At 33.7% G+C, this 72089-nt stretch overlaps 2 protein-coding genes and 3 long non-coding RNA genes across 7 annotated transcripts; 2 read left to right on the forward strand and 3 right to left on the reverse strand.

The window, feature by feature from the left end:
- The first annotated feature begins 14956 nt into the window (after positions 1-14956).
- Positions 14957-17509, forward strand: LOC140892628 (uncharacterized). 2 transcript variants are annotated; one of them, XR_012152864.1, is made up of 6 exons: positions 14957-15201; positions 15387-15474; positions 16058-16161; positions 16753-16789; positions 16972-17013; positions 17340-17509. It is a non-coding gene; the product is annotated as an uncharacterized lncRNA (long non-coding RNA). The 2 variants fall into 2 exon arrangements; XR_012152863.1 differs by having other exon boundaries at positions 14957-15134.
- A 9090-nt stretch (positions 17510-26599) lies between these two features.
- LOC140893112 (uncharacterized) lies at positions 26600-27698 on the forward strand. The gene is made up of 2 exons (XR_012153025.1): positions 26600-26940; positions 27382-27698. It is a non-coding gene; the product is annotated as an uncharacterized lncRNA (long non-coding RNA).
- An 11228-nt stretch (positions 27699-38926) lies between these two features.
- On the reverse strand, positions 38927-39869 carry LOC140890779 (probable glutathione S-transferase). Its single transcript, XM_073298823.1, has 2 exons — positions 39520-39869; positions 38927-39437 (listed from the first exon to the last, which is right to left on the reverse strand). The coding sequence occupies exons 1-2, from the start codon at positions 39835-39837 to the stop codon at positions 39099-39101; spliced, it is 657 nt and encodes a 218-aa protein (XP_073154924.1). The 5' UTR covers positions 39838-39869; the 3' UTR covers positions 38927-39098.
- Positions 39870-42709: 2840 nt separating this feature from the next.
- Positions 42710-46106, reverse strand: LOC140892085 (uncharacterized). Of its 2 annotated transcripts, XR_012152737.1 has the most exons (4): positions 45967-46106; positions 45693-45746; positions 43657-45575; positions 42710-42978 (listed from the first exon to the last, which is right to left on the reverse strand). It is a non-coding gene; the product is annotated as an uncharacterized lncRNA (long non-coding RNA). The 2 variants fall into 2 exon arrangements; XR_012152736.1 differs by having other exon boundaries at positions 42710-45575.
- Positions 46107-55842: 9736 nt separating this feature from the next.
- Positions 55843-56519, reverse strand: LOC140893435 (probable glutathione S-transferase). Its single transcript, XM_073302509.1, has 2 exons — positions 56265-56519; positions 55843-56187 (listed from the first exon to the last, which is right to left on the reverse strand). The coding sequence occupies exons 1-2, from the start codon at positions 56517-56519 to the stop codon at positions 55843-55845; spliced, it is 600 nt and encodes a 199-aa protein (XP_073158610.1).
- Positions 56520-72089: the final 15570 nt, after the last annotated feature.

The following is a 72089-nucleotide window of genomic DNA, read 5'->3' on the forward strand; positions in this document are numbered from 1 at the left end:
ATGCTGCTTGGGGGAGATTCACTGATTTGGCGAACAGATTTCGAGGCCATAATTTTTCGAACTACACGCTCACTCAGATTTTTTATGGTGGTTTGGATGAGACAATAAGAATTTGGGTGGATTATGGAGCTTTGGCCACTGGCAGTCAACTGTTCAGAAGAGATGAAGATAGTGCTATGCACTTGTTAAATGATATGGCGGATTTCGACTACCATTGGCATTGTGATTCTTCATTGCAAGGTTGGAGTCACAAATATTCTCCAGAATTCAACTTCAAAAATTTTGCGAACCAACCACCGGAGCATCAAGAAGAGTGTGTAGGGTATTTTGAGGATCATGTGGCTCAGTTGGAGAATTTATTGAAAAGTAGGAAGAGACAAACCAGTTCTTCGAAAGCTGCATCAAGTCTTTGAGTCTTTTGGATGAACAGATTGCGCTTCTTAGAGAACCAATTTTTGAGATCTGCCAAGAGAATGAAGTAATTGAGCCAAAGCAAGAAGAACTATTTCTTGAAGAATCGTCATGTGACGAGGAGCCAAAAGTGATAGTGGAGGAGGAAGAAACATACAAGGAGAAAAATTTGACATCGTCAATGGTCGTTCCATGTACACCATTAGAAGATTCTTTCTTGCCATTGACGCCACCTCCAGCATATTCCATCCTCTATGCGCTTCAGCCTAGATTCGGAGTCTCCTTCCAAAAGAAAAATTTCAGACCAAGTGTTGTTGGACCGACGAGCTTACAAAGTATATATCACGCCAAGTTTGAGGGCGAAGAAAATCAAGACCCATACGTAGAGTCGTATGATTCTTACTATGGGCGGCAGCCGCTCTTTGATGGTTGCTTCTGCATAGTCGGGCTGTAGACTATAAACTTAGCGCTGACTGGGAGGCAACCCAGTGTTCTTTTCCTTGCTCTTTATTTTACTTTTTGTTTATGTTTCTTTTTATTTGAATTTTTGTTTCTTTCCTATGTCAGTTTGCCATGCCTGCCGCTATACACAGTCTGCTATTGTCATCCCAACAGATACTGTCAAGAAGGAAGAGGATGAATCGAAAACCAGGGGAGTGTTATTTTTGTTCTCATTGTGTTTTTGTTCGTTTTTGCATTTGTGTGTTTGTTATGCATTCTGTTCATTGTTCTGAAACATTGAGGGCAATGCTTTGGATAAGTATGGGGGGTAGACTAGTTTATTGCATTGTTTGTTATGTTTGTGTTGCATCTGTCATGTTTTGTGTTTGTTTGCATCTAGTTTGCTTTTGTTGTTGTTTGTTTAGTCTTGCATGAGTAGGATGAGTCATAATAGCCAATGATGATGAAGTTTATTTGAAAAATTGGTTTTTTGGAAAAAATTTGCTCTTGACTTGACATGAGAAACTGTAGGTTGAACCGTGAATATTTATAAGCACTTGTGTTAGACCAGTGGACTGTAACAAAAGATTTGATGAAGTTTCTGTTTGTTTGACCATTGTACGGAAATAGGTGGTTTGTGGATCTTGATTGTGTTCTATGAATTTTGATGAGGCTCTAGTTTACACTTATGATCTTGGGCGCACCTAAAAAAGAAAAAAATATATTTTTAGAACTCCATCCGAGCTTGGACAATGATTGAAATCCTAATCATTGTTTCATAGCTAAGTTAGCGGGTAAATGGGGTTTATGCTCCATCCGGGCTATAGACGAGGGGATTAGAAAAAAAAGAGAATTTTTTGTATCCTAGCCAGTTATAGCTAAGTCAGCGGGTAATTATTGGGTCAAAATCAATACCGGGTGAAAAATCCGGAGGTGTGTAATTCATTATCTCAAGGGAGGTGGGTTTAGTCTAGAGGTCATTGGAAGAAATGGACACTTGAAGAGTGAAACTTGCACTGATTTGTCATAGGTCACTAAGAAGTTTTGAGATGAATTTTGTCTAAGTTTTATGAAACTGGAATGACAGTTCACACACACACACGTTCACGTTAAACCGAATGTGTATTATGAAAAGTTGAGAGCATGTGTGATTTTGTTTTGTGATTGAACTTCTTGGAGGCTGTGCACATTCATGATTCGTCCTCACTTATGTTTTTGTTTGCATGTTGTTTTTGCATGTCTTGCTCGAGGGAAAGCAAGAGTTAAGTATGGGTGTGTTGATGAGTGCATTTTGTATGCATTATTTCGTGATAGGTTTATGTCTATTTTGTGTGCATTCATATTATTTTTATGTGTCTTTAGGTGTTTTAGTGCATACTTGTGTATTTCACTCTCCGGGTTAATTTTGTAGGAAAATGGATTTCTGAAGAATGAATTACGGAGCAGCCTTAGTCAAAAATTAAATTTTAATTTTCGATGGATCCAAATCAGATCTCCACCATTCAAAATAAATTTCAAGATGTTTTAAAGCTGCTGTCAAAATTTCAGGTCGATCTGACGGCTAGAACTTAAGATATAAATTTTTCAAAATTATCGCGCAGAGCAGAAAAATCCACTAGCTCGAGCGAGCGAGACGTGCCAAAAATCTTTCGAGACAGAAAGTTTCTCGCTCGAGCGAGACCTGTGCTCGCTCGAGCGAGAGGAGCGTGCAGAATTTGTATTTTTGGAATCTCTTGCTCGGATTGGATGCTATCTTTTGAAGTCCCTTGGGCATAGAAATACAAATCTAATCATCATATTAAAGGGTTCCAACACGCAGAGAACACAGACAAGAGGCGAGAGGCGGCTATAGGCGTGGAGATTGAAGACGCTCCATCAGAGTTTTTCTTCTTTTCTTTCTTAATTTTTATTTGACTATTGTTTTTAATTATTGAGTAGTTTATTTTCAACCTAGACGGCGTGATTGGGCCGGATAAATTCATGTAGAAAACTTGGATGTTTGTTTGGGATTTTTCAGACTTGATTTTATTTTATTGATTGTCAGATTTATATTTGTCTTGTGAATAGTCTGATCAACTGTTTGCTTGAATGTTAATCGATTCCAAGTCGACAGAGGAGGTATTGATTTCGATCACTCTGATAATTAACATATTGTAAACCGACTAGAAATAGAATTCAGTTTCAGTGTGCGGTTTGGGTGTAAACTGAATTTTCACAAATATTTAATGCATTCAAATTTTATTAGAATTACGAAAGATTAATCCGTCAATATTTGAGTAGGTTTGATTGTTCTAGAAATAGACCTTTGAACAAGATAGGACAATTCCCGTGATTTAAGATTATATCTGAGTTCTGAATCGACTACATGTTACATGATTTGTTCGGTACCTACGTGTGTCTTGGTTGTCTTTGTTTTAATTATTTTTATCTTCAGTTATTTTTATTCATATTTCTTAAGAAGTTTTTATTTTATTTTCTTATTTTATTTAAATCAAATTGCTTTCTATTATTTTGTCTAGATTAAGTAAAATAATTAATTCTTGAGAATTGACAATAGTCTCTGTGGGATCGATACTTGGACTCTCAGTCCACTTTACTATTACTTGATCTGGTACGCTTGCCAATAGATTTATATCACACCGATTTAGCCGGTCAGTATTCTCAAGAGTAATTGAGATGTGTATGGGAAAACGTGAGCATGTGTACGACTCTTCGTATGCTTAGAGTATGTCTATAAAAGAGATATATTTCCTAAATTTGAGCAACGCATCAAACAATGGAAATACTAGGGGTGGAATCGGGTCGGGACCCGTCCCGTAATCCCCTTACCCAATTCCCGTCCCGATAGGAATTGAGATTTTTTTCTCACGATCCTGCACCTGAGAAGTGTCGGGACCCGAATGTTTGGTTCGGGATCCCGTCGGGTTGGGAGAGGGTAATCCCGAACAATATTTTTTAAAAAAAAAACTCTATGAAAATATTTTTTAAAAAAAAATTATGAAAAAATCAAACAATTTCTTATTACATTATAAATAAATTAAAATTTTTTTGTATATAACCATTAAAAAACTAAAATATTTTCTTAGTACATTACAAATAAACTAAAACAACTACTTGATTAATACTAAAAAAACATATAATTATTCATAATAATAAAAAAACAAAATAAAAATTTATTACTCAATGTTAATATTAAAAAAAATAATAATAAAAAAATTATATGGTAGATAATTATAAAACATTAATATTAAAACATAAAATTATAAAAAAAATTATTTTTTAATTAAAAAATATTATTAAAAAATATTATTTTTATATTCGGGTCGGGCCGGAAATCCCGTCGGGAAGAGTTTCCTATCCCGATCCGGATCCCGATCCCGAAATTGATTGGGTCAGGAAAAATCCCGACCACTCGGGTCGGGAAAAGTTTAGGATGGGAATGGGTTGGGAATCGGGAAGGGTCGAGATTTATTTGAAATTTGCCTGCCCTAGAAAATACGCATTCAACTCAAGTCCGTCTGGAAGCAACAATGAAGAAAATGAGAGCATTATATTGTTTCAAAGAAAACAAAATCTATCAAGGATAAAGTGGAGAGTTGCAGTCAGTTGCTGCTCCTCTTCCGCAAATTGAGGACAAGAGGCTGGAGAAATATAAACAACGACTTGGTTCTTCCAAGTCAGAAGATGTTTTCAGCTCGGAATGTGTCTTTCTCCTTATGCTCATGAAAGAACTTCAGACTCTAAAAAAATTTTCCTCTACTGCAAAATTCCTGGAGGCATCTGCATGTGAACTGGGAACCTGGATGAGTTATTGAATGACGGCAATAGAATGAGAAATAGATATTGTAAAACATCATCTATGAATAAAATCTATTTCTATTTGCTCTGTTGTTCCCTTTATTTCAATTAGCAAATTATTACTTACACATGACCAAAACTGACATTGAATAAACGTATCAGCAATCGCGAAGAAAACTGAATTAATAAAGCTAATTAATGCTTAAATTTAAGAGTTTAAGGATAAGAAAGCTTAGTCTTAAATAAAGATATGTGATTCAGTTGCTCTCTTCAAGATTTATGCATTCCTCAACAAAATTTGTAAGACCTAATTCCCCCTCACTTCAGTTTCCCTCCAACAATGATTTTCTTTCAGTTTCTCTCTACTTCAGTTTAGGGTACAATATCAGTTTAGCTCTTTAGCACATCAATTTCCGCATGCCCAAACTGATTTCCTGAATCCTTATATTCCTGTCACATGTAAGCGCAAAATCAAACGAGACTATGGTACCCACGTCTGTGTGGGTCCTCGATCAATTGGTCCTTTAGGAATCCACACTTGTATCAACCTAACTGGTCGATCATTGAATGTGTCTCATAAGGTTTGTTCCTTGTGTCTTGTGTGCTTGTGAGGTAAATAATATACACTACTGTGAGTGATGCGTATAATGAGCATTGTGTTGTGGGTGATGTGTTCTTGAATATGCTCATGATGCAGTGTGTGATTTCATCTTTCTCCCATCATGAATCCTTCTGTATTCTTTTGGATCAAGTCTTCTGTAGGGTCTACGGTTGCATTGTTCTGTCATCGAGATGTGTTTGGCTTGACTGGATTTCTAGTCTTGCTTTAAACAAGTGCTCTTTGGTGCACATCCAATTCCAAACTTTCGGATGTGTTCTTCCAGGTTGTTGAAAAAATGGAGACAATTGAAGAGTTGCGTCTGTTTCTCTCAACTGGTCATCCTCATGATTCTGAGAGAGACTATGCTGCCCTTGTGCGGTAATATGAAGACAAGCTGGGGTCGTCTGACTCGATGTTGGTTTTCAGTCCAGAGGGTCTGTTTCTCCTCTTGCTCTACAAAGAGCTAGAAGGACTGGAGCGCATCCGGTCGGATGATCTTGGCTACGTTCGCTCTCCTACCAGGGAGCTTACGTTCTTCATGCTCTCTTGAAAAAGTGAGGTGGAGAAGGAGATCGGTAGGGCTCTTGAAGCCTTTAGGGCCCTTATGTGATATGTCCTTCTCTTTTTTCTGAAATAAACAAATCTATTTTGCGCATTATCTGCTTTTATGAATCAATGAAGTTACGTAACATCACACATTAAACGAGATATCATCGAGAAGAAAAGCAGATATTAATGAAGACAAATCACTGTTTGCAAATAATAACTATTTTGAGTTTTTAAATAAATGCAAGAGTGCACAAATATCGATAAAGTATGCTTATCAACAGTCTGAGAAAGTATCTCTTTCGGATTTTCTCGAAGATAGATCAGTAGTTAATTGTTGGCATTCATGACCTTTGGCATTTGGTATTCTTCGCCTATAAATACTGTGATGTAAACAAGTAGATAGATCATAGTTTAGTTGAAATGATAACAACAAAAAAAATATAATGGATGAGTCCAATTTCGAAAGACGAAAGTTCATCTACAGAAGTAGAGTTGTGGAAAGAGGCATGAGCGTGTGGTATATGATGGAAGCCATTCGTCGTCAACATCGTTCAGGTGTTGTGTCTCTTAGGTCGTGCCTTGCTGCAGGGTTGCTGTGGTGCAAGCATTGCTTGCGAACCCAGAGCACTGGTGTGGTGCTAAGGCCATCTGCTATTCGGCTCATGATGTTGTTGGCAGAAAGAGACGAGATGCAGAACATCTGTTTCGAGGATGACGTCTGCAATGGTCAAGGATCGCTCTCCGTCTGGATGATAGAGTGGAGTCATGAAATGAGAAGCAGAATTTCTGCGGCTCATGCTGACTTCAGACTCACTATGGGTTAGGGTTAAGCACTCCAAGTAATGAAAGTGTTTTGTGCTTTAAAAGAAATAAACGATTATTTCCCCTGAACTTATGCTTGTCTTAATTTAAATCAATTAAACCAAGAATATTGTGAAAATAGGAAAACTTAGCGTCCGGCAATGGCTTGGTGAAAATATCTGCTGCTTGCTGGTCAGTAGATACGTAGATCATTTGAATCTCCTTTTTGAGGACGTGTTCACGAAAGAAATGATGGCGCACATCAACGTGCTTGGTTCTGGAATGCATCACTGGATTTTGAGTGATTGAAATAGCACTCGTGTTGTCACAAAATATGGGAGCTTCATTTGACTGGATTCCATAGTCCCTAAGCTGTTGTTGTATCCACAGTATTTGAGCACAGCAACTGCCAGCTGCAAGATATTCTGCTTCAGGAGTAGAGGTGGCAATTGATGTTTGCTTCTTACTGAACCATGAAATAAGTCTATCTCCCAAAAATTGACACGATCCGCTAGTGCTTTTTTCTGTCAATCTTGCAACCTGCATAATCTGCATCTGAATAGCCAACAAGGTTAAATTCTGAGTCTTTGGAATACCAAAGACCCACATTTGTAGTGCCTTTAAGATATTTAATAATCCTTTTGGCTGCGATGTAATGCGATTGCTTGGGTGCTGCTTGAAATCTTGCACACAAACATACAGCAAACATAATATCTGGTCTACTGGCAGTAAGATAAAGTAATGAACCGATTAGATCTCGATACATAGTTACCTCAACTGGTGCTCCTGCTTCATCTTTGTCAAGTTTAATAGAAGCACTCATAGGGGTAGAAATGGCAGAACAATTCTCCATACAAAACTTCTTGATAAGTTCTTTGGTGTACTTAGTTTGATTTATGAAGATGCCATTATCCAGCTGCTTGACTTGTAGTCCGAGGAAGAAATTTAATTCTCCCATCATGCTCATTTCAAAATGTTCCTACATCATCTTAGAAAATTTCTCGCATAGACAAGGATTAGTTGATCCAAATATAATATCATCTACATATATTTGAACGAGTAAAATGTGATCTCCTTTAACAAACTTAAAAAGAGTCTTATCGGCTGTTCCTATAGTAAAGTCATGATCTAATAGGAATTGTGATAACGTATCAACCATGCACGCGGTGCTTGTTTTAAGCCATAAAGAGCTTTGTCAAGCTTAAAAACAAAATTAGGAGTTAAAGAGTTGATAAAACCTGGTGGTTGTTCAACATATACTTCTTCTTGAAGTAGACCATTGAAAAAAGCTGACTTGACATCCATTTGATATACTTTGAAGTTTTTGTAAGCAGCATAGGCAAGGAATATTCTGATAGCCTCAAGTCGTGCTACTGGAGCCAATGATTCGTCAAAGCCTCATTCAATTTGTTGCGAAACACCCATCGGGTGCCTATGATGTTTTGATTTGTCGGTCGAGGGACTAGATTCCACACTTTGTTTCTAGTGAACTGATTTAGTTCTTCTTGCATTGCTTCAATCCAGCTAGCATCTTGTAATGCTTCATCTATGTGTTTGGGCTCTAGCTGTGAAATGAAAGCTGCATGCAATAACTCATCATTCAGTTGATTACGTGTACGAATAGGTGCAGTAGGGTTACCGATGAAAAGATCAGGTGGATGATTTTTATTCCACCGAAGATTTGGTCCGAGAGGATTTGCGCCTGCTTGAGTGTCTTCCTCATCCCTGATTGCGTTGTTAGGTTCAATAGCACCCACTCCGATTATCTGTTCGTAATTGATGTGATCTACTCCTCCTTCATTGGGTTGAATAATCTCTTCTGCTTGCTCATCTCTTGTGTTAGGAGGATCATCACAATCATTTTCATCCTGTAGAACGGTTGACTTCAACCTGCTGGCTAAATCTTGAATGTCAGTTTGAAACTTTTCTGCACATACAGTAGTTTCATAAAAAATAACATGAATGGATTCCTCTATAGTCAGTGATCTTTTATTGAACACTCTGTAACCTCGGCTGACTGAGAAAAATCCAACAAATATGCCTTCATCTGCTTTTGCATCAAAAGCTGTCAGGCGATGTTTTCCATTATCATGAATATAACAAACACAACCAAATACTTTAAAATACGAGACATCAGGTTTTGTGTCATTCCAGATCTCATATGGTGTTTTGTTGTGTCTCTTGTTAATCATAGATCTATTTTGAGTGTAACATGCTGTGTTAATTGCTTCTGCCCAGAGTCTTTGAGATACATTGGAATCAGCAATCATAGTTCTGGCTGCCTCCTTAAGAGTTCGATTTCTTCGTTCAGCAACCCCGTTTTGCTGTGGGGTCCGAGCAGCAGATAACTCATGCTTGATGCCTTGGTCATGTAGATAGGATTCAAGGGTTTTGTTTAAAAACTCAATGCCTCTATAACTCCTGATCCTTTCTATCCCAGTATGTTTCTCATTTTGCATACGTTTGAAAATTTTTATCAGGTAAGTAGCAGTTTGATCTTTGGATGATAAGAAAATTACCCAAGTAAACCTAGAGTAATCATCCACAATCACTAAGGCATATCTCATTCCCCCTAAGCTCCTGATCGGTATAGGACCAAATAGATCCATATGTAACAGATCCAAGCATTTGGAAGAAGATGAGCATCTTTTGTTTTTAAAAGAGGCTCTCACCTGTTTGCCCTGCTAACAAGCGGAGCAAACTCTATCTATTTTAAAATCACCTTTGGGTAAGCCAAGAACCAACTCATGTTTACTCAGATGCTTAATTCACTTGAAATTTAAATGGTTGAGCCGTTTATGCCATAACCACTGCTTATCATTCTGAGCAACAAAACAAGTAGGAACTATCGGTTGTTTACTTTGCCAATTTAGCCTATACATGTTTTTTTCTCTTAGTCCGGTTAGCATAATATCGTTGTTGCTAGATGTGATCATGCAAGAATGTTTAAGAAATTCAACAATATAACCATTTTCACATAGTTGACTGATGCTGATCAGATTATAACATAAGTTATCAACGAGTAATACGTCATTAATGATAAAGTTACCATGAGTAATCTTACCCTTACCCACGGTCTTACCCTTCGAGTTATCACCAAAAATAATCTTAGGCCCTTTGTAATGTATGATATCAGATAGTAAATCTTTGTTTCCAGTCATGTGTCTGGAGCATCCGCTATCAAGATACCACGTTGACCTTTCTGTTGCACTATTCTTCTCGACTGATTTTACTGATAGTACCTATAAGAAGAATGTACAACCATGGTACCCTTATCTATTTGGGTCCAAATTGGATTAGACCTATTGGAACCCACACCTGAATTACTCTAACGGTTTTACTCATGTGAGTGTTTACAAAGTGAGTCGATCGAGGTACACGATGTGAATTTGTGTGTGGTCTAGGCTTTACAGTGTACTGGTTGAACCTCTGATCTGTGTTATTCAGTTTATATCGTTTTTGAATAGGCTTACAATTGAAGTGTTGGTTATGTGTCACCCGATGATTCCTGTACTTGAGTTGACTTGTTCAAACTTTGATTGTTTGAACTTAGTTTGGTTTTCCATTCTTTGTTCATTCAATCTTGGTTTATTCCATGTCTCTTCTTTCCTTGGGATCTTAGGTTTCACATACCCTAGTCTTTCGTGCTTGCCTTTACCATTGCGACTTGGCTGTTTAACATCTATATCTGGTTCAGCGTGTTCATATATCGTACTAGATCGAACAAATCTCATTTCATTGGGATTGTTCCCACTAGAGTACGGTTGAGTATTTTCTTTTGAGCCAGTACATTCATTTGATCCATATCCAAGACCGGTTTTATCACCTGCTTGTTTCTGGTTCTCATGTATCTTATCCAAAGAGTCAGAAGCCTTATTTCAAGCATTGATTGTTTTAAGCAACTTTTGATTTTCAAATAAAGTAGCTTGGAATACTCGTTTCATATTATCATTCTCAGTAGCTAACAGGTTTAGCTTAGTCCTTAGACCATCAAGTTCTTTTTGCTGTAAACAGCTAGATTCTCTTGATTTATCAATGAGACATGCTTTTTCTGTTTTTTTCTTCCTCGAATGATATAGAAAGCTTCTTATACTCAGTGACCATCTCATTCAGTGCCTGAATGAGTTCCTCTTGTGTAAAGTCAGATGAGTTGAAGTCAAATACCTCAGTGTCATCTTCTTCATGTATGGAGTTAGCCATGAGACATTGAATTCGCTCTTCCTCGCTTTCCTCGAATGAGCTATCTGTATCGGTTGAGTCAGATTCTGTTTCAGCCCATTTGCTTTTCCCTTCGTCTGCAACTAGTACCTTTTGCTCCTTCTTCTTTCGATATGTTCTTCTTCCTTCTTTGCCTTTCTTCTTCTCATAGTGCTGCTTTATTTCTTCATTCTTGGGTTTAGTACAATCTGCAATAAAATGGCCTTGCTTGCCACAGTTAAAGCATGCGGGACCATCCTCTGTATGGTCTTGTTTGTAGTAAGGTTTAATTTTTTTATTATTACACATAAACTTTCCAAACCTTTTGATAAAAAGATACATAGCTTCTCCACTCATTTGTTCAGTTGTCTTATTTGTTGTATCCTCAATCGGTTGAGATAGGATAGTTGTCATTAGTGCCTTGGTGGGGTTTGACGCTGATGGTTCTTCCTCTTTTCGGATTCCAAGTTCAAACTCATATGCTTTGAGATCTGCAAATAGATCATGAAGCTCTAGCTTGTTCAGATCTTTTGATTCCCTCATGGCTATGGTCTTGACATCCCATTCTCTGGGTAGTGCTCGCATAACCTTCAAAGCAATTTCACGATTAATGTATATCTTTCCAAGAGCAATTAATTCACAAATAATATTGCTGAATCTTTCGTCAAACTCAGTCATTGTTTCTCCTGGTTTCATCTTGACGTTGTCAAACATCTGTATTACTACAGTGAGTTTGTTTTCTTTGGTTTGGTCGTTCCCTTCGCACAATTGAGTGAGTTTCTCCCAAATTTCTTTGGCAGTTGAGCACGTCTTGATTTTGCTAAACATATTTTTGTCCAGCGTCTTGTACATCATATCCTTGGCTACGTTATCAAGATTTGCTTTTTTTTTATCCTCATTAGTCCATTCCATTCTGGGTTTCTCGACCATCTGTGATTCTCCTCCAGTTATGGCTACAGCATTTTTGACTTTGAGAATCTTCATGGGTCCGTCAGTGATAACGTACCACATATCATCATCTTGAGCAGAAAGATGTGTCTGCATACGAATTTTTCAGTCATCATAATCTTCTTTAAAGAACATAGGAATTTTATTTAAAGAAGTCATGATGAATATCAGTAGCTAAATAGAAAAACCCCTCTCTGATACCACTTGTTGGGGATCAATATAGTGTGTAGAGGGGGGGTGAATACACAATATTGATAGTCTTTAAAATCTAATGCAATATGGTTGAGTAAATGTTAGTTCACTCGACCGGTTTTCTTTTAGCCTGATAGAAATATAAGATCAACTATGATTAGTGCGGAAATAGCTCTCAGCATGCTAGATGATATCCATGGAATGATGCAATGCAATAACGTAAGTAGACACAGATATGTTTCTTGGATGCTCGGAGCTCAATCTCCTACGTCACCCCTTCTTCCACCTCGGAAGGATTCACTAGAAGACTTTTGTTATTACAACATCTTTCAATACACCCGATCCAAGTTAGGACTTATCCAACGCCTAATATAGAACTCCTAGATTCACAGTGATAAGATTTAAAGCTCTTTCAAACTTTTCTTCAGATGGTGATGATGATTGTCTTAGTCTCTCGAGGACTTAAGACTTCTCAAATCCTTGTATCAGGTAGCGTCTTTCAAACGATATCTGGATTTGAGAAACCCTTGAAAAAGATCTCTTCGAAGATCGGATAAGGCTGTTTAAAGCTAAGGGTTTTCACTTTGAGCGGTTGAGTATTCAAGATGGGTTCGAGAGATCAGATAGACAGATTCTCAATAAGCGTTGTTGTCTTGTGTTCTGTCTCTCTTTTTGTCTAGAGAGGCTTTGATATATATAGCATTTGTCTTCAACGTCTTTCTTCTTTGTCCAACGGTAGGATTTCCCTGCTGATAAAGCTTTCTGAATATTTCGTACTGTGAGCGCCTTTAATTGTCTATTCAATGTGTCGCTCACATTAAATGCTATTTAAGGCTTTCTCACTTTATCAAACAAATCCTTAAATGCTTCGTCATTTTGCTTTTCAGTTGTCTTGTCACTTTCCGAGATCTGGAAAATTGTAACTTCGAACTGTAGCGGATAGATTTTTGTATTTGAAGTTCGGTAGATATCTCAGTCGGTAGATATGTTTGACATACAACTGTTTTGCATCTTTCGTTGGTTGATAAGCTTTAGCTGACGTCGGTAGATATGTCTTTGTTCGGTTGACGTAGCTGCTTTGCATGCTTTGGATGTCGTCGGTAGATATGTCTTTGTTCGATTGACGTAGCTGCTTATACAAATAACTGGCGGCCGACTAAACAACAAAGTATTGTTTTGTTATCACCAAAAGTCAGGATTCAACACACTTTAATATAACTTGATTCGTGCACTTGCGATAATTTTGAGCATAATTGAGAGATATTTATATTGAATTTAAGTGTTAGTATTTGCTCGATCAGGACTTATTCCGGGCTTTAATTAGTTCATTCATCCTTAGATTCTCTGATTTTAACTGGTGACTCTCAACTTGTAGCTTATCATTTTCAGCATTGAGCTTAGCAATATCTTCCTCTATACTGATCTTCTCAACTGACATATCCCAGTCGGGTTCAATTGAGCAGTCTGGTAAGTCATTTTGCTTTTCTTTGACTTCCTAAAATACTAAGCACGGTCTTTGATACTCATTAGCCATGTCATGCAGTGCTTCAACTAACTTCTCTCGTGTAAAAGTATTGGAGTTGAATCAAATACTTTTCCACTTGTGGAAGGTTGTTTTGAAGCTTGTTCTCTGATGGATGGTTGAACATCATGAGCCATGAAACAACTTTCTTAATTTATATTGTGGATTTATCTGAGCACCAAGGTTCTTCAATAAGCTCGATTAACGGACTCCTACTCTCTCGAGGCTTTATCTCCTCATCGCCTAGTATGATCAACTGTTACTAGAGATTCTTAGCCGTGGAGCATGTCTCATCAATCTTGGCTGTGCAATTGTCCACAGTGATGTACCAGAAGCTCTTGGCGATCTCACTCAAAGTAGCCATCATGAAATAAGTTCAGAGACAAGAAGGACCTCTCTCTGATACCACTTGTGAGGATCGGTTTGGGTGCATCAACTGCTCTAATATCACTTGTTGGAGATTGATTTGCGTTCTCCCTAATCGATTTGACATGGTCGGTTTTGGGGTGTTCTTCCTCCTTGACTGATACTTACTGTAGTAGTTGACCCTCGAAATGATTAATTGAGTTCATTTGAGATTGGTCAACTGAACTGCTCCCTTCTCGTATATCGATGTTATTTGGTAAACAATTGATACGTGCGGAATGATGCCAACTAACAGATTAAAACTAAAATCAAATGACTAGAAATATTTTGTGAGTGAGTGAGTGTGCTCGACTGATATATGAGTAAAGCTGAAAAGTAAAATAAACAAGTGTTTGTTTCTGGATGTTTGGAGCTCAATCTCTTACGTCACCCCCTTCTTCCTCATTAGAAAGATTCACTCAAGAAGAATTTGACTATTAAGACTCTTTACAACATCCCACTCCAAGACTAGGAGTTACACTCAACTGCCTATCCCAGAACTCCTAGACTCAAGAACTCAGTCCTCGACTTATTCTTGTAACAACGAGGTTTGCAGCACCTCAACTGATAATCAAATACAACACTTGTATTACAACTTAACACTTAGCACAATATGATCCTAACCGATCTGATGCACTGATATGCATTCTTGTGTTCTTCAGCTCTTGATATATTCTTTGAAGTAAACTTGAATGAATATGCGAATTCGTTTCTGATGAGCCAGATGCTTTCTCGAGCATCCCTTGATATGTATTTATACTCAGAGTGCAACGGCTCTTTCAAATTCAAATTGAGGTTGTTATCTTGCCTTGTCCTTGTACATTTTCTGTCACGATAGTACACTGTTGTGCTCTGTCTTGCGGCGTCAGCTATGTACGAAAAAGTCTATCCGCAGAAGTATGATTGATATTAAGGAGTTCAGTCGCAGTCTCTTGGAGAGCTACAAGAAAAATAATTATCCCCAGCGAGACATCGACAGCGTAAAATAAAAGCACACTGTCAATACTGTTATTTGTAGCGCGCCTGTTAAATCTTAGTATTTACAGCGTGCGGCACGCTGCGGATAGTGGTGAAACAGCGCTAATCGAGAAGTCATCATCCGTTTCTGGTAGAGGTTGAGTAATCCATTGTCTCCCACATAGCTTCTGGTTTTCCCCAAATTTTTCTCCGATCGAAACCCTCTATTTTCTGCCTAAATTTTTTTTAAAAAATTTCGGTAACCCCATCGCTGCAGGACATCTTCTCCGATTGAGCACATCGAAGAAACAGGTCTTATAGCTTATGATCGAAAATTAATAGGATTCAAAATGCTAGTTCGTCAAAATCAAATCGAACCGTATGTTCTAATTCCCTTGATTATTTTGGGATTTGACATTTCATCAGAACCCACGCAGTAATTTTCATTTCTTTTGTGGGTCTTATTTCTTGTCTACGGCGACCTCGTTTTTTGGGCAAAAAGTATTTTCTAATTGAGTTGTGGAAGGGATTGATACTAAAGGTTCCACCTTTTTCCTTTTTTAGTTTTTGTTGTGTTTAGGATTTTCAGTGTTGTGACGAGGGTGTGAGGCCGCAAGAGAGTGAGTTGAAGCTTTCAGATGGAGGCAGACAGGTAATTTACCTTTACACACTTTATTGATCAATACAAAGTAAATTCTAAAGGAAAACTTATCTTAATCGTGTATATCGACTTTCTCAGTTTCTTCTGTACTTATACTTTGATTCTATTTTGTATATATTTTCTCTATGCTTTCCTATGTTTAATTTGTATTCCTATCTTTAAATTTCCGAGTTCGAACTCTACATTTGGTTGATGATATCTTGAACAAATAAAAACAGCACATTTTGGTCAGCTGCCCTTTTCCATATTGCTATTTCTTGATAATGAATCTAAAACTCCAAGGATTCCAGACCACCACATGATAGTATATTTTCCTATTGGGTATGTCAAACTTTTTCCCTTGCCTCAGTTGTGAGGCTGGATTTATGGGGGACGGGGAGATGGCAGCCATGAAAGGAATTTTTTTTTAGAAAATTTATGTTTAACTGGCTGCAAGTTTTGCCCTCCATAATCTATTTTTATGGTCTATCTATACCTCCCTGCACCGAATTCTTGTATCCTGACTTTGATCAGGTGCTTTGTTTCATCCATTTAAACAAATGGATTACAAATGCTCATTTCATGTGCTTTGCAGGTGAAGCCCGGTGGACCAGTTTCTGACAAAGGAAAAAAGGATTACAGTTAATGTGAATAAAGCAATAAACCTTATCAGGGATGTCATAAAGGTACACAATTTTGGTAAGTAGCTGGGACGTCACTGAATGTATTTCTGGGATAAAATCAATTGCATATCGTGTAATTTAATAATCTTCTCGAGGCAATGCTTGGTATGGATGAAATATGTAAAATGCTTTTAGGCTTCTAACAATGAGGCTTTGTGTATTTGAATGAGATATGTTTTACTGCCACCTGATCTTATCAGGGACAATAACATTCATAAATTTATCTATGATGCTGCTTTTAGTTTGTTAGTTATTTCATTCAATTGCGATGAAGAGGCGTATTCAGTATTCTGTCCATATTTCTTATCAAATGTGTGCGAAAATGAGCAAATAAAGATTAAAAGAACGCATGCTCTCTGCATGCTAGGTTATTTTTTTATAATGTTTGGGGCTGCAGCTTTTGTTCTATGTCATATGTGAGAACAGACTCTCTGCATGCTTGGATCATATTTTATAATGTTTGGTACTGCAGCTTTTGTTCTGTCAGATGTTCAATTAGTTTCTGAATTTTTTTTTTCTGAACCTGACATATATGTGGGTTAGTGGGCTGGAATTTCAGAAAATTCTAGTGATCCTTATGGTCGTATCATTCGTATATTATGTGCAGAGTATGGGAGATATATTTCCAGAAGTTGCAGTCCTCGGTAAAATTACTTACCATGTTCAGTATTTTAATTATGATCAGTCCTCGGTAAAATTACTTACCATGTTCAGTATTTTAATTATGATGAAATCTTTTTAGCTAAGGCCTTCGTGCTAGACCTTTGTAAATTTAACATTGGCACATTAATTTGGGTCAACTCGCTAAAGCAAATTTTTTTATTAGGCCCTCAGATACCCATGGGACAGATTCTTGAAAATTTGCAAGGTATATTATCTTTAGTTACCATTTAATTGTTGAATTTTCCTTTTGAAATTACTTAGAATTTGTATGATATAATACATCAGTTTATGTTTCTATTTTCTTGCGTGGGTGGGTGAAGTTTACGTAAATCCACCCCACGTGCGTCTACTTCGATAGCCTATTACTTCACATGCGTCTAATTCGGTAAATAATTAGGTATTATTTCGGATAATATTGGAAGTATATTAGAGAAATTTTACAAGTGTTTCCTACTGGAATGCCATTGCCAATTAACATATGTTTACTTTCGGCTTTCGTAACCTACATGCTCTTTCTATTTGTCAATCTAGATGTGTATCCTTGCAAGCTTCAAATTCAAGATTTGCATGAAGAAAAAGATGGATACAGCTTTCATGAAGAACATCTATTGAGGAGAAGAGATCGATGCGGTTTCAAGATATTAGCATAGTTTTATTTGCTAATGTGCATGAAATTAGGATTAAATATTGAATATTGAATAATTTACCATACCAAATATTGTATATTAAATTTTGTTTTCAAATTTCAAAATTTGAGAAATTTATGATATTGGAAGTTGTATTTTTTTTTTTACTATGCTATTTTCCGTGGCGCGCATTTGCATGCCGCTGATTCTGCTTTTCGCGGCGTGCCGCGGATGCTGTTTTCCACAGCGCTCAATTGCATGCCGCAGATTCTGCTTTCCGCAGCTCGCAATGCGCGCCGTCAATAACATCTACTATCAACAACTTTGAGTTGTGCAGCTTGGCTCTCTGAACAGTTCGGCTTTGTGAGAAACCGATTCAGTTTAGCTCCCTAAACTGAATACAATTTACCAAGTGAACTCAGTTTGATTACTTTGACTGGGTGATGATTTCATTTTGGCTTTGGCCAAAGTCAACTCAGTTTACTTCTGCAGTTTTACTCGGAAACTTGTCCAGTCTTCTTCTTCAGTTCTGGTCGTGGACAATTGCAGTTTACCTCTGAATTTTACTTATGTAGTTTTGTCAACATCAAAACCACGTATGTTCCAACACGTATATCCGCATCAATAGTTGCTAGTAATGGAATTTTGAGGATCAATATATGGTACAAATTATTTGGCTTCAATGAATGGGACATTCGGCCAGTTCCCCTCTGAAATTAGGGAACATACCTTTTGGTCTGCTGCCATGTTTGGAATAGGTGGAATAAGTTCATGGCATCTCGGTAGCCATTTGTCCAAGAGTATTCTTACTGATTTTCCATCTACCACAGTACTTTTTCCATTAACTCCTTTTTCTATTAACTAGTATTTCACTCGTGCGATGAACGTACTATATCTTATGTATAATATAAATAAATTTGAATCAATGAAAATATTGACTATAATATTAAAATGTTAATAAATTTAATTTTACAATGAGTAATAAGAATAATAAGGTTAAAAAATTACTTTTTAAAACGGCAAAAAAGTTCAGCACACTTTATCTCAAAGTAAAAAAACTGCATTTTCAGTGATGTCAACAACTCTCACTTGTATCTTGAACCTAATGAAAGAATGATTCAAAAATAAGTTTCATTAAATAATCAATGTAATATATGCAAATTATGATATATTTTTTTATCAACCCTCATAGTTCCTTGACTATCGAAATGGTCACATTTTTCACAGTAAAACTTTTCACCCACTGCATTGAGTTTCTTAGGACATTCTTTGCATGACAAATATTATCAATTTTCATTTGATTCCATGAATACTATTTTTGCAGGTACCCAAAAACTACCTACCTGTAAACAGTACAAATAAATATTCAATTACAAATACTCATATTATTAAAAAAAAAATTCAATCACATTCACACCTCGTCGTTTTCAGACGATTGTTCTATATATAGTCCTGAAAATATCCTTTGTATTTCTAAGTTTCTCAATAAAAGTTCGGGCACATGACAATGACATTGTGTTGATTGAATTCTCTGGAGTACTGCTTGAGGTGATCCTAAATCCGAAAATAAATTGATTTTATGTAAATTATCAAAATAAATTTATTAGAATTTTAAACAAAATGAAGTAATATAAAAGTAATATTACCTCTTTAAAAATTCCAGAATTTTGCGTATTCACCATTTAACATCAATTTGTTGACATAAAATATATTTGAAACACCTACTTAATTCACCTTTATATCTTCTTGCACGACACATTTGAAGAACCACAATCACCGACTCATCACCAATTGTATTAAAAAACGTCATCATTTCATCTACAAAACTTTTCCGCAAAGTGCATGGTAACTTGTTGTGCCTAAAAAATTATAAATATACATAGAATATATCTACATTAAAATTTCTTATGACCAAAAAAATGTTAGATTATAAATACTTTTACACTAAATCTTCAATGGAAAAATCAATTATCTTTGTAGGACGTCCATTGATTCTCTGTTTTTAGGGTTGTCTCTTGAAATCATTACAATAATCACATCTAAAAAACACACAATAATCAATAAACACATTAATATTTAATAATAAAATGCCATCATTTAAATTCACGAAACTTCAAAAATTAAACATACCAAAAAGTTATTTTCATCGATGATTTATGTGTTTGTCAAATCTTTGAAGTTCTTGAATTCAAATATCTTTGACGAAAAATTATGATCTTTTATTTCGCATACATTTGTTTTGTTGATGAGATTAATTTTGTATATGCTTGAGGTGGTTTTGATTTTTATTTTATTTTGTGCAACGATCATGTCTTTGATGACATAAAAACGTCTTTCTTTGAGTATTGACCTCAATTTGTCAATGACACCATATTTTATGGTTGCATGTATGCGTGTTCCCTGAAAGCGAGAAAAAACATAACAAATCGAAGTTAGATTGATGATAAATTTAAATCGCAAATATTTTATGTACCTCAACATCTTGGAATATACATTCCATTGTAGGATCTTCCTTGCTTTTATATGGAGGTAGATCATAACAACATATTAATCATAATTTCAGTGGCCAATACCAATCTGAAAGATTTATTTCACGAATAACTTTGAACAAGGTGCCATTTGGTGAGTATCGAGTGGAAACTATGTTGTGATTTTTTGATTGAAGTTGAAAATATAATTATATTTATACAATAAGTGTGCTCAATTAAATATTGAAAATGTTCTATATTTTTGATAATTTGTAGATTTTTTTTATTTAAGAATGGGCCGAGAAGTTAGTAGTGATTGTATAGTTTTAATAACGGTAGTGATTTTTTATGCTTTTAATTACGGAATTATAGATAGTGATTTTGTATAGTTTTAATTATGGTTGTTATATTTTTGTATGTTTTTTTTATACGGAATTAAAAATGCAAATATTATTTAATTTTTAATTACATAATATTGTGATTAGGTTTGGAATTTGAATGTTTTGTAAAGATTCCTCCCTAATCAAAATATGCCAAATATAAAATAACTGATTTAATAATTTGTAGAAGTATGATTTTTTTAAGTCAATCTTTTTTTTAATGTTTATTTATGATTTTTAAATTTTTTCTGAAAGAAAATATTATCAAGGGAATTCCTAAATCAGAGAATAATTTAAATAATATTGTGTAATTTTAATTTAATTATATATATATATATATATATGAAAAATTATGGAATGTTTAATTATATAAATAGAATATGCAAATATTATGGAATGTTCTATATTTTTGTTATTTTTTAGATTTTGTAGTATTTAAGAACGGGCCAAAAAGTCAGTAGTGATTTTGTATAGTTTTAATTACGGTAGTGATTTTGTATAGTTTTTAATTACAGATTTATAGATGCAAATATTATGTAATTTTTAATTAAATAAATATTGTGATTAAGTTTGGAATTTGATTTTTCTGTAAATCCCAACCTAATCAAAATATTTCAAATATAAAATAATTGATTTAATAATTTTTAAAAGTATGATATTTTAAAACTATCTCTTTCCGTTTTTGTTCTGAAAATTTCCATTTTCGAATCTTAGGTTGAATTTTATTTTAAATGTTTATTTGTGATTTTTAAATTTTTTTTTAAAGCAAATATTATCAAAGGAATGCTGAAATCAGGGAATAATGTAAATAATGTTGTGTAATTTTAATTGGATATATATATATATATATACATAAATAGATGCAAATATTACGTAATGTTTAATTATATAAATATTGTGATTTAATTCCATAATCAAAATCGGAAATATTTTATATTTTTGTTATTTTTAAGATTTTATTGTATTTAAGAATGGGTCGAGAAGTTAGTAGTGATTTTGTATAGTTTTAATTACGGTTGTTATTTTGTATGTTTTTTATACGGAATTAAAAATGCAAATATTATTTAATTTTTAATTACATAATATTGTGATTAAGTTTGGAATTTGAATGTTTTATAAAAATTCCTCCCTAATCAAAATATGCCAAATATAAAATAACTGATTTAATAATTTGTAGAAGTATGATTTTTTTTAAATCAATCTTTTTTTTTCGGTTTTGTTCTGAAAATTTTCATTTTTCGAATCTTAGGTTGTATTTTATTTTAAATGTTTATTTATGATTTTTAAAATTTTTTTGAAAACAAATATTATCAAAGGAATGCTGAAATCAGATAATAATGTAAATAATGTTGTGTAATTTTAATTGGAAATATATATATATATATATATAAATAGATGCAAATATTATGGAATGTATATGAATATTGTGATTTAATTTCGTAATCAAGATCAGAAATGTTTTATATATTTTTTATTTTTTAGATTTTATAGTATTTAATTAATTAAGGGCTGAGAAATATTTCATGATTTTGTATGATTTTTATTTACGAAATTATATATATATATATATATATATATATATATACAAAGATTACGGAAATATACATAAAGACTACGAAATTATATATTTATATATAAATATATGTAAATATTCATGCGTAATTGAAAAATGATATATAATTTACGGAATGATGTTTATATGTTTATATATATATATTTATGTTTACATTTATATTAAACATTTTTCGAATATTTGGAATTTGTTTTAAATAATTCATGATTTTCAAAAATATTTTGAAAAATAAATATTGTAAATGTATATGTATGTATATAAAAAATATATGTATATAAAAAGATGCAAAGATTATGGACTTATTAATGTATATATATGTATATAAAAAATGCAAAGATTTTGTAATTTTTAATTAAATGAATATTGTGATTTAATTATGGAATGTTTGATTTCCGTTTTTAATAATATGATTTTGGTGGGATTTTGCCAAAAATGGCAAAAACTCAGTTATTATATATATATATATATATATAGATAATAATACCAAATAGCTTTTGGAGTTTTGAAGTATCGGCCATCTTTTTGTTTTTGTTTTGTTTTTGTTCTTTTAAATGTTTTTACTGTGAAACTGTTTTACGGGTCAAATTTGTGAGACAGATTTCTTAATTGGGTCCACATGAAAAATGTTATTTTTTATGCCAAAAATAATAATTTTATTTTAAATTTAATCAGGATTGACCCGTATCACAGATAAATATCCGTGAGACGGTCTCACAAGAGACCTACTCAAAACCAAAGCATAATCCGAGGGAAAAATATCGATGTGATGCTTAATTTGGAGATCGTGCTTGTTTAGAACTGCATGAATGCCTAAAGTAAAATAAATTGAGCATTATTCAACAATAATAGGCGAAAGTAATGAAGTATTCAAAACCCACAAGCATCCAAGAAAATTTGGCTCACATGATTACGTAATTTCAAACCGGCGATATATATACTCCAAACTTGACATTTATATCTATTTTCTCTAGTCCAAAACGGGAGCTATATATTCACATTTCAAACTCGCGAGTTATATATATATATATATATATAGTAATGACAGGGGCGGAGTCAGGATTCCAAACTAGGTGAAGCTCGCTCCGTCCCGTGTTATTAATAATTAGAGTGAATATTACATTCAAATCGAGCAAAACATTCTAAACTAATTATCGAAAAATTAAACCGAATACACTGAATTTTACTACAAAATGGAACAAACTAGACCAATTTTTTTTTTATTTCAGTCGAAAACTGAATTAACTGAACTTATAAATTTTTTTAAAAAAAAATCAAGCTTTTACAAACAAAATTTCACATAAAAACTGAACTAAATAAATTTAAAATTTATTTTTAAAAAATATATATATATATATATATTCAAGTCTAGTTATATTATATCCAATAAAATTTTATTAAAAATTCATAAAATGTATATCCTAATAAACTTTGTTAAAAATTTAATAATATTATTTTTTTTTATAAAAGTTCGATTTCTCAGTTAACCAAATTAAAAATTTATGTTAAAAATCGAAAAGGAACTGAATTAATCAATATTTTAAAACTAAAATTAATTAAAATTTCAAATAAACACAAACCAAATTTTCAAATTAATTCAGTAATTATATTATTTCGATTCAAACAGATATTTTTTCACGTTTTTACTGTAATAGATGTCTGCTATATTGGTTAAATAACTTGATATTTTGTTATTTTCTTCATTTCCTAAGTTAATTAAATAGAAATCTAATCATCCCAAAAATTTTCAACAAAGAATTATTTCCAAATCTCATAATTATTTAGTTTTTGGTCATTCTAAATAAAAAAATAGCAATACAAGACCAACAATAATTACATCAATAATTCTCAAATATTGCAACCAATTGATTATTTTTCCCAAAATTCGCGACAATAGATTTTTAGGGTAAAAATCCAGACTCATGTACATCATTAGTCAATATTATGACAATTGAAATAAGGGAAAATTGCAAATTTAGTCCTGTATGTTTGTCATTTTGCGATTTTGGTCATCTATGTTTTCACATTTCAGTTTTAGTCCTGCATGTTCTGATTTTTGGAAATTTCGGTCATTTTTATTCAAAAATGCTTACATGGAACTGTATACGTCAACTCCACATCAGCACTGAATTGGTGTCACGTCAGCGCCACGTCGGAAAAAGGACTAAAATTGCCAAAAAAAATAAAGATAGCGGACTAAAACTGAAATATAAAAATATAAAGGACTGAAATCGCAAAATGAAAAATATACAGGATCAAAAACGCAATTTTTCCTTGAAATAATTCCAATTAAATATGCAACATAATTTTAGATTTGCCAATTTTACTTCAAAATCGCATAATTTTGAAAGCTAGAATAATAAACCAAACAATAAATTGGAATGAATTGTGATTTGCGAGAGTTGTTTTATTTTAAATTTTTTAATAGCTGGAGCTTTTTTTTAAAAAAAAGCATGGGGCTGCAAAAAAAAAAAAAAATAAATTAAACTACTAATTTTTTTTTTTTTTAAACAATAGGTGGGGCTGGAGCCCACCCTAGCCAAAGGGTGACTCCGCCCCTGAGTAATGATCACCTGCACCCTAGGGTGCAGGGTTTTTTGTGTGCGACCACTAAAATCCGGTATCGTGTTTTTTTTACACTAAAACCCGGTCGCACACGAAAAACCCTGCACTCTAGGGTGCAGGTGATCAAAATTATATATATATATATATATATATATATATATATATATCTATATAATATATTCCAAACTTGACCTTTATATATATCAATATTTACTGGTCCAAAATGGGAGCTGCTAGCTGCTATTCACATTTGACAAGATCAAGCCAAACCGCAATAACCATACACGTTAGAAGTACTTTAGATACCACATAAATCCATTCACATCCACCATTATTTCAAGATCACATAGCTACGGTTGGCACCCCAATAACATGAAAAATCCAGTCTATAAATTATAACAGTGGGCGACAGATTCAAGATTTTAGGTTTCGGAGAGTCTAATACTAAGTGATAAAAATAATTATTATACGTTGTATATAACTTTCCATAACAAAAACATAATAAGTGTAAAAATTAGATAACTAAGAGGATGTTTGACTAATTTATTAAAAATAAATTATAAACTGGTTTAGGAGCTTATAAGCTGTAAAAAAATATTTTAAAAATAATAAATTGTTAAAATGATTGGATTAACTTATTTTAAACGAATTAAAAATGTCGATGTATTTTTTTTTGTCAAAATTACCAAAAATAGTATAATACTATGAATGATATTTAAAAACAGTTTTAAAATTTTATCATAAATATTAAACGTATATTACAAAAAAATTTCATATTTTAATTTAGAAAATTGATATTCTTTGAAAATTTTAATTTTAAAAATATTTAATATTTAATAAGTGAAGGACATGGCAGGAATTTATGAAAATATAAAAGGCTATTTTAGACAAGTAAAATTTTAAAATAAGATATTTTTTTAAAAAATAGGGTCACCCTAGCTTTTTTAAAAATATTTTTAAACAACTTATTTTGATCCTTTATAAGTTGTCTAACCAAATTTTTACCAAACAAATAATAAGCAAAAAATGTAGTCTATCCTTTGTTTGTGTGTTAATTTCCTTTACTTAATGCTTTCTTTTGGTGTAGAAAAAGGAAGGAGATCTATAGGATTCGAACTTGAGTTTAAGTGCAAAAAACAAACAAACAAACCTACTATTCCACAATATGCATAAATTTAACTTGAAAAAATTCCTATTGTAATAATGTAATTAAAAATTTTCGAGGTCATGGCCGCGGGTCCTAGTCTAAGAGCATCCACATAAGTTTCCGTACTCAAAATCTAAAATTTAGAATAAAAAGCTATTTTATTAAACCTGGATATCCACTTTTTGCTACATAATACATTAGTTTTCTTATAATTTATTGGATCATTGTTTTTTATTATATTTTCTTTGCCTTCTATAATTTTTTATTACTATTTTTAAAATGGTTAGAGGGTGTGCGAATAAGGATGGCAATAGGGTAGGACGATGACGATGATATGTCTTCCACATCCATGTCCCCGAATTCAAAACACATCCTCATCTCTGCCTCGTTCCCCGCTTTTTCATACCAGGGATTCTCCATTCTCATACCCGTCCTCATACTCGTTTATAATAATAATAATAATAATAATAATAATAATAATAATAATAATAATAATAGTAGTAGTCATGCTTTATTAGTCATTTTTATTATAAAATACATAAAATTTTGGTAAAATTTAATATAAAGAATATTATTCAATTATTATAAAATGCAATATTTCAGTGCAAAAAAATTTGATTCTAAAATAAATTTAAAAATTAATCACAATATTTTAATTAATAAATATCTTTTACCAACCAAAATTATTGTTTGAATATAAAATATTTTATATCAAAATTTATAATTTGAGTATTTCTCAAAATAAATAATAAAAGATACATATATTAATTAGATAGTTTACTTATGTACATAACATGAACAAAGTTCAATAACATTTTTATGTTATAAAAATTATATTATAAAGAGAATATATTATATATAATATATAAAAATAATGTTTAGAAAATGAATTTGATTCCGTAATAAAGAATTTTATAGTTCATCATGAAATCTAAATTTGTGGAATGAGTAGGGTAGCTGATGTATAGTTTTTTTTTTTTAATGTAAAATATAAAATTTAATCTAAGGTAAAATCTTGTTTTGTGGGATCTGATGATGTGAATGCTCTAAATCTACCCTGCCTAACACTACAAGAAAAGCGTATGTTTATCTAAAGTCTACTGTCTACCTATGAAGTTTGAATTTTGAATTTTGTTCATATCACGGGCAATATATTGCTCACCTCACCCTCAATCAACTTTTGTGCTTATAAAAAGGGCACTAAACAAACCTTTCATTTATTAGTCATAATATAACCTTTAGTTCTTTGTAGCTCAACATGTTCCCAAGCAAGGCAATTCTCCATCTTATTTTATCGCTTCTGCTTCTCTTTCATGTGGCCTCCACGGTGACAGCTGCTAGAGACTTGAGCCTCGCCTCCATCTCAAACATGGAAGGTAATATATATTTCTTCGAAAATAATCACATATCTACAATGAATTAATCATACCATGCATAATTCTCCTCTAGTACATATTCGTACGTACGTGCATGACTTCGTTTGGTGATTCAAGAAATTTAGTTTAGATGGTCATCGGACCTATTGATATTTGATATAGTGAAAATAATTTGTTGGTCTATTAACTTATCCGTTAAATTTCTGTCACGACAGCATTATATTGAAATAAAACTGAAAACCCAAAAACTCAAAGCCAGTCTACCTAAAACCAACCTATGAAAACTAATGAACCAAAACCTAAAATAAGAAAAGTTATAATTAAGTAGACTAAAAAATTAACTACCAATTATTGATGGTAGTGTATTATTGATATTTTGAAAACTACAAATGACATCGTGTTTTTTTTTTCCCTTCATCTTGCTTGCTACTGTTGGTGCAGTGAAAGTTGCAAGACGCAGTTTGTTGGATGTGAAATATGCAGCTCCTCCTCCTCCTTGTAGAAGAATTTGCCTTGTTATGGGAGAACCCGTTTGCTGCATTCATTGAGTGTGAAGGCTGCATGCAGATGAAGGACATTAAACCATAGCCATGCTTTAAATTTCCTTCCAATTATGTACTAGTACTGCAGTACTATATATATATATATATATATAAACACTAAAAATAAGGATTTGGGAGATACAAGTGCCCAATATCGTAAATTTCCTTCATGTTGTACTTTTAAAATTAACTAATGCATGTCTTATTTGTGTTCCATACTGGTTGTTGAAGCACATTAAGTGTGATATATATCCGTGGTCAAATTTGCTACATAATAATAAATAGATAATTTCGAATTCAGTTCCTCGTGATTTTTTGATGCGGCTCCAATTTCGTCCTTTATTTTTCAATTGACCTAATTTATTTCTCCAATTTTCGAACGATTTCCGAAATCGGTGCTTCCGTCCCATTAGCAGTTAAAATAGAAGGGATAATTTGTTTAGTAGGTGAAAATGACATATTGAATTGGTTGCTTTTATTGTGCGAAACTCTCATTTAAAAAAAAAATATATTTATGTTTTATTTTTATATTTAAATTAAAAAAATATTTTAAAAATAAAATTAAAAATAGAGTTTCAAGATTAATTTTTGTACCAAGTATTTTTTATTCTTTGTAATAATTTATTATTTATGTTTAATGTTTACAAACATAATTACATATGTTAAATATTTATATTTGATATCTTAAAAAAATTAAAAGTTATCTAGTTCGTATCTTATTATTAAATAAAAGTAAATAATTAATTATATTTGATATCAAATCAGTTATTTAGTATCAAAGATATTGCATAAATTTTATTTAAAGAAATTATTAGAAAACACGTTAAGAAATGTGCTTATTGGATATTTTATTAAATAAAAAAAACCGTAATAAATTTTATTTGCATATAATAAAATTATAAAAAAGAAAAAAACTGTAGATATATGATTATTTATGGTCTTTATTTTTTTATGATATTTTTTTAGGTCCCTATAATTTAAAAATATCATAAATTAGTCCCCAAATATATATTTAACCCTAAAATAAATGATGAGAACTAATTGTGTTGCAATTTTCAAAGTTTAAGGACTAAAAGTGTTGCTCTGAAATGTTAGGGACCAAAAATATTTTGATATGAAAGTATAGACTAAAATGTAGTTTTTCCCTTTTTATTGTTGACTCTTTTTACGTTAAAAGATTAAAATTTTCAAACAACTCACAATTTTTCACATGATTCACCTTAAAAAATCTAACTATATCTTAATAATATATTCAATATTCCAAGGTTAGAATTTTCAAATGTAACACAAACTATAATACTACAACAAAACAATAGTCGAATCAAACATATTTCATTATATTAAATTCGCACATGAAAAGAAAAATAAATAGTAATGGTTTAACATCAATATTCGAGCAAAGCCTGATAATCAATCCAATTTATGCATAAAAATACAATTATGAATTCAAAATATAACGTTTGATGAAAATAAAAAATCTCAAATCAAATTAATTAATACAAAAACGAAAACAACATTTTCCTCAAGAAAATAAATACAAAAAACGAAAATAGTATATCTCCAAAAAATTATATGATAGGATCGGTTTCATTGTAGAGGGGGGATCGATGAATACACTTCAACAAATTTTGATCAAGCAAGATTCGAATTCAATCGGATTAATGATTGAATTCCTGTCTTATCTTGGTTTCTATGCAGATTGGTAAACAAAAAGGATGTGCGGAAATATGCCAAAGTGCAGATTATGAACACTGATTTGAATATGTATGCAAAAATGATAAAGTAAAGTAAACTAATGAAAGGACACAGAGATATGTTTCTGGATGTTCGAAGATTTCAATGACTCATACATCGTCACCTCTTCTTCCTCCTCGGAAGGATAGCCTAGAAGACTTTGAATTTTACAATCAACTTGCAAAACCCCACTCCAAGACTAGGACTTATACACAATTTTCTATCTTAGAACTCATAGTTACAACACAATGACAGTCCTCAACTGATAAAATAAAAGTGTGTTACAACTCGATTTCAATTTCACAATGTGATCCTTGAATGATCAGAATAACAACTGTAGAAGTGTGCTTCGAGTTTCTTGATCATTTTAGCTTGTAAAACTTTGAGACTATATTGATGTTCTTGAATGCAAAGATCAACGAGCAAGAGAGATCTTCTTCAACCGATCAATATGCCTATTTATAGGCTCGAATTCCAACAATAATAATTTTGAATTGCATCATAGATCATTTGAATTATTCTCGTTGATTTTTTTGCTTTTGTTTTTGCCAACATTCTCTGCAAAAATTATAATCTGAAATCGTGACATTATGTTGCAGGTATGTCAGTTTACAGAAGAATTTATCCACTTAGATGAACTTATAGTCGTTTCTCTTAACTGCTCTTGTGTTTCTGGGAACACTTGATGCAATAGGTATACTGTTTGGGCAATCAGTTTACTTCCCAAACAATTGATTAGTACAACTGTTGTAGTGAACTAAACTGATATCGTGATTAGTTGAGCGATTCTTTTTTATCAGTTTAGCGCTTCTCTTTATGCGACCATTTTAGAGTTTCTTCTTTGCGATAGTTTAGCGCTGCGATTTGAGCTATGAATATATCCGCTTAGTGTTAGTTTGCAAACACCAGAATTTGAAGTTTTCAACAATTTCTCTCTTTTTGTTGTTTGTCAAAACTTAGATTTTCATCAACGTTTTTTGACGTAGACTGAATATCTTCGGATAACTTAAACTTATAAACTGATAACGTGGTGAACTGCTGTTTCCCGATAATTTAAACTAATAAAAATAACTTGATGAACTGCTGTATAAAATGATAAATATGATTAGATGAACTGATGTTTTCCCCTCTTTTTGACGAATGCAACAATATAAGAGAACGTGAATAAGTCTAAGACATAAGATATCCAGTGCAGAGATTCTATCTTGAAGGATGTTGAGAGGTTTTTTCAATGCGATTGGAAGAGGGATGTCTTTGTGACTGACTCGAATGTGCGTCTCTTGTTTGAGAGGATGATGGGAGCGCAAAATGATAGATAATTTGTCTGGAAAGGTCAGAGAGTGATGCTATCTAATTCTGTATGCCTTGAAAATTGGTAGCTAGCGAAGCTTTCAAAGAATGCACTTTGGTGGAGAGATTATCCACCTTGGTATCCAGTGAAGAGTGAGATTGTTGCAGCTGCTCTAATGGAGTTTCCATTGATGTGAATTTCTTCAGAGATTGATTGATCAATGTGAATTGCCTCTAAAGCATGACAATTTCATTTGTCATGGAGGATCTGATGGTAGAGATTTGATCCTCAGTCTTATGTTGGACACTTCTGATTCCTTGAATATCTTCAGAGAGAATTTGCAAAGAGACTTCCATTTCATAAAGAACATTGTTCAGATCATCATCCATCTCTGGATCCATTTCTTGACCAGTTGATCTAACTATCACAGGTTCTTGAATAGGCTCAATGATCTCATCAATAATGATTGATGATCTTTCTTGTCAGAGAATTTGTATAAAATCAGTTCGCTGATCTTTGTTCAGAAAATATAATCATTGTCTGTCTCAGAATCTTGTACAACAATGTGGACCTTTTCTTTAACATTGTGTGAGGCCGATGAGGCTATTGTTTCCGAGTAAGAAGTAGTTGGTACAAACTGTTGTAATGTTTCAGCCTCAAAAGATTCATCAGTTTTGGTGCTATCAATTGGACTCATAGACTGAGTAGGTGAGGAAATGTTGTCAAGCTGACATTCTAGTAGGTTGAAAAATAATGGAGGAATAAATAAAGTATCTGTCTTGATGAGCGGATGTTGGTAAACAATTATTTCTAGACTGGATGCCTTATGAATCTGAATAGGTAGCAAAGAGGCATAATCTGGTTGCATTTCATCATCATGCTCTAATTCGCTTTTAATGAGTTGTTCTTCAGATTCAATATGGGAGATGACTTGATGAAAAACATCATCCAGATTCATGAGAGGTAACTCGAGCAGAGCTAACTCTTGTTCTTTACTATATACATTGGAGTGAAGTTGTTGTTCAGGGCAGTCAGCGACTGATTGATCATGTGCTTGTGCAGTCTTTTTTTTTTTGTAATTCCTCAAAGACTTGATCAATTGTGTGCGTTGATGATTCGGAAGACTGAGGAACTTTCTTGACTTTCTTGGAGTCAGATTTGGATCTGGATTTAGATTTGTGACTTGTTGGGATATAAGGTTCAGAAATAAAAAGTTCCTTATCTTCTTCCCAAACTCTTATTATACGATGTAAGGTTGACAAGTATGCATCCAGTTGAGTGAATATGGATCTGTATTCATAGGATGTTCGAGCTGTGGGATCATAATTCTTTTTAAGTTCAGCAATAATTTGTGTTAATTTCTTGATTCTCATTAGCTCAAAGAAATATTGTCTGCGATCCATTGCCTCATATATGTCAACGGTTTTGACAATCTTCAAAACTAACTCCCCATAGTATATGTAATGGTTCAACTCACTTTTATTCTTCAATTTTCGGGCGAGGATGGATGTTCGATAATTATACCACTCATCATAACACTGCTTCAATGGTATTTTCAGCATATTCTAGAACATCATCCATAGTCAGATCAATTTGCACTTGAATGACATTGGATGGTCTATTGACATCAGAGGAAGAAGCAATGGATGATTTGTCTTGTCCACCTGTGATGTCAAGACTTGAGTGAGTATACTCAACAATTTGAGTAGATGACAAACCTCCAAGTGGTCTGGCTGGTGGCAAAATGGTGGGAGCAGATTAATATTGTCATCTTGATCCTCATCAGATTTAGTCTCTTTTGTGGATTCAATGCTTTGAATCGGCTGCACCATCATGGGTTCTTTTCCTTTAAAATCGGATTTGGACTTGGTGCTCTGATCTTGAAAATCTTCATCCGAAGAGCTTGGACCAGTTTGAGTCATGGTGACTGCTGGTTTTGGAGCCATAGTAATGATCAGTTTAGTAGGAGAAGTAATGGGCCGAGATTTTGAAGTTCTTGCCCTTTTTGTCGAAGACTTAACAACTTCCCCCTTTTCACTGTCATCACTGTCATGGATGATCATCTTCCTATTCTTCTTGGAAACCTTTTTCACTGCAGTTTGGTCTTTTGGAGGTAGGAGAAGCATCATTTGACCCCTTAGTTCGAAAATCATTTAGGTATTGAGCATTCAAGACTCGATACTCGTGGAGAGTACTAGAAGTTTCTTGCAGTTTGACGCCCATGATATCAAGAAGTTTGCTGATTTGAACTGCATACCCGGATGATTGTTTGGACACAATCATCATGTGATAGAAAATTTTGAACAGAACACTACCACAATTTACCTTAATCCCCTTTGTAATGGCAGTAATGACTCAAATTTTTTCATTTATCAATCTAGCAAAGGATCCAGCCTTAGCGAGGAGACTCTTTGCTACTACGTCAGCCAGAATTTGAATTCCAAATTTACCTCTCTTTTGAACGCTGAGAGATTGATTGGTTTGTCTGAGTTTGAAAAGACAGTTTGCATCTTCGTTATATCAAGAGCAGGAATAGTATTGAAGTCGATGATCCCTTTCATTGGTAAACTGAATGTTTGAGCAAAGTAAGCTTCATCAATCTTGAATAGGTGTCTAGCCAAAGATAATTGTAAGATTTCATCATCCGTTGTAGTGCACTTGTGATAAAGTGAAATGATATCCTTCTGATAAAAGTCCAGTGATTTCATTTCAAGAATGGAGCAGAGTCCAGAGTGTTCAATCTTTTGACATACGAAAGTGATCTCTTCATCATTCATCTCATAAAGAGACCCGAAATCAACTGTTAGAGCATTTAGAATATATGTTAGAGATAAAGTTACCATGAATTGTAGTTGAATATGTAAAGAGAAGTTGAAAGGTGAGAAGCAGCAGACGATCGGATAATTTTCTAGGGTTTTAGTATAGCAAAGTGAAGACGTCAGTTTAAGAGAACATATATGAATGTATACGTAAGGTGATGTGTCTGCTAGCGTGGTAAATTTTAAATTTTGAAAATGTACATAGTAACACTGCGCGGGAAAAGAATATGGATTTCCATCTTATACAGGACACTTCATCTATAAATACTGATGATATGATAAAAATCCTATCATATATTTATTTATATTTTAGAGATATATCAGAATATTGCACAGATATCCATAATTCTAGTTGACTTATAAAATAAAATTCTATATGGACTAGGACTCTTTTCCTATAAATAAAGGGTCTCTAACCCTTATTACGATACTCTTTCCATAACGTCTCTCATACTTTTTCTACAACTTTTTCATACGCTTTTACACGCTCTTTTATATACTCCTAGATACTCTTTTATACGCTTTTACGCACTTTCCATACATCTTTTCAATATCTTTTCTATTGAATCCCCTACAGACTTGAGCGTCGGAGTGGCTTCGCCTTTGGGCGATCCATCTCACATGTTTTTTTGATACACAAAAATATTTTGAGATCATTCGACTCGGTTTATTGAAGAAATTGGATCATTGAATGTCGGTTCGAAGTAATTTATTTGATGTGAAATTTTTGAAAGCGTCAATTGGCGCCTTCTGTGGAAACGAAAACTAAACCCACGATTAATCTTCACGGCTGACTCAAGAGCGGAAAAGATAATGAAATATTTTTGTATTTTAGCATAGTCCTGCACATCATCCACCGTGCAAAATAAGTTTCAAAAAATTGAACCATATTGGGTTCAAATTTGGTATACATATTGATGATTATTTACCTAGGATCTGAACGGTGGAGATCATGATTTGTGTCTTGTAGAATCAGATTTTGACCGCCTATCAGAGGCTGCTCTTCTCGCACAATTTCTGTGTAGTCTACTTGCACATCAGCCCACTTGCAAAAGGTGCTTTGATGAATTGAACCGTAGGATTGGGTTCAAATTTGGTATATTATGTTATCTAGTATCTGAACGGTGGAATTTGTGATTGGTCACACGTAGGAGCAGATTCTGACCAATGAACAGAAGCTGCATAACTCACATGGTTTCTGCGCATTCTGATTTCATAGGCAATTATGGAACATCTAACCGTTGGATTTATTCAAAATTTACACTGTGTTTGGAACATCATGTTGAAACTTCTGAACGGTAGAGATCTTTATTGGTTTCCTTTAAATGCGGATATTTACGGCCGAATATAGTCTACTGTTATTCTCGCATGATTATTGTGCGGCATTCTTGAAAAAGCAATTGAGGAAAATATAACCGTTGGATTTCTTTGAAATTTATACAATGGATTAATATTATCATGATTTAAGTTCTGAATGGTGGAGATCTATTTTTAAGACTTCTAGTCTTGAATATACACGGCCGAACAGAACATGATGTTCTTCTCGCATGATTACTGTGCAAGATTTTTGAAAAAGTGATTACGGATTATCTAACCGCTGGATTTTTTTCGAAATTTGTACCACGTGCTCATAACATATTTACACTCATTCTGGACGGTGGAGATCATTCTTCGCTTGATAAATCAAGTCAGTTCTTTGATCAAAGAATAAAAGATGTTATCTTGCTATACATCCAAAGTCATGTCATCGACAATGCATGAATGAGATATCGGGCATGCAGTCTATAAATAAGGCCCAATCTATGGCTCGAAACTTTATAAGCCCGATCCATTCGGAACCTTGTAATTCCACGCAATTCGTGGTTATCACATAATCTCATGCAGCTCGTGGTTGTCTCAAAAACCCGATCCGTTCGGCATCCTGTAATTCCACGCAATTCGTGGTTATCACGTAATCCCACACAACTCGTGGTTGTCGCAAAAGCCTGATCCGTTCGGCACCCTGTAATTCCACGCAATTCCTGGTTATCCCAAAAGCCCGACCAACTCGGCACCGATGTAATTCCACGAAATTCGTGGTTATCCCAAAGCTCGACCAGCTCGGCATTATAAGCCCATTAACTTGGCAATGAAGACAACTCCATTAACTTGGCAAAAATCACAAGCCCGACCATCTCGGCACCATATAAGTTCATTCCATCACGAACGCTCAAAGGAAATTGCAAACAACCAGAATGTTGTCTTTATGCTCTAAAATATAAATTCAACCACATCAAAGTTCCTCCTTGTTTCACTCGTCGTCACTTCTCTCCGAAAGGTAGTATTGATGATATGATAAAAATTCTACCATATCTTTATTTATATTTTAGACATATATCAGAATATTGCATAGATATCCATAATTCTAGTTGACTTATATAATAAAATTTTATATGGACTAGGACTCTCTTCCTATAAATAAGGGTTATCTAACCCTTATTACGATACTCTTTCCATAACGTCTCTCATACTTTTTCTACAACTCTTTTATACACTTTTACACGCTCTTTTATATACTCCTAGATACTTGTTTTTTTTTAATCTTTTAAGCACTTTCCATACATCTTTTCAATATCTTTTCTATTGAATTTCCTACTGACTTGAACGTCGAAATGGCTTCGCCTTCGGACGAGCCTTCTCACTTGTTTTCTTTGATACACAGAAATATTTTGAGATCATTCGGCTTGGTTTATTTAAGAAATTGGATCGTTGATTATCGGTTCGAGGTATTTTATTTGATGTGAAATTTTTGAACGCATCAAATACCACTCGAAGATTTCAGCGAATATTTTATAACTTGAGAAAATAATCAATAATAACAAATGGATAGAGTTTGTTCTTCTTCTGATTTAGGTCGTGATCCTTAGGAGTATTTTGTGATTTGCAGGGATGAGTATATGGAAAAAGAGAAGAAAAAAAAACGAGGACACAGTTTGGAAGAAGTCTGTGTCGACTTGGCTGAAGATCTAAGAAATGCGCATGTACCACAAATTTTGTTTGCTGCCAAGAAAATAAAAATATGCTCAGGAATTGGGTGACAGCGAAGAAAAGTACATGATATGGGTTGGTGCTGAATATTCAAAGCTCACACTAGTAGAATTTCCTTCATTTACTTCGGTTATTAACTGAAGTCGTAGATAGATAATTATCGAAGTAGTTTCACGTAAAGTAATAAGTAATGTTTACTTAGCGTTATAACCGAAGTCGTAAACCAGAAATTACCGAAGTCTTTGGTTGGTTCATGGAGCCTAAACCGGTTCAGGATTGGGCCGATGCCGAAGTAAAAACATATTTTTTACTTCGGTAATTTTATTAATTAACGAAATAAAATAAAATCTTTTACTTCGGTAATTTTATACATTCCCGAAGTAAAGATATATTTTTACTTCGCCGATTAATGAAATTGCCGAAGTAAAAGATATGTTTTTACTTCGGCAATGACACTAATTGACGAAGTAGAAGAAAGTCTATTACCTCGGTAATTTTACTTATCGACGAAGCAAAAGGATGTCTTGTACTTCGATAATTTCACTAATTGACGAAGTAAAAGACATTCGTTTGCTTCGTCGATTAGTGAAATTATCGAAGTAATAGAAAACATATGATTGCATCGTTCACATTAACTGATGAAGTAAATGTTTCGAATGACTTCATTGCTACAGATTTATGGTGAAGTAAATTATTTATTTAACTTCACCATCGACGTGTCTAAAGCCTCTTGACACCATTGTGACTGGCTGGGTTCGAAACTTCCGAACTCCCAAGTGTCTGTGCATAAATCAATCGATATGAATGGGATCTCATTGCATGGTTGCAACCATGTGATGGTGACACTCGGAGACTAAAACGCGGACAAAACATCTTAACATTATTTTGTCCACTTTTTATATGCACGTCTTGTTTTATCGAATTGTCGTTTTTCCGATTTAAGTAATGAAATCTTCCAATGTATGTCTTATTGATAATAATCAAGAAAAGAAAAATCAAAGATAGCAAGATATAATTTCAAACTTGAGATAATAAAAAAAACAAAACCTATTATGTTCTTATATATATAGTTGCAAAAAATCATCGATTCTCCTAGTTGCAAAAAATCATCATTTCAATGAATCGAACAGAAATGAGGAGTACAAAAATTTAAATATAAAATTTCATATATCGTCGTTGTCGTTGTCGTCGTTGTCGTTGTCGTCGTCGTCGTCGTCGTCGTCTTCTTCTACTTCATGAACATATATTCTTCTCATTCTTCTCTCCAAGTAAGATCAAAGCCAGACACTTTCTTTGCGCATAGAAAATGGATCCAAAAGTCACAAATTGAGCAATGAAAAGCCATAGTATCCACGAAACCTTGAATCGTATTCTTGCAAAATCCACAGTACCTTTGGCTTCCCATAACAAGCATGCGAGTCAGAGTCACGGAATGATCATGAACTTGCCTTGGTAGATCAAGATTGCGTCCGAACTTGATCTTCGACAACTTCCCAGTCGATGGAATGCACTTAACATGAAAGGATTGATCACATGAAAGCATGCGAACCTGATTCGTGACTACCGATACAGACGACGGAGAAGAATAAGTTGGCGGTAATTGTTTCTCTTTGATCTCCATCTCTTCAATTCTGCACGAAACTTTGTTCCTCAAATCTTCTAAACTTTCCAGATATTCCTCAAGTTCCAGCACTTCCATGATCTGCTGATCCCACCAGAATCCATTCTCATCATGAATTTCATGACCCATCAATGCCCTGATCATTTCCATCTTCTTTTCCTGCAATGTTCCAACAGCCTTCTCGTACTCACGTCTTTTGGCTGCATCGTCTCCAAGACCGGTACAGTACTGATGATCATCGGCAACAAAACTTGCTCCCATCTCGTATATAATTAATGTTTTTAGGTTGTAATATCCGTCTAAAATCATGAGAGTTCGTCAATATATGCAAAATTTTATTTCAACCAAATTTTATAACATGAATTATATCTAATACAAAAATGTTGTCCACTTGGATTCCCTATTTATAGGCAACGATCGGAAGCTTCAATCTCCTCCTTCGGACCTTCCGATCTATTCATGCATCGACGTGTCTAAAGCCTCTTGACATCATTGTGACTGGCTGGGTTCGGAACTTCCGAACTCCCAAGTGTCTGTGCATACTTGACAACTCACTAATTGCGTGGCCTAGCTACGATCAGATCCTGGTTCGGATCTTCCGAACTGCACCCTTTGCTTTTGTACTTTGAACAGTGTATCCGAACTCGTTCGGATGTTCCGATCTCAATTTGGATCTTCCAAACTGCCATGTTTTCGAACTCCAACAAAGATATACTTCGGTCCTTCCTATCTGGGGTTCGGAACTCCTAGTTACTTCTTAAGTCTGGATTCTTCATTTTTTATTCGATTAAACAACTTGTTAATTAAGATTGTAATCATTTAATCATGTTTTATCATTTAATCTTATGAAACGGGATGTAGATTATTAAAAATTTTTATAATCAAGACTAAAAAGTTCTTTAAATTTTATTATTATTAAAATCTGAAGCATTTCAAAATCACATGAAGAAACTTCATGCAAAACATATTAATTCGTAATAAAATGGACTTAAAACACGCGAGACAAACGAAGCCACCTACAAAGGTTTCATATTGAAAACACAAAGGTCTCCAACCTTATTTTCCCCAAAAACATACAAAATACAAGAAAGAAACCGGGCCAGCTCTGAAATTCTCGATGGCTCTCATGTTAAATGAGCCCTGAAATACTCGGTCAGTTTCTCCCGATCAGGCAGATGTTCCTTCACAGAGCTCGAGTTGACGTACTCGTCCATCCATGAACACAGATTTGGGAAATTGTCATTTGTTACGAGTTTCAGTCCTACCAATTCAGCGATGATCACATACCAATAGCCGACGGAATTGGCAGCAATATCGACTAGCCCGATGCTATCAACTCCCCCGAAGAATTTCTTGCCTTTTAGCTCATTCTCAAGAAATTTTAGCAGCTCTTGTGCTTCTTCCTTGGCTTTCTCTTGCTCCTCCCCTGCACTCGAGCAAGCCTTCCACATAGCCGGCACGCACTGGACCATGATAATTAAATTTTCACCACTTTAATTACACGAAATCTTGAAATTAAAATAAAGGAAAGAATTATTAATGTACCTTTTCATCTATAAATTTAGCCCAAAAACGCGCCATGGCTCTGTCATAAGGATTCTTGGGCAAGATGGATGGCCCATCTTTCCAAGTTTCGTCGATATATTCAAGAATCACCAATGACTCCGCAATGGGCTTACCATTGTGCAGCAGCACTGGAACTTTTTTGTGGACTGGATTGTATTGAAGAAGCTGCGGGGACTTGTTGCTGTTGCCTAGATCTTCTTCTATGTATTCGTATTCGACACCTTTCAGTTTCAGCGCCATTTCGACTCTGCGGCTATATGGGCTTGCCCAAAAACCGAATACCTTCACTTCCGCCATTGTAATCCGATAGATTTCTTGGTTTGCGTTTGATTCAGTGTAGTTGGTAGTTGTTTTGAGTGAGAGCTCCTTTTTTTATAGGGAAATTTAACTTGTCGGCTAAGAAAGTGTTGACTTGTTGACCTTCTAGCTTGTTCGGAGGCTTGAGAATGGAGTCAGTGCTTACGATTTGGTATTGCTTTCGATTTTTAGTTTTTCTGATTTTTTTTTTAATTTTTATTTGCGGTTTGGTTTCCATTTTTTTGGCCGTTAATCGAACCAAACTGGATATCGATTTTCTTTTAAAAAAATGATTTTTTTTTTTTTTTTACAGTTTTTATATCGTTTTATAATATTTATTTTTATTGATAATAAATATAAAAAAATGAAAATTTGGTTAAATCGAACCCGAACCGAAATGAGAAACAGAAATTCGATTTTTAATTGAACAGAATCGTTCAATTTCAATTCATTTCTCGGTCTGGATTTCGTGTGAATTTTTCGATTAAGATGAACGCCTCAACAATAATAGAATATAATCTTTCGTTTTGATAAATGTCCAAAACTAATAAAATATAAAATTAATATCTTTAAAACTCATCATCAGGTTATTCAAGAATCACCAACGGCTTCCGCACCACATATGCATTGTTGTGTAATATTATATAGAAATATTATGTTTTCTGTGTATATAATATAAATTTATTTTTTTCAAGTATTTGATTTTATTTATTTATTTATTTTTTTTTGCAATTTGATAATTTTGTGGGGTTTTTTTTTTTAAATAAATAAAATAAAAGTGAGCATACCAAGATACCACTAAAATACTCTTGCTTTATATATAGTATAAATATTAGTTTTTAGATTTTCTAAGAATTATACTTTGATATAATATTGTTATTTTCTAATGAATTTTTTTTCATACATTCACACTTTTTAGATAGAATATAATAAATGTATATTATCTATAATTATTAATTACACCTTCTAAAAATATTAATTAATGGATCGATTATTACACAATATTTATTTCATTATTGTATTTTTTATTTAGTAAAATGTATTTTGGTACACGAACTATTGGTAAAATGTCATATTAGTACACGAACTATTGAAAATGGCTTAATTGGTACATGATCTAAATAAAAGGTCAATTTTACCCTTAAATTAAATTAATATTATATTGATTAATTTTAAAATATCATATTTATTAAATATATATATATATATATATAATGATAAACAATTTTCAAGTCAAATTATACACAAATATTGTAATATATTGTTATGATAAAAATATAGATCACCGGAGTCTGTTGATCTTGTGTTTAAATGATTGAAACAAAGATATTCACCATTTTAGTTTTTCAATATTTTATACAAAAATTTTCAACATTAAATACTAGATCATGAAAAAACAAATCTCAAAAAAAAAATTTCACTCATTGTCTCGATTTACGTATAGTAACCAAAATTTTTTCCACTTGATTTAATAATTTATAAATTTATACTTTTACTCGCACTTGAATTAAATATTAATAAATAAATATTTATTTAATTATATTTTATCGTTATTAAATATATTTTAGTCCTACATGCATATGATTTATTTATTGACTTTGTGGTTTTATTAATATATAATTTATATCAATTTTTTTAAATGGATAATTATTTACATTGATAGAAAAAATATCATTTCATTATATATTATATATATTTTAAAAATATAAATAATTTATTAATGAGTATTTTTTTCATTAATAAATTATTTAAATTTTAAAATATAAATAATTTATTAATGAGTATTTTTAGTCCTACATGCATATGATTTATTTATTGAGTTTGTGATTTTATATATATATATATATTAATTTTTAATAAATGTGATATTTGAAAACTAATTATTATAATATTAATTCATATTAAGGGTAAAATTGACCTTTTATTTGGATCATGTATCAATTAAACCATTTTCAATAATTCGTATACCAATATGACATTTTGCCAATAGTTCGTGTAATAAAATACATTTTACTCATTTTTTATTTTAAAAATAATTATTTTATCGGTGAGATTTATATTATTTTTAAGTGATAAAAATAAAAATATCCCATTGTATTTTGAAAAAATAATTAATGAGAATGATTATTATTGAGTTGAAAACTTTTTTGTCATTTCATAAACTTATGAGACAAAAAATTGATTTCGGGGAAGGTAAGCTAAAAAAATATAATACAAAAACTGAAATGACTAAAACTGTTACAGAAAATCGGAAGAGCGTACCCTTGACACACTTTTTTCAATAAAATAAAATTGAACTAAAATCAATTAATATATGTTGAAAGAAAAAATATATATTTAATGTTATTTGACATTTTCTAATCTAGCTCAGCTGATAATGTTATTTAAACTATTAATTAGAACCAAAATTCAAAGATGACCTTTCGTGAAAAGGAAAAAAATGGGAAAAACTCAAAGATGACGAATGCCAAGAGCTCATACCATCTCGTCTCGAAGAAGGTTATCAACCGCTGCTACATTTTTTGAAGCGTTTACATAATCATTTTAACTGCTGGCGCAGCTATAGGTTATAGAAGCGGATATAGCAACCGGTGATTTAATTCAGAAAACCGTTTCTATTGTAGGCTTTAAAGACGGTTTATACCCGCTGCTAAATACATGTTTTTTGAAGCGGTAATATACCGCTTCCGAATGCTCAAGTTCAGCAGACCTTGCATAGGATTTAGCAGCGGTTATGAACCGCTTCAATTGTTCTTTTTCTTTTTTAAAAAAAATATTAATCAATATTCAGTATTATTCCCAAACATTTCTCCCAACAATTACAAAATAAATCACATTGATTACACAAATCCTTCATAAATAGTATTGCGATGAACAAAATACATATCCGAACAATAACAAAAATAAATCACATTGGTTTAACAAAACAATCCTTCACAATTAATATTTCTATTAACAAAATATATGAACTTAAGGATTCTCAAAAAAGCTACAATGTATTAAAAGTGATGACATAAGTTAAATTACATTTTCTTTTAAAGTATGTCTAATTACAGTCTAGTTCCGTTGGCAATCGACTTTTGAATTTCATCCTAGGTGCAATACCCACAAAGGCTTGATGTTATCTGAAAGCATTAAAACCTGTTATGCAAAATATGTGTTCAAGAATGCATATAGATTGATAGAGCAACTATTAGCGGGTGATAAAAAAAAATAATGAACTACACAAGGACTAAGAAAAATAGTATTCCTTCCTTTAAGATCTTGAATAATGAAATTTACACTTGTGTATGGATTGATATATGTCACTAGAGTCTATCAGGTTCAACTTATCTAAACTAATCATCTATCATTCTAATTGCTAACTACTTCAAACTAATTATCTTTTATTTGGGACTAACTACTAGAACTTTTTAGAAATTCTACAATATCTAACAATATATAGCTTAAAAGTGGACACACAAACAGAGGAACACAAAGGAAACTAGAGTCGCAAAGTAAATTGTGTTTATACTAGAACTTTTATAAATTCTACAATATATATAACAAGAACAGTTTTCTATGGCATAATTCAAGAAAACCGAGTTGTCTCTCATGAATCAAATTGTCACGTTCTTTTTAACAAGCCTCGTGCTAGATGTAGCATTCCGTGTCAAATAGAAGAACACAATTTTATCGAGAAGTCCAATTTTAAAAACTTAACATTGTCCATATTTTTACAGATAATTCACATAATTGCCTAATTGGTTATATTAAAGAAAAATAATGATATAAATACTACAAAAGCAGATAGCACCATGCAATATAATAATCTGTCACCTGGAACTCTTTTCCTTTTGTAATTCTAATGACATCTACAATCTGCCCTGGAACAAAATGGCACACACCAATAGTTGTACCAACTGGAAGAAGAGCATCCTTGGTTACATAAAACTCCCTAAGCTTCCTTTTCATGGGCACACCCTGAAATGGCCCACTTCAAGCATCCTAAAATGCTTCTCTTTCTTTGTCTGCACCCAATCTAGCTAACACCAGACATGAAGCCCGTAAAAAATTTTGCAACTTTAAAAGTGATAAGTGCAATTTATGCACTTAATTTATATATGATTTTACTTGGCTTTTGTCATGTATCGAGTAGATTTTATGCATATTTGTTGTTGTTTTTGTGAGATGCAAGGATTAGAAGAAAAGTAGGAATGATGAATTATGGAGCAGCAACTTCAGAAACTTACTGGGATTTTTTTAGACATTCAAATCCGATCGTCACCGTTCATAATAAAGTTTAGGATGTTTTAAAGCTTCTTTCAAAATTTCAGCTCGATCCGACGGTTAAAACTTTTGATATGATTTTTTAAAGAATGCAGCGCGCTGGACACCAGCGCTGCAGCGCCCCAGCGCCCGATACTAGCGCCCCAGCGCCAGATTTTTTTTTCCCGAGAATTTTTTATGCCGATTAGCGATCCAGCACCCAATATTAGCGCTCCAGCGCCGTCTGTACGAAAAACCAACAGAATTTTGAAATCTTAAAAGTCTCGATTTCACGGGCTTTATTCGACGGGCTTCAACGACATATAAAAGAAAATAATCGGACCTAAAAGAGGGGGAGGGCCGCACAAATTAGTCACACGTTTTGGAGATAATCGAGAGGAGAAGAAGCGGCACCCAAACAAAAGAACCACACACAACTACGCATTCAAGTAGGCTTGGGACACGGATTTGAGACGTGGGAGCGAACGACAAGGGATAATCGAATTACACGACAGAGGAAATTCATCTGGGGATGGACTGTGATTTTTATTATCTGCCTTGATTTATTATGAGATTTTTGAATATGTCTATGTGTTTAATTATTTCATTATAAACTTATTAGTTGTTTCTAGAGGTTGACGGATCTTGATTGGAGTTTCATGTTTTGACTATTATTTTGCCTAATATTATTTGTTCTTAACAATTTATTTGTGTATTCCTGCTTTGATTGTCTTTCAATTACTTGATCAATAATTGAATTATTATATTTATTTGAAATCTGGCACTCGAGAGAGGAGATTTTGAATAGGATCATAGGAAAACACAACCTAGGTTTTTTGTAGAGTTCGAGAGGCTTACAAGTTCCTTTGAGGTCAATGAAAGAGAACCATCGAAATTAGCATTAGAATAATAACATTTACTCGGCACTTGAGAGAGGCAGTAAATAACAATTAAGGGTTCTTGGCCTATAAATTGGAATGAATGATATAATCAATTGATATGATTTGCATGAATGAAAATCGAGTTATATCTTGTATCTAGAACCCGTCTCAGATCGTGTACCCAAAGCCATCCTTTAAATTATGGATTCTTTATTTTATTTTATTTTAGTTTATTAAATTTTAAACTTTGATTTTCTAAACAAAGTTGAGATTATTTTAATTACAGGACTTGCTGTAAATATAAATTTTCAATCCTCGTGGGAACGATACTCTACTCATCATATATTAAAACTTACACCATGCACTTGCGGGCACAAAAATACGCAACAAAAAACTTCTATTAAAAACCAAGCACATGACAGCAGCACAAGAACATCAATTATAACCAAATCCACCTAGTTAGTATCCCAGCAGGAAGCAAATCTCATAACAGGAAGAAGAACTTATCATAATTAAATTCAAGAAATTGGTAAATTATTACAGAAATATAAAATCGATTACCTCCTTTGCCGAGGAAGACAAAAAACTTGGATGAAATCACTCGAATCCCTTGATCCACAATATTTCCCAAAAATAAATAAATAAATCAATTACAGAGCCGGATCAATAACAAAATCAAATCAAAGAACAAAGAAGCTGTCATTTTTACCACAGCAGCAGGATTACCTTTGCGATGACTCTTAGCCTTATAATCCATAGTCACATCTCTTCGCAAGATCCCTATGTAGTAGTCACACCAAATTAAACAATAAAAAACAAACAAAAGGCCAATAAATCCATATGCACACAAGCAAGTCATGTTTTCTTTTCTAGATCAAAATCTAACCACGATACATCAAATTGACAGCATGACGTTCGAAAATACCTTGAATCCACCAATTAACACCTACCAAAACCACTAAAAAAACAAAGGGGAAAACAAGAGAGAGCGAGAGATTACCTGGTTGGTGACCTTAAGTTGGATAAATTCTCTGTTTCCAGCGTTTTCCATGAAGTGGGCGGACGGAGATTTCGATGGATATTGACTGATTGGAGAGCGAAGAGAGAGCCAGAGAGGCGACAAGGGAAGTAAAGACCGCGAAAATGAAAATAAATTAAGTAATGAGCGCTTCAATCTTTAGAATTGGTTTTTACCCGCATCTACATTTGGAGCGGTTAGAAAACCGATTGTGATAGTCTTATTTGAAGCGGTTTTGCAAACCCAATGTAAAGTGAATGTACAGCATCGGTTGTTTCCTAACCGGTTGTAATAGTTATATTTCTTGAATCGGTTCATGAACCGTTTCTAAAATACCGATTCTAAATACCTATTTTTTTTGTAGTGATTTTGGAATGATTCCTTTTAAAAGTTGTGTTTGGTTATTGAAATGACTGAATAGTTATTTAAGGTTTTGTTTATGTTGTTCCATTCAGGAACTGTCCGAACGAGGATCTAACGGTTCATTATTTTTTGCATTTGAAATGTTCATATAATATTGAAATGATTCATTTTAAAAGTTGTGTTTGGTTATTGAAATGACTGTATAGTTATTTAGGATTTTGTCTATGCTATCCCATTCGGGCACTGCCAGAATGAGGATCTAATGGTCCTTTTTTTTTTTTTTTTTTTTTTTGCATTTGAAATGTTCATGTGAACATCTCAAATGCAAAAAATAAGGGCCGTTGGATGCAGCACATGGGCAGTGGCATATAGACAGACCCGTTATTTAGATTATTTCAAAAAAGTTGGTGATTGAAAGCCGTCATCTTCATGTTGAAATTGAAGTTTCTAAAAGGCTGGCTGGTCTTAGTTCAGGGATCAAAACTGAAGTGAGGGAACAAGGATTGGAAGTGACAACTGAATTTTGAGTCTAACTGAAGTTAGAAGCTCAACTTAATAAATATTCGAGGAAGCAAACATTGAAATGAAGCTGTCCGGGAGGCTAAGGCTGAAGTTCAGTCGAGGAAGCCAAAGCTGAAGTCAGTCGAGTATGCTCGGCTGATATCTGCGCAACTAGGTGGTCAACTGACCAGTCGTACTCATTTAGTCGTCCATACAAGTCAGTTCCAGTATGTTAGTTTGTTCAGGCACACCACAAGAAAAACTCTCATTAACGATGAAAAACTATTGTCGTAGGCCCTAAAAATCTGTTGTTAAAATCAGTGTTGTGAAAGGGAGCGCTTTGAAGACAAAGACAACAGTTTTACAACAGTGAAAAACCATTGTCTTTGCCTTCAAAGACAACGGATTTAAACCGTTGTCTTTGAACGTGTTTTTTTTAGCAACATGAGCTTTAACAAAAGTTTGATGGCAAGACAACCGAAAAAAATCATTGTCTTTTTTCAGGAAAAAAAAACAAAAAAAATTAAAATTTAATATAAAATTTTCTGATATTATAAATAATTCAAAATAAATTTAATATACAATTTTAAAATATACAAAAAAATATTCATGAAATTTTAAATACAAAATACAAAAAAAATAAATTAATATACAATTCGAGAAAAACACTAGCAATAATATTTTATGGTGATTTAGCAAATTCTTCTCCCAAGGGTGGGTCTGCACTGCATTCGATCTTATTATGTACATCAACCTGGATAAAAAGATATAACACAATAAATACATTAACATAATCAATAGAAACCTATATAAAAAGATATAACCCAATTCCAAGACCTTCAAAACCCGAGCCTAGTTGTTGCACAAATACGGACTAATTAGGCAAAAACCAACAAACCCAAGAAAAGGATGTCAACATCGTAAAGAAATACCTCGAGAAAAGGTCGTAGCAAAAGCTGCAGGCTAAAACTATCAAGAAATATTGTGTTCTGCTGGTGGAACTTGTCATGTAAAGCCCTTCAATAAGAACACATGGAATTACTCATTTGTAAAGAATGTTTGTAAGGGAGCGGAGCAAGAAAAAATAGCGTACAGAACTTGTAAAAAGTCTAAAGCCATAAATACCTGAAGAGTGAAACCTGCACTAAATTATTCGGCCACAACATCTCTTCAGATTTGACTAAATGTTTCCGAAAGATTCCAAATCCTAGAAACTTTTTTTCAGTTTATGAAATAAGGAATCCAATGTTATTACACTTATCAGAGTTAAGAAAGCTAATTAGTTATCAATTACAATACGTGGGGCTTTTTATCAATGTTCTAAAAAGCGCTAGGCGGTAGTCGGGCGGCGACCCACCGCCTAGCGCCTAGCCGACTAGGCGGGGCCTAGGCGATTTTTTTTTAGCCTAAAAAAAATTAAAATTTTGGAATATTTATGAGTTCCACTATGGAAAATAATTTTTATATCTTATGTTTTTTCAGTTTTTGTATAAAATTCTTTCAAAAAAATTAAAATATCTACTTTTAAGTTTTTTTTATTAATTAAAAAATTAATTTTTTTTAATTTTTATTAATGGATAAACCGACTAGGCAGTAGGTGGCCTAGGCGGTGCCCAGACGGCCCCTAGGCGGCCTAGGCGCCTGAGGCGCCGCCTAGGAAGCAGGCGCCTAGGCGGCGCCTGACCGGCTAAATCGGTGTGATATAAATCTATTGACAAGCGTACCAGGTCAAGTAATAGTAAAGTGGACAGAGAGTCCAAGTATCGATCCCACAGGGACTGTTGTCAATTCTCAAGAATTAATTATTTAGCTTAATCTAGACAAAATCATAAAAAACAATTTGATTTAAATAAAATAAGAAAATAAAATAAAAACTGCTTAAGAAATAATAATAAAAATAACTGAAGATAAAAATAATAAAAACAAAGACAACCAGACACACGTAGGTACCGAACAAATCATGTAATAAGTAGTCGATTCAGGATTCAGATTTAATCTTAAATTACGGAAATTCTCCAATCTTGTTCAAAGGACTATTTCTAGAACAATCAAACCTATTCAAATATTGATGAACTAATCTTTCGTAATTCTAATCAAATTTGAATGCATTAAATATTTGTGAAAATTCAGTTTACACCCAAACCGCACATTGAAACCGAATTCTATTTCTATTCGGTTTTACAATATGTTGATTATCAAAGTGATCAAAATCAATACCTCCTCTGTCGACTTGGAATCAATTAACATGCAATCAAACAGTTGATCAAACTATTCACAAGACAAATATAAATTTGACAATCAATAAAATAAAATCAACTCTGAAAAATCCCAAACAAACATCCAAGTTTTCTACATAAATTTGTTTGGCCCAATCACGCCGTCTTGGTTGAAAACAAACTACTCAATAATTAAAAACAATAATTCAAAAATAAAAATAAGAAGAAGAAAAGAAAATAAAAATCTTCTCTCCCATTGTAGCCTCCTCTCGCCTTTGTGTTGTGCGTTTTCTGCCTGTTGGAACTTCGGAACCCCCAAAAATATGTTATATCTTGTATATATATGGTCTGGAACGCCTACCAGTTAATTTCTTCTCAAAACAAGGATTTTTCGGAACACATATGACCCCAGAACACGCGCGCGCGCGGGGCATAGGCCTCGCGCGCGTGCAGAAGTAAAAAAACAGAGGTCTGAACATGCAACTCGCGCGCGCGCAGTACAAATTTTCTACGCCGAGCGACGATTTTCCAAAATTCATATCTCAAGATCTAGCCGTCGGATCGAGCTGAAATTTGGACAGAAGCTTCAAAACATCTTGAAATACACACATCAACAATTTATTTTTCTACAAAATTAACCCGGGGAGTGAAATACACACACATGCACTAAAACACATAAAAACACATAAAAATAATATGAATGCACACAAAATAGACATAAACCTATCACAAAATAATGCATACAAAATGCACTTATCAACACCCCCATACTTAAACCTTGCTCGCCCTCGAGCAAGACATACCAAAAACAATATGCAAATAAAGACATAAGTAAGAATAAATCATGAACAACATAGCCTCTGATAAGTTTCAACTTCAAAAACTAAAAACCATAAAAACTTTTGATTTTTCACAATACACTGTCAGTTTAACGTAAACGTGTATGTGTGCCATGTCATTCCAGCTTCATGCAACTTCAAAAGACTCTGTCCTAAGAATACTTAGCAACCTATGACAATTCAATGCAAGTATCACAATTCAGCACTCCGTCATCTCAACAATCCCAAACAAAAACATGCATTTTCTTGAGAATAATTCCGTACCTCCGGATTTTGCACCCGGTATTTATTAAGCTCCAATAATTACCCACAAACTTAGCTATAACTATGATAGGATTCGAATTTCAATCCCCTCGTCTATAGCCCGGATGGAGCATCAATCCCATTTAACCCGCAAACTTAGCTATGGAACAAATATTAGGATTTCAATCATTGTCCAGGCCCGGATGAAATTGTTACTTTAAATTTTAAATTTATTAACCTCATGGAATCCGCATACTTAGTCAAGAACAAGAGATTAGGATTTCAATCTCTGCTCGTAACCCGGATGGAGTTAACTTAATTTTCAACAAAAGTTTTTCAAAAAAATTTTATAGGTACGCCCAAGATCATACATGCAATGTCTAACAATAATCAAGAATCCAAAGACACTATCATGATCAACAAGCATTTATTGTCGTGCAATGATCAAGAAAACACGAACTTCATCAATTACATTGCTACACTATACTAGTCTAACATGCGTGCTTAAAAAGATTCACGATTCAACCAACAGTTTCTCATGATCAATCAAAAGCAACATTTTATAAAATAAATTTTTCACAACTCTATCATCATCGGCCAACCTTCATCATTCTACTTATTCACACAACATAAACACAAAACATAATTATATGCATGAATACGAACTATATGCAATAAACTAGACCAAATGAATGCAAAAAATAACACAAACAAAACTAATCTACCCCACCATACTTATCCAAAGCATTTCCCTCAATGCTTTAGAACAATGAACCGAATGCAAAACAAACACACAATGAAAACAAAAATAACACTCCCCTGGTTGCGCATTCGTCCTCTTCATCTTCCTCTTTGGCAGCATCTTTTAGGATGACAATAACAGATGGGATACATCAGTCAGGCACGACAAACTGGCATGAGAAAGAACAAAAATCAAATAGAAATAAACAAAAACAAAAAATTAAACTAAAAAATCAAGGGAAAGAATAATGGGTTTCCTCCCAGTAAGCGCTAAGTTTATAGTCTACAGCCCGACTATGCAGAAGCAACCATCAAAGAGCAGTTGCCGCCCATAGTAAGAATCATACGACTCTACGTATGGATCTTGATTTTCTGCGCCCTCAAGCTTGGCGTGATATTGACATGGAAAGCTCGTCGGTCCAGCAATACTCGGTATGAATTTTTTCTTTTGGAAGGAGACTCCGAATCTAGGTTGAATCTCATAGAGGATGGAATATGCTGGAGGTGGGGTCAATGGCAAGAAATTATCTTCTAACGGTGTACATGGAACGACCATTGACGAGGTAAAATATGTAGCCTTGTATGTTTCTTCCTCCTCCAAGTCCACTATTGGCTCTTCTTCACAAGAAAATTCCTCAAAAATTATTTCTTCATGCGCTGGCTCAGTTACTTCACTCTCTTGGCCGATCTCCAAATTTGGTTCTCTAAGAAGCGCAATCTTTTCATCCAAAAGACTCAAAGACTTGATACGAGTTTCTAAGAATTGATTTTGTCTCTGTCTGTTGCCGCAAAAGATTCTCCAACTGAGCCACATGATCCTCAAAATATCCTACACACTCTTCTTGACGCTCCGGTGGTTGGTTCAAAAAATTTTTAGAGCCGATATCTGGAGGATATTGGTGACTCCAACCCTGCAGTGAAGGATCACAATGCCAATGGTAGTCGAAATCTGCCATATCATTTAACAAGTGCATCACACTGTTTTCATCTCTGCTGAACAAGTGACTGCCAGTGGTCAAAGCTCCATAATCTATCCAACGTGTTGTTAGCTCATCCAAACCACCATAAAAAATTTGAACTAGAGTGTAGTTCGAAAAATCATGACATCTAAACATGTTAGCCAAATCGTTTCCATCTCCAAGTACCTCACAAGTAAGAAAAAAAATAATTAATAATTAAAAATAAAAAAAATGCAAGAAAAAAAATGTCTAGTCTCAAGCAAATAATCTATCATAATATTAACTGAATAGTCCCCGACAACGGTGCCAAAAACTTGATCGGCTAAATCGGTGTGATATAAATCTACTGGCAAGCATACCAGGTCAAGTAATAGTAAAGTGGACAAAGAGTCCAAGTATCGATCCCACAAGGACTGTTGTCAATTCTCAAAAATTAATTATTTAGCTTAATCTAGACAAAATCATAAAAAGCAATTTGATTTAAATAAAATAAGAAAACAAAATAAAAACTGCTTAAGAAATATGAATAAAAATAACTGAAGATAAAAATAATAAAAACAAAGACAACCAAGACACACGTAGGTACCGAACAAATCATGTAACAAGTAGTCGATTCAGGACTCAGATTTAATCTTAAATTACGGGAATTCTCCTATCTTGTTCAAAGGACTATTTTTAGAACAATCAAACCTATTCAAATATTGATGAACTAATCTTTCGTAATTCTAATCAAATTTGAATGCATTAAATATTTGTGAAAATTCAGTTTACACCCAAACCGCACACTGAAACCGAATTCTATTTCTAGTCGATTTTACAATATGTTGATTATCAAAGTGATCAAAATCAATACCTCATCTGTCGACTTGGAATCAATTAACATGCAAGCAAACGATTGATCAAACTATTCACAAGACAAATATAAATCTGACAATCAATAAAATAAAATCAACTGAAAAATCTCAAACAAACATCCAAGTTTTCTACATAAATTTGTTCGGCCCAATCACGCCGTCTTGGTTGAAAACAAACTACTCAATAATTAAAAACAATAATTCAAAAATAAAAATAAGAAGAAGAAAAGAAAATAGAAATCTTCTCTCCCAAGCCTTGTAGCCGCCTCTCGCCTTTGTGTTGTGCGTTCTCTGCCTGTTGGAACTTCGGAACCCCCAAAAATATGTTATATCTTGTATATATATGGTCCGGAACGCCTACCAGTTAATTTCCTCTCAAAACAAGGATTTTTCGGAACACATATGACCCTGAAACACGAGCGCGCGCGCGGCTGCAGAAGTAAAAAACAGAGGTCTGAATATGAAACTCGCGCGCGCGCGAGCTTGATTCTCGCGAACGCGCAGTACAAATTTTCTGCGCCGAGCGTTGATTTTCCAAAATTCATATCTCAAGATCTAGCCGTCGGATCGAGCTAAAATTTAGATAGCAGCTTCAAAACATCTTGAACTTTAATCTGACTTGTGAAGATTGGATTTGGATGTTTCTAAAATTAAATTTGATTTTTTGAACAAAGCTGCTCCGTAATTCACTCTTCAACAATTCATTTTCCTACAAAATTAACCCGGGGAGTGAAATACACACACATGCACTAAAACACATAAAAACACATAAAAATAATATGAATGCACACAAAATAGACATAAACCTATCATAAAATAATGCATACAAAATGCACTTATCAGTGTCCAGGCTGCTTAGGCGGCTGAGGCGCCGCCTAGGCGGCTGATTAATCGGGCGACGCCCAGAGCGCCGCCCAGGCATTAGTCGAGGCGGCGGGTAGCCGCCCAACGCCTAGGCGGGGATTTTTTGAACACTATTTTTTATACAACGTTCTCAACACAATGTTACAAGAAAAACCTTGCAAAGAAACAAGGAAAAACGAAATCACATAGTAGAATATACAAAGTTGGCAACCAAAAATACAATCACACGGACAGTGGTTAAATAGCTACAAGTAAGATCAAATCAAAACTTACAAAAAGCACGCAACGTGTCCTTGAGGGCCTACCTATCGTACTCACCAGTGAAGATGCAGTTGCCAAGCGGACCTGTCAATAGAATAAGCCTTAACGGACCATCGGCTACCTTCTTATCCACCTGCATTTAATGAAGCAACATTATGCCAAGAACATAAACGTGAATGTTAACGAGTATTATATGTGTTTTATTTTGTCCCTCATCTCCATCACAGATTAAACTTTTTTACAGTCATGGATTCTGCAGGAGCTGTGGGTAGCTCGTTGAAAGATATTATACACCCGTTTTACCAATGAATCATCAATCCAGTCGATTCGACGAGACATGTCAACTTCCATGACCTGAAGTTGTAAAATATGGCATCCTTGAGATAAATTTGTAACCAACCACTTAAAGCTAGTGGCAGAAAATTTGATTTATTATGAGGTTCTACATTTGTAACACACTGATGCGATCATTCAGGAAGCTAAAGAAAGATAGAAGATCAATAATATGAAAATGTCATAGTCTATAGAAATTAGATAGCAACAACCTTCAAACCGTTCTAGCAGCAACTGTTTCCCCATGAAGCCACTTCCCATATCCTTTTTCTTGACACTTTAAGACCCTTCACAATGTTCTTGTAGGGTATCCCATGCATCCTTAGCAGTAACACAGTTAGCAATAAGCCCAAACATCCTCATATCCACTCTGGAAAATATGGCCTTGATGGCTTTAGCATTAAAGCTTGAAACTTGTGATTCCTCGGTTGTCCACGTGGTTTCTGGCTTAATGACTTAGTCACCATCCTTGTCCACGATTTTTGGAGCAGTCCAACCAGTAAGAATGCTCTTCCATGCACGTTCATCCATAGCTTTTATAGTAAAACGCATCCTTGTCTTCCACAAAGCATAATTCGTGCCATCAAGAACCGGAGGTTTCAAAAACGAATTTGCAATAGTAGATGAGTCCATCTTATTTTAGTGTATCAAGAATATGTCTCTGACTTCACTTGTAAGGAAATTTGGTTGCACATATACAGATTTAGGTGTTGACAACACCTTCAATAACACCTTGAGTAATACACAACGAAAAATAATAAAAGAGTGAATAAAATAAACAAGCAACCAAATAAATGGATTCAAATTTTTAAGCAAGAGTATAAAATACTCTTTGAAACGACTTTGGGTAAAACTTTCACTAGAAAATAATCAAAGAGTTTACAAAACCCTAAAACTAGTGAATTATTGTAAAAATCAATTTTTTCAAAACATGTGAGAAAATAAATAACAAAGCATCTTCTGAAAATTCTATACAAAATAGAATAAGAAATAAACTAAGAAGATGAATCTTGATGCCAAAACACGATGAGAGCAACAACACTTTCGATCACCAATCTTCAAGTGGTCTCCAGATCTTCAAGGCAATCAAGGAAATATGACTAATACGAGCTTCAACATATGATACTTAATTCTCTCAAGTGGAACGTATAGAAGCTCTTAGAATATATTGCTGCCGTGTCTCTCTATCTCTCAGTGTATCTAAGTGCACGATCTCGTTCACATATATAAATCCAAAAATCCTTCTCATATTTGTTACCTTGTAAGTCTAGGATTCCCCTAGATTTGATCATATCAAATCTACAAAAATAAGAAAAAGATCAATTAGATATGAGATAGTTAAATATTATTATAAACTTAATAATATCTCAAATATACTTAAATAAGGAATTATCTCAAAGATACTTCATGTCCAAAAAAAACAAAAGACTTTAAATAAAATCTTTTTAGGTTTAAGGAATTTTAGGAATAAAATATTCCCTTCAAAACTCGTAAGAAAAATCACTGAATACAAACACACGATGATGAACCATGATCATATCATTTGTTTTCCTTCCACGACACAACGAAATAAAGAATAATATCTGATATTTAATAATAGATACAAGATCCATTATACGATAGTATCGACTTATATTGCAACAAATATAAGTGTACACCAAACGTATGGTTCTAGACTTCTAGCTCACTTAATCTTCTGAAAATGAGCCCGAAAACTCTCGACCAATTTCTTCCGATGAGGCAGATGTTCCTTAACAGAGCTCGAGTTGACGTACTCGTCCTTCCATCTACACACATTTGGGAATTTCTCTTTCGTTATGATCTCGAGTCCCACCAATTCCGCGATAACCACAGACCAAAAGGCCAAGAAATTTCCGGCAATTTCAACAAATCCAATGACATCTCCCCCAAAGAATTTCTTGCCTTTTAGTTCATTGTCAAGAATTTTAAGCGATTCTTCTACTTCTTCCTTGGCTTTCGCTTGCTCCTCCCCTGAAACCGAACAAGCCGTCCTAATTACTGGCAAGCACTGGAAAAAAAAATTTAACCAGTCATTATAATGAATATATATGTTCATAGAAACTTGTAAATGCAATTAAATAGTACCTTCTCATCCAAGAATCTTGCCCAAAAACGTGCCACGGCTCGGTCGTAAGGACATTTCGGCAAGATGGGCGGGACGTTTTCCCAAGTTTTGTCAATGTATTCAAGAATCACCAATGACTCGGCGATTGACTTGCCATTATGTATCAAAACAGGAACTTTTTTATGGACTGGATTGGATTCAAGAAGTAGAGGAGACTTGTTGCTTAGATCTTCTTGTATGAATTCATATTCGACTCCTTCAGTTTCAGCGCCCATTCCACTCTACAACTATACAGGCTGCGCCAAGAACCAAATACCTTCACTCCCGCCATCACGATCGTTTTGTTTGTTTTGTTTTTTTTTTTTGAATGTGTTTCTGAGGGGTGATTGGACCTGCAGAGGGGGTATTACCCCCCTCTACAAAATTGATGGTCATGATTGGGCCACACACATTTTTCATGTGGGACCCACATAAAAATTGTGGGGCCCACATGGAAATTGGCCAATCATGGACATCAATTATAGAGGGGGTACTACCCCTCTGTAGGGTCGAAGGACCCGTTTCTGAGTAGTTTCCTCTGGTTGTGAGTCCGTTTTTATGGGTGATTCAACCCTCTAGAGGGGGTATTACCCCCTCTGTAAAATTGATGGCCAATCGGGCCACACACAATTTCCATGTGGGATCCACATGAAAATTGTGGGGCCCACATGGAAATTGGCCAATCATGGCTATCAATTACAGAAAAGAAATTTTTTATTTTTTTTAAAAAATAATACTTTTATTGTTTCAAATGTGTTTGGATAGATCTGCAGTGCTTTTAAAATGATTTATTTAAGCAAAAATAAGTGCATTTTTAAAAACCCATATTTATATCTTTTCAATTGCTTTTTTTATAACTTAACTAAAAAAAAGTTCTTTCAATATATTTATCCAAACACAAAACTATTATAGTTTTTACTTTAAAAAAGTACTATTAAAAATCAACTTTAAAAAAAACACTTTTTAAAGCAATATGCTTCTATTATCAAAAAATATATATGATTCATATTGAAGTCAACTTCTTTGAATTCAGCCCCATTTCGACTCTCTGGTTAAATCGACTTACATAAACAATTTTTGTGACAAGTTTAGCCTACAATTTTCGTCTCATCAAGACATTATTGTTTATGGCTAAGGCCCCGTTTGGTTTCAAAAGTCAGGGCAAAAAAACACTTTTTTTAGTGCTTTTTCAGTTAACAAGGTGTTTGGTAAAATTAGAGTTTTTTTAAAAGCAAAAAATTGTAGCTTTTAAAAGCACTTATTTTAAAAAATTTGTACAAAATCCAAACGGGCTCTAAGGCTTCTAGCCTAAGCAGCACCATGCTCTCATAAATGAGAGTGGTCTTGGGTTCAAGACTTGATAACCCCATCCCCAATATAAAAAAAAATTGGACATTATTGATAGATATGTAGATATAATGTTGAGTTTATGTTAGCATAATGATATTATCTTAATGTTAAATCAAAGAGTCCAATTTTATTTAATTTTGGAGTATGAAGTCCAAAAAAAACCAAAATAAGTTATTTTAGAACTTGAATGAAACAATGTACGAGATAAATACTTAAATTATATTCCTACCCATCGGCCATCGCACCTAACACCTACCATAGGATAAAATTAGATGATTTATAAAACTCAAAACAGATAATGTTATATGTACAATGAGGGTTATAAATTGGATTACAAATTGCATTCGAAATTATAAAATTATCCCTACACTTGATTTGGAATTTTTTTTTTAAAAAAATGCATGTAAGATAATTTTCTAATTTTAAATGCATTTTGTAACTTAATGTATAAGCATCATTGTATTGTATAGGTATCATTAAAAAGATGTTCAATGTACCATAGCAAAAGCTTCTTCCCAAATCTACGTCATCAATCATAATATAATAATCGGTCAATTGAGAATTAAACTATTTCAGAGAGAGATTGGATGGTGACGTATGCCATGAGCTCAGCGCCATTTGACAAATATTTGTTTCCATTTAACCTCAGTATGGTTAAAGACTTTAATGTTATTTTACAAGATATGGTTAACCAGAAATTCATAATTTACTGGGTTAAAAAGTTTGTCATATGCCGATATGCGAATATAGAAAAGAGAATAAAAAATGACAATGATACAAAAATTAGTTCAATGAGATAATGAAAAAATAAGTCAAATATTTTTTACAATAAACTCTGGGAAAGTTTCACTTCAAACATTCTGATTTTTTTTTAAAAAAAGGCCCATAATCATTTAATTGTGTTACTAATATTTATTAGTTAAAAAATTTCATCAAGTTTACTTTCAATTACCTACAGGAACCTCCAATTTGAATTTTAAAGAGGTCAGCTAGATATTGGTATTTAAATTTCACTAGGAAAGTTTGAAAAATAGTATAAATATGTCATCCATTACATAATCAAAAATTAAAATATCATCACATCACCATCACAATAATTTTCAATCAAATTTTAATATATAATTTACAATACTCCCCTTGTGATGATGATCGTGATATTACGTGTTTATATACTGCCTCGTTAAAAACCTTACTAGAAAAAACCCAGTGAGATAAAAATCATAGCAAGAAAAAAAGAGTGCAGCCACGTAAACTCCCTCTCATGTTAATACGATCGATTCTTCACATACGCTGTAGATTTCGCATCCCAATATTATATATATGCTTTCTGAATATTGCCGTAGGAAGCGCCTTAGTGAAGAGATCTGATGAGTTCTCACTTGATTGAATGTAACAGATATCAATATCTTTATTCTTCTCAAGCTCTTGAGTGTAGGCAAAGAACTTTGGGGGGATATGTTTGGTTCTGTCACTTTTGATGTATCCTTCTTTCATTTGAGGAATACATGCAGCATTATCTTCATACAGCGTCACATGATTTTTGTTTACTGATAATCCACAAGAAGTTTGGATATGTTGTGTCATTGATTTTAGTCAAACATATTCACACGACTTGCTTCATGTAGCGCAATAATCTCGGCGTGATTTGATGAAGTTGTTACTAGTGTTTGTTTCTGTGAACGCCAAGAAATTGATGTGCCTCCACGAGTAAATACATATCCGGTTTGGGAACGTGCCTTATGTGGATCAGATAAATATCCAACATCAGCATAATCAATGATACTTTGATTGGTATCTTTTGAATACAAAAGTCTCAAATCTGTCGTTTCTCGTAGATAACGGAATATATGTTTAATTCCATTCCAGTGCCTCTTTGTTGGATATGAACTGAATCTTGCTAATAAATTTATAGCAAAAGATATATCAGGTCTAGTGCAATTTGCAAGATACATAAGGGCACCAATGTCACTTAGATATGGTACTTCTGGACCAAGAATAACTTCATCATCTTCACATGGATGAAATAGATCTTTTTCTATGTTTAATGATCTTACAACCATTGGAGTACTTAATGGATTTGATTTATCCATATTAAAATGTTTAAGGATCTTTTCTGTATAATTTGTCTGGTGAACAAAAATTTCACATTTTTTTTGTTCAATTTGCAAACCCAAGCAATACTTGGTTTTCCCAAGATCCTTCATTTCGAATTCTTCTTTCAAGTACATCATAACTTCTTGAATTTCTTTATTCGTTCCAATGATATTTAAATCATCAACATATACAACAATATTACACATTCGGATGTTGTTTTCTTGATGAAAACACAAGGGCATATTGGATCATTTACATATCCCTTTTTCATCAAGTGCTCACTTAGCCGATTATACCACATTCGACCGGATTGCTTCAACCCATATAATGATTTTTGCAATTTTACAGAATAAAATTTTCTGGGTTTTGAACTTTGTGTTTCAGACATCTTAAATCCTTCAGGGATTTTCATGTATATATCACTATCAAGTGATCCGTATAAGTAAGCTGTAACAACATCCATAAGACACATTTTCAAATTTTCAGACACGGCCAAACTAATCAAATATCGAAACGTAATTGCATCCATAACAGGAGAATACGTTTCTTCATAATCAATTCCAGGCCTTTGAGAAAAACCTTGTGCAACAAGTCTAGCTTTATATCTTGCTATTTCATTTTTCTCATTTTGCTTTCGAATAAAAACACATCTGTATCCAACAGGTTTTACACCTTTAGGTGTGAGGACTATAGGTCCAAAAACATTACGTTTATTTAGCGAATCTAATTCAACCTGGATGACATCTTTCCATTTGGCCCAATCATGACGAGTTTTACATTCTCCAAAAGATTTTGGTTCATAATCCTAATTTTTATTTATGATGTCACATGCTACATTATAAGAAAATATCTCATCAATATCTTCTATATCTTTTCGTTTCCATATTTTTTCAGTATTAATATAATTGATAGAGATTTCACGATTCTCGTTAGTTTGTGGTTCTGACAGAATATTTTCATCATCAGGTGTTTCTTCTGGAACACCATTTTCTATTTTATGATCATCGTGTTTCTCTATGCCTTTTCTTTTCCGAGGATTTTTATCCTTGGAACCGACTGGCCTTCCACGCTTCACGCGTTTTATGACATCATGAGTGTCTTCAATTTATTTCTTTGGAATTTCAATTCGAGCAGGGGCATTTACAACATGTATATATGATTTTGTTACCCCTTTTGTGTCTGCAAATGCATCTGGAATTTGATTTGCAATTCTTTGCAAGTGCACAATTTGTTTTACATCTTTCTCACATTGTTTGGTCCTTGGATCCAAATGTAACAATGATGGTACATACCATGTGATTTCCTTTTCGATGTGTTTCTTTTCTCCCCCTAACATTGGGAAGATTTCTTCATTAAAATGACAATCAGCAAAGCGTGCTGTAAACACATCGCCTGTCTGAGGCTCAAGATATCGAATGATTGATGGGCTATCATAACCGATATAAATACCTATTTTTCTTTGAGGACCCATTTTTTATCGTTGAGGTGGTGCAATAGGCACATACACCATACATACAAAAATTCTCAGATGAGAAATATTTGGTTATTTACCAAATGCAAGTTGCAATGGGGAGAATTTATGATATGCACTTGGTCTGATGCGAATTAATGCCGCAGCATGTAAAATTGCATGTCCCCATATAGAAATAGGGAGTTTTGTTCTCATAATCATTGGTCTAGCAATTAGTTGTAGACGTTTAATCAATGATTCAGCTAATCCATTCTGTGTATGAACATGAGCAACATGATGTTCAACAGTAATTCCCATTGACATACAATATTCATTGAAAGTTTGGGAAGTAAATTCTCCAGCATTATCAAGTCTTATTTTCTTGATTGTATAATCGGAAAATTAATTCCGCAATTTTATTATTTGAGCCATTAATCTTGCAAATGCCACATTCCGAGTTGACAATAAGCATACATGTGACCATCTGCTGGAGGCATCGATCAATACCATAAAATATCGAAATGGTCCACATGGTGGATGAATTGACCCACAAATATCACCCTGAATACGTTCAAGAAATATGAGTGATTCTGTTTGGATTTTAGCTGGTGATGGTCTTATAATAAGTTTTCCAAGAGAACATGCTTTGCATTAAAACTTATTATTCTGAAAGATCTTCTGGTCTTTCAATGGATGACCATGTGTATTTTCAATAATTCTTCGCATCATTATTGAACCAGGATGTCCCAATCGATCATGCCAATTGGTTAATATTGAAGATTTATTAACCACCATATTTGATTCGATTGGCCTTATATGTGTATAATGCAATCCAGTAGGGAGCATTGATAATTTTTCAACCACATATTTCTTTCCTGATTTATATGTGGTAAGACACATATATTTCTGATTTCCATCAGTTATCGTCTCAGTATCATATCCATGAGAATATATGTCATTAAAACTCAACAAATTTCTTTTCGATTGTGGTGAATATAAAGCATCATTTATCCAAAATTTTGTACCATTTGGTAACAAAATTTGTGCTTTACCACAACCTTCAATCAAGTCTACAGTACCTGATATGGTATTCACCATTGTTTTTGTTGGTTTTATTTCCAAGAAATATTTTTCATCTCGCAGAATAGTGTGCGTTGTACCACTATCCGGTATGCAAATTTTCATGATATTATTTCCATGTTTGCTCATAGCATTTTCCATATCAAACTTCACAAAAATGCAATAAAGAAAAATTAAGTACAATACAAATGCAAAATATAACATGCTTTATAATACAAGAATGCATGAAAAATACAAATTTGTTAATCTAGTCCCACCAATCTTTTAATCAATGTCTTCGAAATCATTCAAAAAATCTGCAGCATTGAAACTAGTTGAACCAATTAAATGGTCACTTTTTTCAATAAAATTGGTCTCTTTTTCTTTCCCCTTTGTCGATTCTTTATAGAGCTTACATAGGTGCTCAGGGGTTCAAAAAATATGTGACCAATGTCCTGGAGTGCCACATCTACTCTCAGATCTTTTTGAGTGATTTTCATGCTGCCTTTTTGGTGGGTGGTTCGTGACGTTCTTTTGAGATGAGTTATTGAAATAACTATCTCGATTATTTTCATATCCACGGCCACGACCACGACCGTGATAATTTTTACGTCCACGTCCACGCCCACTTCCTCGACCTCGTCCACGACCAAAATATTGTCTATGCCTTTGATTTTGGTTTTCATTTTTAATTATGACATTTGCTTCTGGAAATGTCGTTGAACCAGTGGGTCGGGATTGATGCTTTCTTACTAACAATTCGTTGTTTTTTTCCGCCACAAGAAGACATGCGATGAGTTCAGAATATCTCGAAAATCCACGCACTCTATACTGTTGTTGTAGAGTTATATTTGATTCATGGAATGTGGAAAATGTTTTTTCAAGCATTTCCATCTCAGTAACAACATGCCCACAAAATTTCAATTGCGAGACTATTCGATACATCGCAGAATTGTATTCACTGAATTTTTTAAACACTTGGAATCTCAACGTATTCCATTCATCACGGGCGGTCTAGAGTATAACTTTCCTTATATGCTCAAATCTTTCTTTGAGCCCTTTCCATAAAATCATTGGGTCTTTTTATGTGAGATACTCACATTTCAATCCTTCATCAAGATGTCTACGTAAGAAAATCATAGACTTGCCTTTTCTTGTGAGGATGATATATTATTTTCTTTGATGGTATCACTTAGACCCAATGACTCAAGATGCATCTCTACATCGAGAGTCCATGGCATATAATTCTTTCTAGTGATATCGAGCACAACGAATTTAATCTTTGCCAAATTTGACATGGTGGTACTAGAAAAATAACAATGCATTTTATTAGTTAATTTCTATTAGTATGACAATACAAAATAATGGAATAAAGAAGATTACAAGTGCGTGTACAAATAGAGAAAAATTATGTGGTGGAAAATCGCTGGTGAGTACAAGATTTGTGAGCATGATGATCATAGTCTTTATGAAAAATAGCCTTATAAATGCCATCATCTTCACCTTCGAAAAATCGAGGAGAAATTATTTTGAGAGAAAGAGTGAATTTGGTGTGATTGAAAATGAGTTTGAGTGAACATATTTATAGGGCAAAAACTAGCCGTTTGTTACCGTTGGGGGTAAGAAAAAATCGAGTATGTGTTGAATAAAAATTCGTGATAATCATGTGATGCATATAATGATAATCATAATTAAATATACGTAATAAAATATATATCATATCACGTTATTATAAGGTCAGTGTCCTAGACAACCTCTTATATAATAACATGAAATTATATATTGATATAGTTAGTATATATACATAATAAATATATATCATATCACGTTATTATAAGGTCAGTGTCATAGACAGCCTCTTATATAATAACATAAAATTATACAAATATAATTAGATAATAAAATTATATAAGCAGTAATGTATAATCATATCACGTTATTATAAGGTCGGTGTCATAGACAGCCTCTTATATAATAACATGAAATTATACAAATATAATTACACAATAAAATTATATAAGCAATAATGTATAATCATATCATGTTATTATTTAAAAACCTTAGAGGCTTTTATACTTGTCGTATCCCTTACTAGGAGTGTAGGATGTCGACTTAACATCCTCCCAGGATTTATAACAAGTTTTTTTTAAAAAAAAACTTATTTTTTTTATAATGTCTGATAATAACATGATATTATATATTAAATATATACACAACAAATAAATAAACAGTAAAATAAATATACTTACTTGTTAAATATTTTTGTCTTTTCTTTGTGTTTTGGAGCGTCGAAAATTATAGAGAACTTTCGAGCGATTGTGTTGTGTCGTGAAAAGTAAAATTTATGGTAAAAACTAAAAACTCTAAAACTCAAAATATATCAAACCAAACACTTATAAAATCTTCTCTCTCTTATATTTTTTCTTCACAAATGTTGAGGTATATTTATAGATCCTCAATTGAGAAATGTCCAAAAATAAATATGTCATCCATTACATAATCAAAAATTAAAATATCATCACATCACCATCACAATAATTTTCAATCAAATTTTAATATATAATTTACAATAAAGCTCACTTTTAATAAACTAAAGTTCATTCAAGTGGAATGAAGTCACAAAAATGCAGGGTTAGAGTAAATTAATTTGATCCAGTTTCCTAGTTCTTTCAATCGTTCGATAACAGCCATGATCGCGGCAGCAACGGCGTTGAGAGGCACAAAAAAGAAGCCGACAGGCACAAATTTGGCAGCAAAACCGACTGGCCAAGAAACCAATGCCATTGCAATGCATATTCCCCATTGTGTCGCCTCCAATCTGCCAAGGTTCATGATTCTTGCGAGGATTTCAACCCACACAAAAGGCGCAAACATGAGTGCAGATATAAGCCAAATGAATCGCGGTCGTATACCTGAAAAAATGTTCTTCTCCTCGATCTTCCTTGCGCTGATCATGTTAAGAACTTGGAGCAATATCGGTGCCACAAATGTTGCTGTTTCCGCTTCTCTATCGGTGTAGCCAAAAATGGTCCCTTTGTACTGTAACATGCTGGCGACTGTTATTTGATACGCGGATTGAGTCATAATGTTCCTCCACATGTACCCTGTTATAAACCATATCCTTTCTTCATTTGGTGGTTCTTGCAGCAGAGTAATAGAATGTTGTGGCCGCCGCCTTCCAAAAGTCAGCGTACCGATTAAACCCATCACTGCATTCACCCATATCAGTTGAACCAATTCGCATGCTAGAGCCCTATTCACTCCTTGTGTTTTTAGCGGCCCCATTGAGACAACGAAAGCATTCGTTATGCTGGTGATCATTACAGTGAGCTGGAATTGAGTAAATGCTTGGGTGTTGAGTAACATACATTTAGTCCACATCAAGATCAAAGATAAGGTGGTGATATTTCCATCCAAGATCACGATATCTGAAGTACTTGTTTTGTTTCCTTTCGTTGATATCTTCTCTTCTGAATGCGTTGTAACGTCTTCCTCCACCGGTACAGATTCAGTAGCATGGGGGATATGTTCTAAAGTGATGCTGCCATCTGATCCAGAAACAGAAACCACTTCTTTTGAACATACCTTGTCTTCTTTACTCTCATTCCTTTCTTCTCCAGATTTGTTTCTCTCTTGTTCTTCAGACAGTGCTCCTTTTTCCGATATTACATCATCCGAGATTTGATTCATCTCTGTTTCCTCAAACTTGGCTCCATTGTCAAGATCCTCGTTTCGGCTGTTTGGTTCAAAACCATGAATCCAATCCTGATTAAGCTCCATCAAAACCACAAATCCTAACAGATGGTAGCCATCCTCTTCCGCCCCCGAGTGGGAATCGTCTGTCAAGTACTCTTGTTCAGGAACAACCTGCCTATATGCAAGAGAAATGAATTGAGTCCTGCCATCAGAGTTCATGCTTTGAAGTCTCTGCTTGAGTAAACCTCTCGCGTGCTCGTCCAGAGAACGTAGGATTCCCAGATGGTCGTAATAGCCCGAACACAATGAGAGTGTCGTTTCAGCTTGTCTCTGTGCTCAAGAAAAGAATCACCCCTTGTAAGGGATATCATGGTTCATAAAAATTATCAGAATCAGATGTTGTCACTAGGTGTTGACAACATCCTACTCAACATGCAGCGGAAATATTAAAACGTGAATAGTAACAGCAAACTAACAGTAAACCAACAATACAAATAATCAAGAGTAAATATGCACAAGTACTAAAGTAATAAAAGGTTGCACATAAAACAGATTCGGATGTTGTCACTAGGTGCTGACAACATCTTCAATAACACCTTGATTAACATGCATCAGAATTTTTGAAAGCAATGAATAAAATAGATAAGCAACCAAACAAATCAGACTCAAATATTTAAGCAAAAGTATAAAATACTCTTGCAGCGCCTCAGGGCAAAACTTTCAGTAGAAAATAATCAAAGAGTTTTACAAACCCTAAAACTAGTGAATTATTGTAAATATCAATTTTCTCAAAGCATGTGAGAAAATAAAGAATAAATAAAAATAACTCCCTTAAAAGTCTACTGAAAGTAGAACAATAAAACCGAATAAGGAGTTGGTTCTGATTGCCGAAATATGAGAACAACAAAAGGTCTTTCGACCAACACTTTTGCAAGTGTAAACTCCAAGTGTTCTGGAAAAACTTCACGGCAATACAGAAACGCAACAACCACTGTTGTGCTATCTTCGATCTTCTTCTTCAATTCAGAGCTCTTGATTTCTCGTGAATGTATCTCTGAATTGTCTATATGAAGCTCTGTGGTGCGCTCTCTTTATCTCGCTCAAACTCTATATTTCTGCACACCACGTTCTGCATGATCTGCTCTCCTATTTATTCAACGTGAAGGACACCCAATTAAGCTTGAACAATCTTATCTCCAATAAACCTTGATATTCTTTCCTTTCAAACTCGAACCAATCTACAAAGATAAGAAAATAAAGATAAGTTAGGAGATACAGATATATTATGATAAGTGAATAATATCTCATACAAAATAATCAAGTAAATATATAAATATTTAAACTCTTTCAAATATAGGAAATATCATTCTATAATCCAATCAACCATATTTTAAATCTAGGAATATTATATTATCTCAATTCAAATCAAAACTATTCCTAGTTTAAAATATATCAAACATATAGATAAGAAACACAATATTAACTATCAATCCTAGAAAGGCAAAACACAATATTATAATCTTTCAAAACATGGAAAGATATCAAGGAATAATTAATTCCTTTCAATCTCCCCCTTTTTGCCTTTCTGGACAAAACTTCTAAAAGAAAATCAGCAACTTTCCCTAAATATTAATTCTCAGAACTCCCCCTGAGTTTAAACTTCTCAAATCAGTTCTCCCCCTGAATTTGATCTTTCAATTCTGAGTGTTGTCAAGAATGTTGGCAACACCTGCACACAACACTTGGCAAGATCAGAAAATACTTAATACATTTTCAGAAGTGAATCACAAAACACATTTAATCAATTCAGCACACATCACAACTCTCTTGAATATCAATTCTCTCCCTGAAGACGAAAATACATTCTCCCCCTTAGTCAAAGCTTGGATGTTGTCGAGGATGTTCCCAACATCTCCTCACAACAATTAAGTCAGAGCAGAAAAAACTTAGAACAAATCAGAGAGTCATAATCAAACAAGCTAACAATTGATTAGAACCAGATCAGAGCAAAAATATAAAGACAAATCAGAGCAGAGCAAAATAAACAACAAAAAATCAAACTTAATGCTCTGTGATGATCTATCATTTGCTTCGCCAGAACTAGCTTCTTCTCCTTCAAAACTAGAGTCACTATCTTCTCCATCAGAGCTAGAGCCACCAGATTCAAAATCTTCTCCCCTTTTTTGTCCAGAAAAGGTACCTACACCAAGAAAAATTCGATATTAAGACATAAGAGATTCATAGTAAGCAATGTCTTATTTGGCTTGTAAAATCTTCTGTTCAACGTGCAGCATCTGGGATTGAATAAAGATAGAATCCCGTTGTTGAAGTAGGAGGAACAAATATGGCAGTGGCAGGGGAGGTGTTGGCAACATCTTCCACAGCATCTGCAGCAGCACCTGTTTCTGACCAAGGTAGGTCCAATTTCATGTTACCTCTAAGTAATGCTGGTGCAAGATTCAATACCTCAACAACAACAGATAAAGGATCATCATCATGGTTTTCAAAATATTGAGATACTAGCACAGCAAATATTAAATAAGGAAACATGAGCATGTAAGATACCAACCCACAGTTTGCATATTGCATAACTGTAGTAAAACACAAGCTTTCCAAAGTTCAAAGCTGCTCCAGTTCCTACAACAAATATCACACCAGTTTGTTGTTTGGTGACAAACATGAAATTTGTGGACGGAGTCCAAGTCTTGATTGCAGTCTTGTAAAGAACATAAGCTATCTTATAAGAGCAGGCTGCACATCTTTTTCCACCTAGGGTGAGTTAAAGAATCCATTAATCACAGTAGGACTAAACTCGAAAATATGAACCCTCACATGAATTTTTCCAAATTTTGCGAAAGAGGGTTCGACACAGCTTTAGTCAAATTTCAGTATAATTTCAAGACCATAAGTCTAAAGTAAAGAGTAGCATATATCACAGTAGCGAACATATTTCTGAGTTGGAAAATTTTTACCAGACTTTGTGCGCCATATGCTTTCAAATCAATGGTGTGGTCCTCAAAGAAGTCACAATTGGCATACTGTTGCCAATCGTTTGCAGCATTCTCAGAAAAAAAAGAGGAATATGATTGGCTTACTCGGTATTTTTCATCTAAGGTGTTGTCCAGGGTGTCAGCAACACCTGCAAAAACATCTTTCGCAGAAACAGCAACACCAGCTTCCTACAGAAAGGTGTAATAACAGTGACAGTAGCCAGCAAATTCCGAATTCTGAAAAATTCTACAATATTCAAATACTCCTCATCTAAGATGTCAGCAAGAATGTCAGCAGCATCTGATGAAACATCAGTTTCTGAGGAAGATTCCTCAGAGCCTTCATCAGAGAATGCAAGGGATGGATCATCAGCAGTAAAAATGACCATCAAAGATGAATCAACAACAGTAACAATGACCATCAAATATCTAAAAAAAAAATCATCCTCTAAGATGTTGTCAGATGTGTTGTCAACATCTGGCTCAACATCTTCTTTGTAGCCCATCTCTGTTTCAAAATCAGTGAATCAAAATTCTTTCCATAAAATATTCTGATGATAAGATCAAATCTAAACACAAACCCTTCACCTCTTAACACTCGGTCGCAGTTAATGTTCCCTAACAGTAACAATTGTCAACGTTAAAATGGAGTTTGAAATCATTATAGCAACAAATTTCCAAATTAAGGCAATAACTCAAGCCAATTGATTTTCACAAGATTTCCATAAAGAAACTCCACATCGAAATAAACTCCACTAAAAATACTTTCAATCACAAATCAATTCGAAATATTAGTGGATTGGGAAAATCACTAAATTTTGCTTATTTCGAACATCAAACTTCTCAGCAAGATATATTCACCATAAAATAAATATGCATGTCTTAATTATGTCTAAAAACAGAGTGTAACAATGCAATAAAATGCAATCACATGCAAAATAATATGTTGACAAGTGAGGTGTTATCTACGATGTTGGCAACATCTTCCAGCAGCACTTCAGGATTCTCAAAAACTTTGATTTCCAGACATTCATAAAATTCTTATTACAGAAGTGGTAGCCTGCACACTAAAGGAACGATCTTCAACGGACCCCTTTAGGTAGCTTTTTCCATTTGCTTCTGATTTTCAATCAAATTTGATGATTGAATTTATTATGGTGAACCTTTTTTTTTTTTTTTTTGTTATTTTGAGTTTCTGAATTTGCGAAATCACTTTTCACTTGGGACAGGATCATGGAATACACGAACATCCCTCCACTAATTCGTGATTTAGTCAGAACTCTTCTTCAATTAAATCTCATTAAACTGTAAAATAATTTGCAAAGAATCCTGAGTGAAAACTGGTCAATGATTACAAAGTATCAAACACTTCACAAAACAGAGTGTATGCATGAATGCAACATGCCTAATGATCCTAAAGATGCACATGCATGAAAAGGTGTTGTCGCAGGGTGTCGGCAACACTCCAGACAACATCTCAGTTCTATCTATAATGCACACAAACTGAGAGACTTAGACTGGAAAATCTCTCGAAATCCAATGCTTTGGTGAAAATATCAGCTAATTGGTTATCCGTTCTAATAAACTCAATATAGATCATGTCTTTCTCGACCAAATCTCTAATGAAGTGATGTCAAATGTCTATGTGTTTGGTTCGAGAGTTTTGTACTGGATTTTTGCATATATCAATAACACTTGAATTATCACAGTACACATTCAACTAAGCATGATATCTAGCCCAGTAGCACAAATAAATAAGATACTTCCAATTATGTTTCTGTAGAGGGTGTTGTCAACACCTTCGACAACATCTTCCCTCGATAGTTTTTCACTTGACCTCATTGGTGTACGCATGTGTTTACAATTTTCATTCAAATACTTTTTCATAAGATTTCTAGCATACTGTATTTGACACACAAAAATTCCATTATGCATTTGTTTCACTTGCAACCCCAAGAAATAATTCAATTCACCAACCATACTCATCTCAAAAGTAGACAACATGCACTTCACAAATTCATCAACAAGTTTTTCACAAGAAGCACAAAAGATTATGTCATCCATATAAACTTGGCAAATAAGAATATTACCTTGAGACTTTTGCACAAACAATGTCTAATCAATCTCACCTCTTTTGAATCCAAGATTGAGCAAGTATTTGATTAATCTTCCATACCATGCACATGGTGCTTGCTACAATCCATACAGTGCCAACTTTTTTGGGTTCACTGTTTGACACAAAACATGAAAATCTTACCGGTGAAAACGTGGAGCTCATGCAAATTAGTCCAGCCATATTTTGATAATCCACATTTTTTTTCCTTCGGGTTTGCATATCTCCATGCACATCTTCAATGACTTCACTGTGTTCATCCTCATTTTCAACAGTGGATTGTTCAAATTTTTGTTTCTGTAGATTCTGTAGGAGGTGTTGTCGCAGGTGTTGTGACACCTTGGACAACATCTAATTTCCAGAATTTTCAAGCAGATCATAAACTTCATCTTCAACAGTTTTTTTCTTTAGATCTGCAAAGTCATCAAAAACAACATTAATAGACTTGAAAAATTGTTCGAGTTCTTAAGTTAAACATCATGTAATCTTGAATATCCGAAGAATAACCTAAGAACAAACCCTTGTCACTTTAATCATGAAACTTTGCAAAATGATCAATATAATTCAAAACGTAACATACACAGCCAAAAACATGAAAGTACTTAAGGTTCGGCCTCTTTCCCATGAGAGTTTCATAAGTCATAGTAGAACCATTTCTCAAATATACTCTATTTGAAATGTGACGTGCTGTGATTAAGGATTCTGCCCAAAAATGTTTTGAGATATTTTCAGAACTTAACATCACTCTAGCCATCTCTTGCAAAGTTATATTCTTCTTTTCAACAAATTCATTCTGTTGTGGGGTTTTGAGAGCAAAACTTCATGATAAATACCTTTCTTACCACATAAATTCTCAAAATAAAAGTTTTCGAACTCCTTACCATGATCAATGAGAATTCTGGTCACCTTCAAGTTGTGAAGATTAACAGTCCTTGTGAGCAATTTCTTAAAAACATCAAATATATCTGATTTTTCTCTCACAAATCTTACCAAAGTATATAGTGAAAAATCATCTACACAAACAACAGAATATTTGTTACCTCCACAGCTTTCC

The sequence above is a fragment of the Henckelia pumila genome, chromosome 3 (genome assembly GCF_033568475.1).
Source record: "Henckelia pumila isolate YLH828 chromosome 3, ASM3356847v2, whole genome shotgun sequence".
NCBI lineage: Eukaryota > Viridiplantae > Streptophyta > Magnoliopsida > Lamiales > Gesneriaceae > Henckelia > Henckelia pumila.

Excerpts from the sequence above, each read along its gene's own strand:
- LOC140893435 (XM_073302509.1), bottom strand. The coding sequence starts at position 56,519 with ATGGGCGCTGAAACTGAAGGAGTCGAATATGAATTCATACAAGAAGAT. Across the intron at positions 56,188-56,264 it reads CAAGATTCTTGGATGAGAAG|TGCTTGCCAGTAATTAGGAC; the intron begins GTACTATTTAAT and ends TTTTTTTTCCAG.
- LOC140890779 (XM_073298823.1), bottom strand. The coding sequence starts at position 39,837 with ATGGCGGAAGTGAAGGTATTCGGTTTTTGGGCAAGCCCATATAGCCGC. Across the intron at positions 39,438-39,519 it reads CTAAATTTATAGATGAAAAG|TGCGTGCCGGCTATGTGGAA; the intron begins GTACATTAATAA and ends ATCATGGTCCAG.